General features: G+C 38.5%; 3 protein-coding genes and 1 non-coding gene across 5 annotated transcripts; 1 reads left to right on the forward strand and 3 right to left on the reverse strand.

Moving 5' to 3' along the window:
* Window positions 1–3,795: 3,795 nt before the first annotated feature.
* On the reverse strand, window positions 3,796–5,762 carry LOC114373985. Its single transcript, XM_028331566.1, has 4 exons — window positions 5,599–5,762; window positions 5,422–5,526; window positions 5,295–5,343; window positions 3,796–3,906 (listed from the first exon to the last, which is right to left on the reverse strand). Exons 1-4 carry the CDS (start codon window positions 5,760–5,762, stop codon window positions 3,796–3,798), a joined length of 429 nt encoding a protein of 142 aa, XP_028187367.1.
* A 9,477-nt stretch (window positions 5,763–15,239) lies between these two features.
* On the forward strand, window positions 15,240–16,674 carry LOC114371344 (methyltransferase-like protein 23). 2 transcript variants are annotated; one of them, XM_028328810.1, is made up of 6 exons: window positions 15,240–15,347; window positions 15,422–15,526; window positions 15,610–15,777; window positions 16,192–16,285; window positions 16,370–16,454; window positions 16,572–16,674. In XM_028328810.1, exons 1-6 carry the CDS (start codon window positions 15,240–15,242, stop codon window positions 16,672–16,674), a joined length of 663 nt encoding a protein of 220 aa, XP_028184611.1. The 2 variants fall into 2 exon arrangements, with proteins under 2 accessions (XP_028184611.1, XP_028184616.1); XM_028328815.1 differs by lacking the exon at window positions 16,370–16,454 and having other exon boundaries at window positions 16,568–16,674.
* A 5,329-nt stretch (window positions 16,675–22,003) lies between these two features.
* LOC114404614 lies at window positions 22,004–22,110 on the reverse strand. Its single transcript, XR_003665058.1, has one exon. It is a non-coding gene; the product is annotated as a small nucleolar RNA R71 (small nucleolar RNA).
* A 25,500-nt stretch (window positions 22,111–47,610) lies between these two features.
* Window positions 47,611–48,069, reverse strand: LOC114373994. The gene is made up of 2 exons (XM_028331577.1): window positions 47,881–48,069; window positions 47,611–47,802 (listed from the first exon to the last, which is right to left on the reverse strand). Exons 1-2 carry the CDS (start codon window positions 48,067–48,069, stop codon window positions 47,611–47,613), a joined length of 381 nt encoding a protein of 126 aa, XP_028187378.1.
* Between the last annotated feature and the right edge of the window lie 24,020 nt (window positions 48,070–72,089).

Raw genomic sequence — 72,089 nt, forward strand, 5'->3', positions numbered from 1 at the left:
AGATCTTATTGTTATGTGGGCTTTTCATAAAGGCCAACAAATTGATTGGGAACACTTAGTCTGATATCTCATGCATAAGGCATTGCGATTAAATGCTCCATTGCCATATCCACACCTAGTCACCCTCTTTCTTCAACACTTCAACATCCCTCTTGATTTTGAACCTTATGTTCCAATCAAGAGATCCTTTCTAATAGGTGCTGCAGTGATTGCATCCTTTGGTTACCGTAAAGAGCATGATGGCTCTTGGGTGAAAAAGGGTGCTCAACCCATCGATGAAGAAGGACACTTACATGGTGGAGAAGATTCCTCTCTTCTTCAAAAGATTTTGGACAGGTTTGATGGTCTTCAAACCTTTGTTGGTGAAAGGTTTGATACCTTGGAGTTACAAGTGTACATGCGATTCAATGAGATGGAGTCAAGGATCACCAAGGTCGAAGAAGATGTTTCTTACATTCGTACAAGCTTTGATCTACCACCACCGCCGCCACCATCATCTTAGTTTTCTATTATTATTAGTACTTTGATTTCTAGCTGTGTATTTGGCTATATTATTATGAAATTTGAACAATTTAGTATTTCTTTTATTTGCATGGTGTGATTGAAAAATTATGAATTATGTCATATGACTATGTGGTTTTTATATATTTGATCTATTCATGTTTCTTGCTTCATGATTGGTTTATACTCTTTAATGAATGTCTTGTGTATGATTAGTAGTGTATGTATGTTTTTTTCTTGTTACGCACTTTGGCTTTTTGTTGATGCCAAAGGGGGGGGGGAGAGAAATAGGGATTAAATCAAGAACTCACATAAGTAATTAACTTAATTTCAAGTGAAGCATAAACTCAAAATCAAAGGGGGAGAATATGGAAAATTAAGTGACAGATCGACTAGGAAAAAGTGTGTGTATGTGTTTCTTGATTTCAGGGTTGTCATCATCAAAAAGGGGGAGATTGTAGAACCAAGCTTCATGATTGAATCAAGATTGAGTCATGAATCTAGATTGATTCATGATGATGAATCAAGATTGATTCAAGATGTTTTGATGATAACAAAGATGATAACAAAAAGTCCAAGAGAATGACTTCAAGATTGAGTCAAGAACAATTCAAGAATCAAGAATCAAGTTTCAAGTTTCAAGTTTCAAGTTTCAAGAATCAAGAATCAAGAATCAAGAATCAAGAATCAAGAATCAAGAATCAAGAATCAAGAATCAAGAATCAAGAATCAAGAGTAATCAAGATCAAGATTCAAGAATCAAGAAAAGACTCAATCAAGATAAGTACTAAAATGTTTTTCAAAACATTGAGTAGCACATGAAGTTTTCACAAAAGCTTTTACCAAAGAGTTTTTACTCTCTGGTAATCGATTACCAGTTTACTGTAATCGATTACCAGTAGCAAAGTTTGTTTTCAAAAGCTTTCAAACTGAATTTACAACGTTCCAATTAATTTCAAAATGGTGTAATCGATTACAAGATTTTGGTAATAAATTACAAGATTTTGGTAATCGATTACCAGTGTGTTTGAACGTTGAAATTCAAATTCAATTGTGAAGAGTCACATCCTTTCACAAAAATGCTTTGTATAATCGATTACAATGATCTGGTAGTCGATTACCAATGATAAGTTTTGAATAAAAATCAAAAGATGTAACTCTTCCAATGGTTTTTAAGTTTTTCTAAAGGTTATAACTCTTCTAATGGTTTTCTTGACCAGACATGAAGAGTCTATAAAAACAAGACCTTGACTTGCATTTTAGAATTCATTCACAACAATTATTACAATCCTTTACAATCTTTGAATCTCTTTGAACATCTTCTTCTTCTTCCTTCTTTGCCAAAAGCTTTCTAAAGTTTTCTGGTTTTCTAAACCTTGAAAACAAAAGTGTGCTATTCATCTTTTTCATTCCCTTCTCCCTTTGCCAAAAAGAATTCGCCAAGGATTAACCGCCTAAATTATTTTTTTGTCTCTCATCTCCCTTTTCCAAAAGAACGAAGGACTAACCGCCTGAATTCTTTTGTGTCTCCCTTCTACCTTGTTAAAGAATTCAAAACGACACAGTATGAGAATTCTTTTGATTCTTCCCTTTCCCATAAACAAAAGATTTCAAAGGACTAATCGCCTGAGAATTCTTTTGTTTCCCCATTCACAAAGTTTAATAGGACTAACCGCCTGAGAACTTTGTCTTAACACATTGGAGGGTACATCCTTTGTGGTACAATTAGAGGGTACATCTACTTGGGTTGTTGTGACTGAGAACAAGAGAGGGTACATCTCTTGTGGATCAGTTCTAGTGGAGGGTACATCCACTAGGTTGTTCAAAGAGAACAAGGGAGGGTACATCCCTTGTGGATCTTTGCTTATAAAGGACTTTACAAGGTTGAAAAGAAATTTCAAAGATCGCAGGTCACTTGGGGACTGGATGTAGGCACGGGTTGTTGCTGAACCAGTATAAAACTCTTGTGTTTGTCTTCTTCTTCCCTACACTCTTTAATTTCCGTTGTGCACTTTAATTATTGCTTTTACTTTTGGTAACATTGAAAAGGATAGATTTTTAATTAGTAAAGGTTCGTTAATAATTAATTCAACCCCCCCTTCTTAATTATTCCGAGGCCACTTGATCCAACACGAGACGCTTTCGTCACATTTCCGTGATCAATTTTGTAAACATTCTGTGTCGTTCTTCGTCCATTCTTCATTGTTCATCGTTCTTCGACCGGTTAGTTTTCGATTTTGAAGCTTTGAATTCATTCTATGAACCCTTAGGGGTCCATTCTTGCCTTGTATGTGTTCATCTTCATTCTTCTACTGTTGGCATTCTTTTTCTTTGTTTTTAGCGAGCTTTGACCAATCGTTTAAGCCGTAATCTCAATTAAACACTATTTAAATGAATTTCAACCGATCGTTTGCATTGTAATCTCACTTAATCACCATTTAAATATGTTTCGACCAATCGTTTGTGTCGTAAACTCTTTTCATTAATGTAAAATATGTTTTAACCGGTCATTAGTGCTTCAAGTTATCTCTAAAAATGATTGAAGATTAATGAACCAAAACCAAATAAAACCAACTCATAAACTTCTTCATTTCATCAAAAAATCAAGATATCATTCAAAGGTCTAACGCCTTAGCGATTCTTGCATTTCAAACTTGAGAAGATCATTTCAAGGTCCAATGCCTAAACGACTCTTTCTCCCCTTTTCAAAAATCAAGAAATCATTCAAAGGTCCAACACCTTAATGATTCTCGCCTTTCAAACTTGAGAAGAAAGTTTCAAGGTCCAACGCCTTAACGATTCTTTCCTTTCAAAAAATCAAGAGATCGTTTCAAGGTTCAATTCCTTAAACGACTTTTGTTCGGTTAAAATCAATCTTTCAAAAAAGATAAAAAAAAAAACAATTTAACCAACGTTTAGTTCTTAAAGAACTATGTAGGTCTGATTTCCTTATTGCACCTGACGATATGTAGGAGCGAGGGAAGCACCCTTATCGACCCCAAAAAAGTAAAAAACATAAAACCCAAGAAAGTAAAAAACATAAAAAACCCAAAAAAGTAAAAAACATAAAAAGCCCAAAAAGGTAAAAGAACATAAAAAGGGAAAATACATAGTTTTGAAGTCATGATTTGCACACTCGATTAGAGGCTACCGTCCCTTGTGATGGGCGCGTGGGGTGCTAATACCTTCCCCGGGCATAAATAACTCCTGAACCCTCATTTTCAAAATCCGTAGACCATCGTCTTTTTTTTTGTTTTTTCTTACATTTCCCTCAAATAAACATTGGTGTCGAATTCACGCATTTTTCTTCAAAGGAAGATGAACCTTTGGCCCAACCGAGAGGCCTTTTTCGCGCCCTTGCCGGAGGGCAGGTTGCGACACTGGTGAATTCATAATTTTTACTACCTAAATGTATTAATAAATCATATAAGTGCATCCAAAGAATTTTTGGTGAATTAATAATTTTTTACCTGTTAAATTCATAGTGTCTTTGAGAAGTAGAAGTGGATAGTACTACACCATCAAAAGTTAAGGATGTTGTTGTATTCAAGTTGCTGCCCTGCATGCTTCATGATGGTGGTAGTAGTTTTCCTATGATTTTTTTGGTGTGGCCGGTCAATTTGCAAAAGCACTTGTTCCTCACTTTTCTCTCGAAACTAAACATATGTTGCACAAAACTAATTCCTTGGCCCACACAAATTAATATAATTATCAATTATCAATCATCATCTTTTGTTTGTCTGTTCTAATTAATTTCTAATAATGTTAGGTATACACTATTAGAAAATATGCTTTTTACATCGGTTATTTAGGACTTTCAACATCGGTTATTAACCGATGTTGAAAGTACAGACGTTAAAAGTATTATCGTTAACATCGGTTTTTGAAAATTGATGTTAACGTAAAAATGACAACATTGGTTATTTAAATAACTAATGTTATATAATAAGAATTACACCAAAAAAGGTATCAATGTTCATACCAGCGTTGGTAGTTAACATCGGTTTTCATAAAAAAACCGATGTTAACGTTGTCAATTAACATCGGTTTTTGAGAAAACTGATGTTGTTTGTGTAGGCTAACATCGCTTTTTAAAAAAAAACCGATGTTGTTATTAGGAATTTTTTAATGCACTGTCTATTTTTTCAATAAACCCAAAAATTAACCTGCAAATTTGAAATTAGACCACACAACATAACATATATCATTTGCATTCTGTTTTGAAACAATTTTTAGCAGAAAGCTAGCTAGTAAACTATCAATTGTAAAAAATCAATTGATAACTATCAATAAAGAATTTATTAATAACTATCAATAAAGAATATTCAATGTTAAAAGGAAACATCAATTGTAAAAAATGTAAAGCAAGCTAGTAAATTAATTAAGTAAACTAAAATTACAAAGGTCCCTAACATCCTAAGTTTGATTTCTAACTTTGAGATAATACTTTGCCCACTGGATGCGAAGCGCCTTCAATCTATATGCTTCCAATGATCTAACATCATTAAAATACTGCATGATAAAATAAAACATAAGTTAATAATATAATACCAATCATAAAAAAATCAAATTTGTTTGAAATAAACAATTACCGTTTCCCAATTGTTCTTGAAACTTCCTAAGATTATAGTTGACATACAGTGCATCACATAATAGCCACACTCAGTGCTTCCTTTTTTTCTTAATGAAATTTAGATATTCAACGTTAACTACAAATTAGTGTACCCAGACATAAAATATATATAAGTAAAAGCAGTATTTAAATCACTTACTTTAACAACAATCCACCTAGCACCAGCCTTGGATTTAGGTTCTGGAGTATCGTCAAGTCCTTTCAAAGCACTGTTGAATACAAGGAACATTAAAATATTGATGTTGCTGACTAATGCTAATGCAAATGTATTGAAAAACAACGCTGACCTATTAATTATTCCTTTCAGGTAGTTGTCTAGCCTATTATGCAAGGAACAAAACCAGACGACAAGATTTTCCTTAGGCAAAATGACGACCATTTGCCAATGTGCACTGCAGTGGAAAGCAATATAGGTTATTGTAGTATTATACATTATTTAAATTCACTTTTTCAGTTTAACTTACCCATTCAGGTAGGCTCCTAGGTAGACATCCCGTTTTAAATTCTGCATCCAGTTCTTCATGTAACTTTCTAATTCAAATTGCGATTGCCCATATCTCTGGATGGACTGTGGCTCAAGGAATCCATACACATCAGAATTCCCCTCTTGCATACTTGTCTCAGTCATATGCCTATTGTTGTTAAGACAAAGTAAATTATGTATGAATTTAAAATAATAACTTAGGTAATTAACAATAATCTAAATTGACTTACAGAATCCACAACTATATAACAAAGATGCTGAGACATTGACCACCGTGTGCTATTTCAGACAGATCTTCATGCTTTATGTACAAGGGGAAGTCTTCATTAAACACCCCGAACACTGTAGCATCCCACATAACCTGCAATAGCTTCAAAAAAAGCTATGGGATGGTCAATGTCATCAATTATAGGGGATCATCGACCTCATGATCCGGCCTATCTGTAGGTTTTATTGTTCCCACAGCTCCCTATTTATCCAACATAGCTAATTAACATAATTAAATTACAGTGAACAATTCAATTGAAAAAAGAACCATTTAATGACACTAAAATACCTATTCTGATAAACACTTGATGAGATGTGTCAGTCAAGCAAGGAAGGTGTTAAGTGTCTGCCCCACTAACTTAACCTCTTCAGTGGGTACATGAATAAGAGCATTTGTATCTCTAACCTCCTCAACACCGACCTTCACTTGATCATGCAACAAAGGGATGTTGTCAACGGTTGTCGATCCCTCGTAAACTTTTCATAGGGCAACTGGCGGTGAAGATTTTCTTTGATGTACAACTCGCATTTGTCTGAGTCACCCGTTTCTGGATCGTTCCCTGAGGGATCAACACAACTCTCCTTTATGCTGACATGAGCAACTGAAGGAACAACGTTAGGCTCCGGAGGCAGTGCAAGTCCCTGTGATTGCATTTGTGATTGAAACTGGGACTGCATCTAGCTAAAGGATAACATCAGTTGTCGATTCACTTTTTCTATGATCGACTCCTCCAACTGGTCCCTGAAGTGTGAGAGGCCCGTGGAGCTGGTCCAAAGTATTGCTTGATCGTCACACTGGCCCGGCTCCAGCAGCATGCACACGACAAAGGTGTTCTGGTCGCCTAATGGCAGCAGTCTGGACATCCTGACGTCCATGGGGGACAACGGAACCCCGTGACGCTTGCTCCTCCAATGAATCCTATACATAACACATTTATTTGTTTAGTGAATCACTCAATAAACATAAATAATTACAATGTTTAATTGAAAGTGACTTACAATCTTCTCAGCAATTTCCTTTGCTGCCTCAAACGTCATCTGTCCAGTTTTCTTGGTGCGGGCCATCTTCCACTTCACGTGTCGTATGATGGGAGATGGAGGATCAATCACGGCCTCAATGCTTCCGGATTGAGCAGCTTCCTCCAATTTTTTCTTTGTCTTCTCATCCATCAGCTTCTTTTCTAAATATTCATAACCCCCATGAGACAACACGTGGGGGGCAGTGTTTTGCTTCTGGATGGCGTGTGCCTTTTTTCGTACGTCTTGCAAAAATTGAACATTAATGAAACTCATGATTACAATGTATTATAATAAGTGAATTTAAACTTGAAAACAATGAAAATCACAAAGTACATACCTCCCACGAGGGGTCTCTGCGGCTCTAACAAAATTGGGTCCATTTCTCCATGCTAATGCCGTTTTTTTCGCAAATAGTGTCATCGACACTGTCCTTGTCGGCTGTAAGTGCCCATTTTGACGTCAAATCAGACTTAAACTATCTCCACCACTCCCCTATAGTTTGAAGTATTTTTTTGTCCTAACGTCAAATGATTCAGGGATATCAAATTCAGCCTGACAAACAATAAATTAGGTTTTATAGTTAGTAAATTAAAAATTTTGGCTAATAAACAATATGCAAGATGAAAACTAAAATACCTGAATATCCTCCCATATCAAATTCTTTTGAGCAGTAGAGACTTGCTTCCAATTCTCGTATGTCACGTTGACCTTATCACGAGCGGCAATCCCCAAATGTGTTCTTAATTTCTTCTTGTGGGGACAGTCGGCCTTCCTGGTCACAGGATCAACGTGGACCACCGGTCTCTCTGCCCCTGCTGGTTTAGTCGCCAATGATCTTAGTCGTGTGGCTTTTCTTGTCCGCTTCAAGGTAGACGGCGACTGTGATGCTGCTTCAGTAGGAAGAGGATGAGGAGAGCTGGGTGGAGTAGTCATCTGCCTGTAAAGAAAAAAAACATTAGTTAATTAACATTATCAAAAAACTTAGTTAGTTATGTTAATGAATGGACTAAAATGAAATACATAATAAGAAAATTACATTAGACGATGTTAATTAATTATCCTTCATCATGATCATTACGATTAGCATGAGTCATCAACTTCTTCTTCTTCGACGATGTTAGGCGACATTTGTGTGGACAAAGGACTAACATAAGTATCAATGTATGAATCATCAATCTTCTACATTAACACTAATTGTTTTCCCATGTAGAACCACTGACAACTTTCATCACAAGGGTCTTGAACATAAAATACCTATTTAGCTCATTCTGCCATGATGAAAGGGTCATTCTGATAAGGTAGTTTCTTTAGATCTACCAACGTAAATCCTACATCATCAGTCCGCATGCCGATGTTGTTCTCAACCCATTTACATTTGAAAACACAAATAGTAAATTTGACATAGTTAAGCTCCCAAATTTCTTCAATGAACCCAAAGTAAAGGATGGAAGCTACACAAGGATTGTCATCATGTACACTGGCGAAGTGTTGAGATTCAGCCCTTAGGGTGACCCCACTGTTTTGCATTGTACTTTTCTCATCTTGTGCTTTTGTATAAAAGGAATTCTTGTTTATGTCATATCCTTGCCAAGTTATAACATTTCTTTTAGGTCCGTCTGCTAGCTTTCTTAACGTTTCAGAAGCATTTTCATCAGCAAAGGTTGTATCTTTAAACCAATCAAGGAAAGTCTTGTTATGCTTTTTCAAGACCCAGTTCTTTGACATTTTTGGATTACTTTCTTTCACTAAACCTTCATGTTGAAGTATGTATGGCAAAACTTCATTACTGTTATTCAACACATACAAGTGAGCTTGTAAAAAATCTTCTACACTTGGAGTGATAACATGCAGTCCTCTTGAACCCTTACCACCCACTCTGTCGTCATGCCAAGACTCGGGAAGCCCAATGTTCGACGGCCGATAAGTGCACCGGATTATGCAAGTAGTATAAAATGGTAAGTGAATACCGAGTATCGAACTCTTGAGGAACTTGTTTTACTTGGTAAAGCTGTGGTTCAATAAATAAGTGTCTTGGAATGAAAGTTTGGTGTGTGGTATGGACAATTATGTAAACTAAGCTATTCAAAAGCAAATCACGTGATTAGTGTGTGTGAAGATAGATAGACAATGTGTTGGTCTTCCTACTGGGTGACTAATGTTATTAAGGATGTTCTCTACCTCACAACATTCATGTGTTCTATGTCGTCTCCTAGACTGCCAAACCCTGATGTCTCATGCATGTTTAGCCTAATCCTAATCAAGCGTCGCCCTTAGATCCCTCTTATTGGACTAAACTTAACCAGGACTACATTAAGACATAAGATAACAAAAACTAGGTTACCGTACCCCGATGTGTCATGAAAATACAACAAGCTAGCCCTGTCCTATCAGGTTCTAAGGATCAAACAATTTCCCAATGTTAACTGACCCTAACTAAGCATGCAGTTACGTGATCAAGGCAAAGGCACACTAGAATTAAGTACTGATAACACAATGAACACATGAAACATCATTAGATAGATATGAAAGTATTTACATCAAGTACCCCATAGGAAGAACCAACTGAGGATTTAGCTCTCCATAGCAGGGAAGCTTCCTTTACAACAATGAAAAGAGAAGATGAAAGATATAAGTAATACAAGTAGGGGGGATGTCTCCTCCACCTCTAGAAACCTCACAAACTCTCAAAATCTCATTCAAAGCTCTGCATTATGGCTTCCTCTTCAAGCTCAGTTCTCTCTTAGTCTATCCACAACCAAAAACTCTAAAAAAACTCCACTCTCACTCAGAAATCATGATTTCATCTTAAATAGGCAATCCTTTCGGTGGGCGCGCGCATAGTGCAAGATGAGCTCGCTTCGCGCGCATTAGTGACTTCTGGCTTAGCGCCAGTCACACACGCTCAGGCTGGAGGTGAAGACGGTGCGCTTAGCGAGTTACGCTCGCTCAGCGCCTCTATATAGCTCATTCTTCTTCTATAATTTTCCCCGTGCTTAGCCATCAGATGGTGCACTTAGCAAATGACGCACTTAGCCAGATGATGAGTGGCTTAACGAGTTCATGAAATCTGCACTTCACCAATCTTGCCTATTTCACCTGAAATTGAAGTGGAATGATCATTAAATACTCAAAAATAGGATACAAAGTACCTATTACCTAAATTATCAAAAAGTAATTACAATACTACCAAAAATAACTATACATGGGAGGAGTTGTATACAATTTACAACTGCTTTTTACATAAAAGTTAGTCGTATTGACCAACTAACACCGAACAGGTTTTACCTTTTCAATATACTTTGAACAAAATTCAATGGCTTCTTCTGCAATGTACCTTTCAACAAAGATGCTTCCGGACGATGTAGATTCTTCATATACCCTTTTAAGATATTCATGTATCGCTCAACCGAGTGTATCCACTGCAAAAAAAATAGGACCACAACATTTGATTTCTCTGACCAGATGAACAATTAAGTGAACAATGATGTCATTTGATTTCTCAAAGAAAGCAGGAGGAAAATACATCTCCAACTGGCACAGTATAATAACAGCCTCGTTTTCTAGCTCATCTAACTTCACAGGATCAGACTTTGCTACATATGGCATTGAAGAAAAAGCACAGGCGAGTTATGGCTAACCTGACTTTGTTAGGCAAAATGTCTCATATGGCCACGACTAACAATTGTTGCATCAAGACATGACAATCGTGAGACTTTAACCCTACCAACTTAAGATCCTTTAACTGCACAAGGCTCTTAATATTTGAAGAGTATCCTTGTGGGACTTTGACCTGGCATAGACTCTGACAAAAATTGATCTTCTCCTTTCTGGACAAAGTATGACAAGCTGGAGGCAAGTATATTTTTTATCATCAGACCTTGGATGTAACTACAATCGTATACCCATCTCAGCTAGATCTTAATGAGTATTCAAACCATCTTTCATCTTGCCTTGAATGTTAAGGAGCGTCCCAATAACACTATCACATACATTTTTCTCCACATGTATAACATCAATACAATGTCTAATATCTAGATTAGACTAGTACGAAAGATCAAAGAAAATCGACCTCTTCTTCCATATACAAGTCTTACTGTTTTCCTTCTTTTGGGTCTTTCCAAATATAGTATTCAAGTGTTAAATTCGCTGGAAGAGCAGCTCACCAGTCAACGGTATCGGCGAAGTTTCGTGCTCTTGACTTCCATTAAATGCTTTTTTCAATCGCCTGTAAGGGTGATGAGGTTTTAGAAAACGCCGATGCCTAGTGTTAACTATTTTTCTACCACGTTTCAGTTGTATGTAGCTTGTGTCTTCTTCACAGATGGGGCATGCATGATGACCCTTAACACTGTAACCGCTCAAATTCCCATATGCTGGAAATTCATTAATGGTACAAAAAAGCATTGCACGCATTTGAAAAGTCTCATTCTGAAACCCATCAAACACTAAAACCCCCTCGTCCCACAACTTTGTCAGATCTTCAATCAACAGACTTAGATAAACATCAATGTCATTTCCTGGCTATCTTGGGCCCGATATCCTCATAGACAACATCATGTATTTTCGCTTCATGCACAACCAAGGAGGAAAATTGTAAATTACCAGTAGAAATAGCCATGAACTGTGTTGAGTGCTTAAATTGCCATATGGATTCATTCTATCACTGGCTAGTCCAAGTCTAAGATTTCTTGCCTCTTTGTTGAAATCTGGAAACAAACGGTCTATCTTCTTCCACTAGGAGCAATCATCCGAATGACGAACCATTCCATTGCAGTTTCTCCCATTTGCATGCCATGTAAGGTCTTTAGCATCGTCTTCATTAGAAAAAAGACGCTTAAACCTTGAAATGATCAGCAGATACCACAACACCTTCTCTGGGGGGGCCTTCTTTGATTTTTCATCACTACTACGCTCCTCATCATCCTTGACTTTGTACTGTCATACCCCACACCTAGGGCATTTGGACATTTCTTCAAATTCATGTTTGTATAGTATGCAATCATTCGGGCAAGCATGAATCTTCTGATGCTCCATACCCATCAAACACAATATCTTCTTCGCCTGATAGTAACTTTTAGGAAACGTGTTTTCCTCTAGAAGCATATCGTGTACTACTTGAAGCAGTGAACTAAAGCTTTTGTCACTCCACCCATATCTAGCCTTGACATTAACCAGACTTAATACCCTCGACAACAGTGTCAAGGAATTCTTGCACCCCGGATACAAAGGCTTCTTTGAATCACTTTGCAATGTATCATACATAGGGGCATGTGCTTGCTAAAAAGACTCTTGTCCAAGGTCACGAATCATATCCTCCAAGCGATCTCCCATTTCTTCATCAAACGGTTCAGATTGGGACTCACTGTACATGTCTGTCAATTCACCATGCCATATCCACGTGGTGTAATTCTTCTTAATCCCATCACACAATAGATGCTCCCGTATGTTGTCCAGTATTTGTCATCTTCCGTTCAAACAATTGATGCAAGGACAATAATATTTTCCATCCTCATCCGGTTGACTTCTTTCAAAGGCAAATTGCAAGAACTCTTTGATTCCTTCCTCGTATGTAGGGCTCATGCGACTTTCATTCATCCAACTTCAATCCATCTAAATAATCACTCCATGATACTCACAAAGTTATTTGATGCATGAAAATCTCACTTTTTTATTATAGGTGCGGCCCTATCCCATTCAGGAGGACCTTTTTTTATGGTAGCTTCATACATCAAGGTTAATTCTATTTTGTTAAATTTGACAAAATTTCGGTAGCATTTCGCATCAGTCTCCAAGTACACGACATGAAACCGGTGAAATTAATTTATCGATAATCAAGTATGCACTCAAAGAACAACTAGAAATGTATTGTACCAAAATTTCATCAAATTAAACAAAATAATGTTAACCTTAACACATGAATCTACCATAAAAATATTAGTCTCCCCAAACTATCTAAACGGACAATTCAAGATTGAATACAATGATTAATGCAAACTGTCTGCAAGAATCATTGCATTCAATCTCAAACGGGAATCTAAGGTTCACTCATCATGAACACAATTTGTATAGCATATATCAATTGTCATTAATGCCAGTGAACAAGTAATAAAAACGTTAATTGGTAACAAACATTTGTACCTATGATGATGAGCAGCACGGTCGAAAATGAAAGCAACAATCAAATAAATAACTCAATGACCACCTACATCAATCATCATTCCGAAAAATAGATATCAATATGTGACAATGAATAGGCTTAAAGTATCACATGACTATTAATTAATTCAAGGAGGGATCTTGTAGTGCATGCTAGCTACACTATATTTTGAATTTATCAATTCACACCGTCAGTGTCTCAAAAATCATAACTCTAACTACCATACGCAGTAGTAAGGACAATCATACAATCTCAATAAGTCAAACAGTTTGAAATTTTACTTTTGTAAGTAGTTCTTCAAGATAATCTTCAATTCTTAGGACCCCTCCCTCTTTGTTGGTTTCTAGGTATTGGACCCCTAGGAATTATTATAATTAGGCTACTGATTATATGGCACTGCAAACCAAGATGTGTGTCTGATTTCTATTCAAATCCATACCCCGAGAGTGGGAATAGGAGATGATGCATCTTTTTTTCGGGTGGCTGAACCATTTCCTATAGGTGAGTGATGAGGAAAGTGCTGCTTTGGTCTTTTTTGAAATTTTGTATTCTATATGAAGTTGCAGGAACTTGCTGGTGTTTGGAAAAAAGAAAACCTCTTTGCCACAGTTGTTGTTACAAGCAAATTCTATGCATTTATGAGGAGCAACAACCCGCAAATTAATAATACTCATGATTCATAATTTTGGAAGCCACCACTGAATGGTATATTTAAAGCCATGTTTGATGCTTTTGTACAATTTGGTAAGGGTGCAGGATGAGAGTAATTATAAGAAATTGTCATAGATAGGTAATGGCTGCTACAACTTTCTATGAGGCTCAATGTTATCAACCAAAAATTGCAGAAGCTCTTCCATTCAGGTGGAGCATTCAAATAGAAAGACAACTAACTCTTCCTAGAGCAGAGCAATTTTGAGGCTATTTATAGCATGGAACAACAAGGGCAGGAAGCAATTCTCACATTTATCTAAAATTTGACATGGTTGAAGTGAATTTTTGAGAAATAGGCAAGATGTTCTGTTATGTCATACTAGAAGGACGGGCAATACTGTTGTGACTGTCTAGCTAGATTAGCCTTTTCCATTCATGATGTTTTATTAAAAAGAAAATAACAAACATGAACACTTTTTTTTATCTATTCCAAGAGAAAGAATGCAACTACATCAATCAAAGCAATATATTATACAGCTGATTGATATTTAACTTCAAGAAACATAATTACAGACTTAAAAACAGTCACGTTTAAAAACATGGTTCCCCTAGATAAGCAAAAATAGATCAATAGTTTGAACCATCAAAGAATCCTTTACCATTTAATTCACTATAGACAATACTTTTTGCCACACAATGAATTTCAAGCATAGTGCTAAAGTTCCAGACTTTGTATTAATGGCATGACTGCATGTTTTTCTTATTATGATCTATATATCTTAGACTAGTTGTTAAGGGTTTAGATTTGTAGCAATTAACCACTTACTTCATCCTCTCCTTTGTTGTATAGAATATTTAGACAAAGGGATTCTAGTTTGGCCTTTGATGAATCAAAGAGATTCTAGTTTGTCCAAACTATTTTCAAAACCAGTCCGGATTGTTGAGACATATCCTACTAGTGAAGGGGATGATTTTTGTCTAACAAGCTGCACACAACACTCTCCATGTCCATGTTGTTGGAATTACTAACTTTTAAAAAGGAAAACAAAACACGCATACTAGGGGAGAGGGTTGTTATACCCTAGGCATCTAAGCATAAGATTATGTAATATGAAGCCTCATTTAATTAACATGGTGGTGTTTGTTGAGTAGCTTTGAAATTTCAAAAATACTAAGTTAGCATTTGATGGACAACTTAAAATAGGGCAGAACATAATATTTGTTCTATTATATTTTGATACATTTTACAAAGAGAATTGAACTGGACACAAGGTAATAAAAGTGGTACATTTTGAGTAAATAGGTATTTTAGTCCCTGATTTTTGACCCCTTTTGCAAATTAGTCCCTATCTTTTTGAAATGTAAAAAATAGTCCCTATCTTTGCATAAGTTTTGCAAAATAGTCCTTGCCATTAAATTTAAAAGTAATGCCGTCAGTGAGGTGCATTGTTGGCAATTTTAGTGTCACATAGACTATCCAACGTGGCAATTTTGGAGGTTTCAGTTAACTCCTTTCGATGAGAGCCATGGAGGAGAAAGATTGGAATGATGACAGCCTCACCATGACCACCGTTTCTCATCACTGTTTCAGCGATGATTCTAAAGCACCAAGTTTCTCCATCTCCATCATCGAGGTTCTACACTTCCCAATCCCACTACACTCTCCATGAATTTCCCAACCAACTAACATTTACTCTTCTTCTCGCAGAACATGAAGGACGAATATGGCCTATTCCTATGGCCCTGCAACGTAGTTCTCGTCGAGTATGTTTGGCAGCACAATCATCGATTTTCAGGAGCCAACGTTGTTGAGGTACCCTCTTATTTCAAATTCTTGTCTAATGTTATGTGCTCATTTATTATTCTCCATTATTTTTTCTTATTGTATTCATGCATCTAGGTGCTGGAACTTCCTTGCTTGGCTTGGTTGCAGCAAAACTCGGTGTCTGTGTCACTCTTACCGATGACTTCACCAGATTAGGGGTATTACACTATTACCATCCAATTTGTAGTTTACATACTTTTATAAAGATTTCAAATAAACTATTGTTAACCACCAAGCATGTGGATCAATTTCTACATGATTGTTTTGATTTAATCAGTCATCTTTAGTTTGAGTCTTGCCTTGGGTTTACAGCTGCGTTGCGATGAATAATTGGGGAGAGCACTTACATGTGATTTTTACAGATAAAAAACTGGTTGTCAATCTAACTCATTGATTTCTATTAATAGTATTCTTATATGATTTTGATAAGCTTTTGTTTAAATTAATGGTTGGATCCTAAAAGTTAATATATCTAGCAACTGATTGCTTCTTGTTTGGTTTGGGCCTGTAGGGATGTTTGCCATTGATAAGTGATTACATTGGGCATGTGGTGAATAAGCGGAAGTTTGCCAATGCTTGTTTCTGCATTTTCCTGATGTTGAAATTTTATCATATTGTTTTTGTTAATTTGAATGTTGGCCTTCTATTTGTAGGTGTTGGGATTGACATGGGGAGTTTGGGATTCATCCATATTCAGTTTACAATCAACAATTATTCTAGGGGCTGATGTGCTGTATGATTCAAATGGTGAGAAAAAAATTGGTTATGTTAGTTATCTGTCACCTTCCTCCGTCTATTGGACTAAAGTATTGTTTTTGATGTATTATTTAGCCTTTGATAACCTCTTTGCCACTGTGACTTTCCTGTTCCGAAATTCTCCTGGGTCAACTTATATAACCTCATATCATAACAGAAGGTACTTTGCATTTTACATGATGCTCAAAACTTGTGAGGAAATTTAATAACAGCTCTACAACTTGCATATAATATTTGTTTCCCTATATTTTTAATTTTCCTATCTAATTGTTTGCAGTGGGCATCACCTTATTGAGTTTTGGGTAGGAAAATGGGGCTTAGAGTGTCTGAAGCTTCTTGATGGATTTTCCTTCTTGCCATCTGACAAAGCATCACTGTAAGTGGTAACATTCAATTGGCAGAGATAGCTCTTATCTCAAAAGATAATGCCCGAGGTAGCTCAAAATTGTGATAAAGCTTAGTAGTTCTCTCTTTTCTTTATTTATTTATCCGGAAGCCATTGTTATTATTTATGTTCTTTTTTCTTTGAGAGAAATTCTATTTCATATATAGATGATCACCTTATTATGTTTTTTTTTATCTAATTCTAACCAAACCACAACTGAGAACCTAATTAAAGTAGCAATGTAGATGAGATACCTAATACCCAGTTGAAGATTAAGCATCAAATCATAATTCTTATGCCCTTTAGAAACCATATGACCCGGTTTCTTAACATCCCCATCAACAGAACCACAAGGGATCTTCTGCAACTATACATCACTTCCACACACTCCTCCTCCACCATAAATCATAGAAGCCTCCACAATATCACAAGTGATATCCCCAGCTTCACCATCAAGCTCCCAAATACAAATTCTGGGAAAACTCACACTCTTATTATTACTATTACTGTTGTTATTATTATTATTATTATTATTATTATTATTATTATTATTATTACACTCATCCACCGACACGCGTTTCTCGTTCACAAACTCTTTCCCCCAATTACCCGAGATGGCACCGTTCTTCCACTCTCCGACGTACTCGTTCCCATTGTGCCATGTGTACCTCCCTTCCCCTTCTTGCAGGTTGCACCTCCAGAACCCTTAAGACTCCACCATGTTGGAATTGAGAGGAGAAAATCTTTAGAAACCCTAATTTGAGGAAGAAGAAGCAAGTGAAGAAGAAAATATTTGACAACTTTTTAAACTTTGCATCAAAGTCTAGTCTACGTGTCACAATCTGGGACAATTTGCCACGTTGGATAGTCTATGTGGCACTAAAATTTCCAACAATGCACCTCACTAACGGTGTTACTTTTAAATTTAACGGCAAAGACTATTTTGCAAAACTTATGCAAAGATAGAGACTATTTTTTACATTTCAAAAAGATAGGGACTAATTTGCAGGTCAAAAGTCGAGGACCAAAATGCCTATTTACTCGGTACATTTTGGTTAAAGGGTGGAACCGAGGAGAATGAAGTTGGACACATTATTCCATTGTGTTCTATTTGCACACCAAATGCCTCAATTGTAACTGAAAAAGAGGTTCAGATACTATCTAGTACTAATGCATTTGAACTATTAGAAGCTGTGATTAAATCTGTGAATGAATGTGTAGCTGAAGTGCCTTGATTTGGATTTGAAGAACCAAAATTAGTTCTGGAACATTAGAGGTATACAACTTACAAAATATAGTTTACCCATTTGCAACCTATCCAGTGGTTGCCATCAGGCAAAGGAACAAAAAAACCAAGTGTTACTATCCTCTAATCTACTAAATATAGTGTTTCAGGTATACAACTTACAAACTTGATGCATGTTGGATTATTCCACTTTAAGCTTTACTTATCCTAACTAATAATTGATGGACACCCATCACCAACTATTAATCCTATCAATGGAACATAGACTAATGAATTTCTAGCCACTGCTTTTTATAATCATGCCACTCAAGGCCAGAATTGATTGAGAGGATAGTAAACACTTGTGAAAAATCAAATCATTCTAAAAAGTTGACATTTATCTTTGCTTAAAATGATGTCAGTGCAGATTTCAAGTGAGCACAAAACAGCACAACATACATAAACTACAGCCACTACTAGCTTGGAATTACGATTAAAAACAACGTAACAATGTGCTTTACATATATGCATGTATATATAAGTAGCAGTAACGATGTGCTTTACCTGGAGTTGCTATAATCAAACAGCTTCCACAACAAGGCCACTTAGCAGTAGTAAATGATAACCTAAAAATAAAAAGCATATGCCAATTAGCCATGGGCCATACTGCCACAACAACGATATGTATCACATTTTGCAGAAAATAACCTTTGAGAACTAATGAGTAATGACATTAGAAGAACTCAGAGCCAAACCTAGTTCAACTACAGCAAAGTAATTCAGCTTATGCTCAACCAAACTATGTAACATTACTAATGCTAATATGACCATACTGCATGGACTAAAAAACATGTAATAACTTAGCCTATAGAATTGTGGAGTTCATATAAACTTCTCATTATTTATTAAAGTACCCTAGTTAAATGAAAGACAAAACTCTACAAAAGTGATCATGTTCTCATTATGTCTTTACTATCAAGTTCTTAACTCAAATTATGATATGTGGATAGCAATAATTCAATATGTGGATTTTCTCTAGTTTTTCAGGGCTTTATTTGGATTTTCTCTAGCTTCAGGGACCCATACATGCTTTAATTTTTATTACACCAAAAGTCATTTTATTGCTAATCACACCAAATATGTCAAAAGGGAATGTGACTTCAACAATTGTCTCATGACTCATGAGTCATAAGCCCAAAGTTTAGAAGGTTTACACTAGAAGGGACAAAGGGATATTAGAGAGGAATGATGACCTGGCAGTGAGAGAGAAAGGGAAGGAAGGAGCTAGTTATTGAATAACAAAATGTGTTGTTATGATATTGGAGAGAAGGGGAGTGAGGAGGGTATCCTAGCATATCATTTTGTTAGTTATGGATAGAGAGCAGTATCTCTCGATAATAGCTGAGCAATATTTCTCTATAATAGCAGAGCAGCTCAGGGTAGTATAGACCTCATTCTGCTGAATTCTCCTCGATCTTAATAATACATTGATGTGCCATCATTTTCTTCTATTTTCTAAACCCTTTTTGCACCATTTTAATTACTGATTGGTCTTAATTGTCAATTAATCAGGCAGTTTTATTATTTGGCCTCATTTAGCTAATTTGATGTTTTTAATCTAATTTCAGGAATTAATGAAACATTGGGCTTAATCCGGATTTTGGTTATGGACTTGAAGAGGGCAAATAAAGCAGCGGTTACCTTAGTTAATTTCTAATTAGGAAATTTCGCAATTTTATTTTATGTTGTTCAGTGTTTATTTCGTTTTGGGCCAAAGTATTGTAATAGGGCCCAGTGACTTTGAGTGACTCTTTTTAAATAGCAGCCTTGGGATTCGTGCAAGGCTATTCTGTTATGCTATTCATTATTCAGAGCTTTTGTTTTAGGGTTTTACATTTTCTGCTTTGATGCTACTGTTCACGTAATGCAATTTTACGTTTTCTGCTTCTAATTACAATTTCGTTCTTGCTTCTTCTTCTACTGTCATTTATGTTTCTGTTTCATTTAAATTTCTGTTCATTTACGTTTCTGTTCACTTACGTTACTGCTTCATGTTTCATTTGCGTTTTCTGTTTGAATCCATGGAAGGCTAGATTTTCTGGTGTTGTTTCCTTTTGAGGACGAAGCCCAACTCTCTTTGAGGTTTCGCTTGTAATGTGGTTTTCTGGCAGTTTTCCCTTCACCAGTTATCCCAAATTCGTGAATATTAATCAGTGCACGCTTCGTGTTCGATTAATTGCCTCTGAGCCTAACTTGCGTTCATGCTTAATGGACGAAGGACTAACTAGTGTATGTGGTGCCTAATCACGTATTGAAAACCCTAAGTTAATTTTCGCTTAGTAAATTGAAATAGGGTTGGATTAAGTGGTTGACTGTTAGGGACAAATTCTCCATAACCCAGGATAAGAGAATGGCTTCTGAATTAGAGGAAACAACCCGTTTTTAATATTACTAGTTTCGTATTCCAGTTTACTTGTTCTGCTCTTTAATCACAAAACAAACAAACCCCCCCAATCGTTACTATTACTGCAAGTATATTATGAACATTTGGTTTGTCACTGCTCATTGGGAAACGACCTAGGATCACTTCCTAGTTACTGCATTTTCATGTTTATTTGATTCGGGTACGGCCTCGATCAAATTTGGCGCCATTGTCGGGGAGCAGTGTCCAAAGGTTCATAATAGCTAGCGTTGTGTGTTTAATTCTTTCGTGTTTTATGTTTAATTGTTAGTATTGTGTTAGTATGTGTGTTAGTGTCGTTTAGTATCTGGATATTTTGTTTAGGGTGTGTTCTGTTTCAGTTTTCCTATTGAGCGCTTCCCCTGTTTCAGTTTTGGGTGTTTTGCTGTGAATAGTGTTTTGCGACGGACTTAGCGACCATTTCTGCTTGCGGCAAACCAGAGTAGTAGTAGAAATCCCTTAGCGACGGATTTTAGCGACCACCCATGCTGAATTATTTGTGATTTTTTGTTTTAGTAGCTAGGGTTGTTATTTTTGGCTGATTTTTTTTAGTAACTTCTTTTAATTCATATTTTGTGGGAAAAATAGCTAGAGCCTTTAGTTTGGACAGATTTGAAAGTTCCAAAAAACTAGCAAATTTTGTGTTTGTCAAAACTTCAAACGGCCATAACTTTTGCTCCGGTTATCAGAATAGCAATTATTATATATGCATTTGGGGTAGAAAAAAATTTCCTATGCCATGGAAGCCCGCCATAGGCTGGCTGAGGTCTCCATCGTCCAAAAAAAGTGATTCTGTCAAAAGTTTTTTATTTTTCAAGTTTTATTCACTTATTTTTCTTAACCTACCAATTTTAGCTTTCATAGTTAGACTTTGAATTTTTGTCTGAAATTTTTTGTGCTATCTTCTCATCATTTTATAAGGTTGCTCACAAAATTTCAAGTCATTTGGATATCATTTGAGGGTAGCTGTAGTTCAAACCTACACCTTTATTTACATGACAAGGCAACTAGTTGTGTGCATGTTGAATGTAGTGTATGACTAGAGGCAATCCATCTGACTTACAACCCTTTGATCCTGTGATAGATAGGACATTTCACAGATTAGTTAGGCATCATTTTATACCTTTTGATCATTCTGAGCATTCCATTACTGGTGAATCTGTGCATTCTGTTATTGGTGATTTTGAACATCCTGATCTTGAGCATTATAATTTTGAGCATTCTGATTCTGAGCATTCTGATTTTGCACATTTTGAGAACATGGCACAACCTCCACCCCGTGAGAGGACTCTAAGGGAAATGGCTGCACCTGATTTCACCTACGAAAGCTTGTGCATCCAATACCCTGATGAGGATGTCCCATATGTTCTTAAAACTGGACTGATTCATTTGCTTCCAAAGTTTCATGGCCTTGCAGGTGAAGACCCGCACAAACATTTGAAAGAATTTCACATTGTCTGCTCCACCATGAAATCCCCAGATGTCCAAGAGGATCACATATTTCTGAAGGCTTTTCCTCATTCATTAGAGGGAGTGGCAAAGGACTGGCTGTATTACCTTGCTCCAAGGTCCATCACGAGCTGGGATGACCTTAAGAGAGTATTCTTAGAAAAAAATTTCCCTGCTTCCAGGACCACAACCATCAGGAAGGATATCTCAGGTATTAGACAACTCAGTGGAGAGAGCCTGTATGAGTACTGGGAGAGATTTAAAAAACTATGTGCCAGTTGCCCCCACCATCAGATTTCAGAACAGCTTCTTCTCCAATATTTTTATGAAGGACTCAATAATATGGAGAGAAGTATGATAGATGCTCAATAATATCAAGACATGACTCCTGCTGAAGACAGAAATTTAATTGAGAAGATGGCTTCCAACTCCCAGCAGTTTATCGCCAGAAATGATGCCATATTCATTAGAGGAGTGCATGAGGTAGCTACAAACCCATCTGCATCATCTGAAACTAAGAAGCTTGAAGGCAAACCGGATGCATTGGTTAACTTGGTAACCCAGCATGCCTTGAATCAGAAATTTGTATCTGTCGCAAGGGTTTGTGGTTTGTGCTCCTCTGCTGACCACCATACAGACCTTTGCCCTTCCATGTAGCAACCTGGAGCAATTGAGCAGCCTAAAGCTTATGCTGCAAACATTTACAATAGACCTCCTCAACCTCAGCAACAGAATCAACCACAGCAGAACAATTATGACCTCTCCAGTAACAGATACAACCCTGGATGGAGGAATCACCCTAATCTCAGATGGTCTAGCCCTCAACAACAACAACAGCAGCCTGCTCCTTCCTTCCAAAATGTTGCTGGCCCAAGCAGACCATACATTCCTCCACCAATCCAACAACAGCAACAGCCCCAGAAATAGCCAACAGTTGAGGCTCCTCCACAACCTTCCCTCGAAGAACTCGTGAGGCAAATGACGCTGCAGAACATGCAGTTTCAACAAGAGACCAGAGCCTCCATTCAGAGCTTGACTAATCAGATGGGACAATTAGCTACACAATTGAATCAACAAGAGTCCTAGAATTCTGACAAGCTACCTTCTCAAGCTGTCCAAAATCCCAAAATGTCAGTGCCATTTCATTGAGGTCGAGAAAGCAGTGTCAAGGACCTCAACCCGTAGCACCTTCCTCATCTGCAAATGAACCTGCCAAACTTCACTCTACTCCAGAAAAAAGGTGATGACAAAAATTTACCTAACAATTTCTGTGCAGGTGAATCTTCTTCCACAGGTAATTCTGATTTGCAAAAGCAGCACATTCCCCCTCTTCCATTCCCTCCAAGAGCAGTTTCCAACAAAAAAAATGGAAGAGGCAGAGAAAGAGATCTTGGAAACGTTTAGAAAAGTAGAGGTAAACATACTTGGATGATAGCAAGAGTTTTCCAGTGATTATATCTGCCTCCCTTGCTGATGAGCAAGAGGAGAAGTTGTTGTCAGTTCTCAAGAAGCATAAGAAGGCTATAGGCTGGACCCTGGCGGACATTCCTGGTATTAGCCCATCCACATGTATGCATCGAATAAATCTAGAGGATGGAGCTAAACCAGTAAGACAGCCACAGAGAAGACTCAACCCGGTGATTCTTGATGTAGTGAAGAAGGAGATAACCACGCTTTTGCAAGCTGAAATCATTTATCCTATCTCCGACAGTCAATGGGTGAGTCCCGTCCAGGTAGTCCCGAAGAAGACCGACCTCACAGTGATAAAAAATGAGAAGGATGAGTTGATTCCTACTCGGGTGCAGAACAGTTGGAGAGTCTGCATTGACTATAGGAGGCTGAACCAGGTTACCAAAAAGGACCATTTTCCCCTGCCATTCATTGAACAGATGCTTGAACGCCTGGCAAGTAAATCCCACTACTGTTTCCTTGATGGCTTTTCTGGTTATATGCAAATTACTATTGCTCCTGAGGATCAGGAAAATACCACATTCACCTGCCCCTTCGGCACTTTTGCTTATAGGAGGATGCCTTTCGGCCTGTCCAATGCCCCTGGTACCTTCCAGCGGTGCATGATTAGTATTTTCAGTGATTTTTTAGAAAATTGCATAGAGGTGTTTATGGATGATTTCACTGTATATGGATCCTCTTTTGATGGTTGTTTGAATAGTTTGGAAAAAGTTTTGAATAGATGCATTAAAACTAACCTTGTTCTAAATTTTGAAAAATGTCATTTTATGGTTGAGCAAGGTATAGTTTTAGGCCACATTATTTCCAATAAGGGTATTGAAGTAGATCCTGCAAAAATTTCTGTTATTTCACAATTTCCTTACCCCTCTTGTGTGCGAGAGGTGCGATCTTTTCTTGGTCATGCAGGATTCTACAGGCGCTTTATAAGGAATTTTAGCAAAGTAGCCCTTCCACTGTCCAACTTGTTGCAAAAGGAGGTGGAGTTTGACTTTAATGACAGATGCAAAGAGGCTTTTGATTGCCTCAAAAGAGCACTGACTACCACCCCCATCATCCAGGGACCCGATTGGACAGCACCTTTTGAGCTTATGTGTGATGCATCAAATTATGCATTGGGGGCTGTCCTTGCTCAGAAAATTGATAAATTGCCCAGGGTGATATATTATGCTTCTAGGACTTTAGATGTTGCCCAAGCGAATTATACTACTACTGAGAAAGAGCTTCTAGCCATTGTTTTTGCTTTTGAAAATTTCGATCTTATTTGCTTGGTACCCGCATTATTGTTTATACTGACCATGCAGCTCTAAAGTACTTGTTGAAGAAGGCTGATTTTAAGCCTAGGTTGATCCGATGGATGCTCTGGCTCCAAGAGTTTGACTTGGAGATCCGTGATAGGAGCGGAGCACAAAATCTAGTTGCTGATCATTTGAGTCGGATCGAACGTGTATCTGATGCAGATTCACCTATTCGGGATGATTTCCCGGATGATCATTTGTATATATTGTATAGTATTTCTGACTCTCTTTCTACTCCCTGGTTTGCTAATATTGTCAATTATTTAGTTGCTTCTGTTTTTCCTCCCTTAGCATCTAAGGCCCAAAAAGATAAAATTAAAAGTGATGCTAAGCATTTTATTTGGGATGACCCCTACTTGTGGAAATTGTGCAGTGATCAGGTCATTAGACGGTGCATTCCAGATCATGAGACTGACTCAGTCCTACAGTTTTGTCATTCTTCCGCACCGGGAGGTCATCTGGGTGTTCAAAGGACAGCTCGCAAAGTGCTTGATTGTGGTTTTTATTGGCCCACCATCTTTAAAGATGCGTGGAAGATCTGCAGCACTTGTGAGCAGTGTTAGAGAGCAGGAAATACACTTACATGGTGACAACAAATGCCTCAGCAACCTATGCTATTCTGTGAGGTGTTTGATGTCTGGGGTATAGATTTCATGGGTCCTTTTCCTGTCTCTTTTGGTTATGTTTACATTCTCCTTGCAGTTGACTATGTTTCAAAATGGGTGGAAGCCAAGCCCACTAGAACTAATGATGCTAAAGTTGTTGCAGACTTTGTCAGGTCTAATCTGTTTTGCAGGTTTGGAGTACCTAAAGCAATTGTTAGTGATCAAGGAACCCATTTTTGCAACATGACAATGCATGCCCTGCTTAAAAAGTACGGGGTGGTACACAGGGTATCCACTCCATACCACCCCCAGACCAATGGACAGGCAGAAATTTCTAACCGGGAAATCAAGCGAATTTTACGGGGTGGTACACAGGGTATCCACACCATACCACCCCCAGACCAATGGACAGGCAGAAATTTCTAACCGGGAAATCAAGCGAATTTTAGAGAAGATTGTGCAGCCAAGCAGGAAAGATTGGAGTACCAGGCTTGATGATGCTCTCTGGGCACATCGGACTGCCTACAAAGCACCCATAGGAATGTCTCCTTATCGGGTTGTCTTTGGAAAGGCATGTCATCTTCCAGTGGAAATTGAGCACAAAGCTTACTGGGCAGTGAAGACTTGCAACTTCTCTATGGATCAAGCTGGTGAGGAAAGAAAGTTGCAACTGAGTGAGTTAGATGAAATCCGCCTAGAAGCCTACGAGAATGCCAAGTTCTACAAAGAAAAGACCAAGAAGTTCCATGATAGCATGATAGTTAAAAAGGACTTCATGGTTGGGCAAAAAGTGTTATTGTATAATTCTAGGCTTGGACTCATGAGTGGTAAGTTGAGGTCTAAGTGGATTGGTCCTTTTGTTGTTACTAATGTTTTTCCTTATGGTACAGTTGAGATCAAAAGCGACTCCACAAACAAGAGCTTCAAGGTCAACGGACATCGACTTAAGTCATTCCTCACGAACCCTTCTTTAGTGGACGTAGTGGTGGAAGAGACTTCCTTACTCCACCCTACTCTTCCTCCACCATGACTTATGGAGTTTTTCTTTTCCTACCTCCTTCTTTGCTTTTATTACACTTGTCCGATTCTCTTTGATGATTTAATTGTTTTTAATCTTTTAATTGTTCTACATTGAGGACAATGTGTTGTTTAAGTATGGGGGGGGGGGGGGGGTTCTTTGGTTTTGCTAGTTTTGTTGGTTTTGTTAATTTGTTAGTTGTGTTAATTTGTTAATGTTTTTAGTTTCGTCGGATTTTTAATTTAATATTTTGGGTCAATTTTGTGTGCATGTACGACTTTGCATGTTTTTCTTTGAATCATAGGATATGTTCAAGAAATGGGTAATTGTTTTGAAAATAAAAGTTCTTGACATTTTGTGACTTGAAATCCTTGATTCTCCTCTACATGTCATGATAGTTTTGAAAGCTCAATTTGAAAGTGATGTGTTTACCTTTGTGAGAATTTGAGCCATCCATCATCATAATCATTTGGTGTGTTTTGCCCCATTGATTCCTTGCACAATAGCCTTGGCTTGATTCTTGTTGATGCTTCCTAATTCACATGCATATTTGGAAATGATTGAGGCAATTTTGTTCTTATAAGCTTCTATCCAAAGGGACTTACCTTGAATTAATTCCTTTGATAGCCCTTTTGAGCCTTGTTTCCCTTTCCTTGTTTTGAAGCTCACTACAAGCCTTAAATGAAAAACCATGATATCACCATATCCTTAAGGAATTTTGGAGCTTTGGAATTGTTTTGGGAATAAGTGTGGGGGGTTTTTGTTTCATTGGATAACTTGTTTTGTTGGCTATGCTTCATGATGTATTTTGGGCCATACTTGATGTACATTGTATATTGGCTAAATGTTGGACATGCTGAATGAAATGTTGTTTCTCAAAGGCTATAGAAAAAAAATCGAAAAAAAAGAAAAAGAAAAGCAATAAAGTTGAGTGAATAAGATCTTAAATGGCACAAGAATGATGAAACTCTTGGTTCTACTCTTTATGTTTAATTTTTATCTTTACTTCTTTTTATTTTCTTATTTTTTTTATTAATATGCACTTATTCCCCATTGCTCCTCTATTCCTTTGGGATTTAGCCACTTATTCCATATTTCTCCATACCTTGTCCTTGGCCCCATTACAACATTAAAAGACCTTTTGATCCTCATGTGCTTGTGTTTGTGGGTTGATTGTCAATTTTAGAATCTTGCCAAGTTTATGTGGTGTTTGCTTTCATGGGTGCTTTCAGGGTACATAGTAGCCTAGACACTTGAGAGATAGAATGTATATCTTGTGAGGCTTTATCACTTTTCATTCTTGAGCTGATTAACTATTTTGCCATGATTGGGTTGCTTGGATGATTTTCATGAATGTCTTGACTTTTTTGGACCTCCTTATGTTAGATGATACCCATTCCTTTCATTCCTTGATGTTCATTGAGAAATATGTGAATGTTTTTGTTTGTCTCTCTTTGATATCCTTGGATTTTGTTCTTTGTTTCATTTTTCCCAGGAGTGCAAAAGGCTAAGTATAGGGGGTTTTGATGTGCCATCATTTTGTTCTATTTTCTAAACCCTTTTTGCACCATTTAATTACTGATTGGTCTTAATTGTCAATTAATCAGGCAGTTTTATTATTTGGGCTCATTTAGCTAATTTGATGTTTTTAATCTAATTTCAGGAATTAATGAAACATTGGGCTTCATCCGGATTTTGGTTATGGACTTGAAGAGGGCAAATAAAGCAGCGCTTACCTTAGTTAATTTCTAATTAGGAAATTTCGCAATTTTATTTTATGTTGTTTAGTGTTTATTTCGTTTTGGGCCAGAGTATTGTAATAGGGCCCAGTGACTTTGAGTGACTCTTTTTAAATAGCAGCCTTGGGATTCGTGCAAGGCTATTCTGTTATGCTATTCATTATTCAGAGCTTTTGTTTTAGGGTTTTACATTTTCTACTTTGATGCTACTGTTCACGTAATGCAATTTTACGTTTTCTGCTTCTAATTACAATTTCGTTCTTGCTTCTTCTTCTACTCTCATTTACGTTTCTGTTTCATTTACATTTCTGTTCATTTACGTTTCTATTCATTTACGTTACTGCTTCATGTTTCATTTGCGTTTTCTGTCTGAATCCATGGAGGGCTAGATTTTCTGGTGTTGCTTCCTTTTGAGGACGAAGCCTAACTCTCTTTGAAGTTTCGCTTGTAATGTGGTTTCCTGGCAGTTTTCCCTTCACCAGTTATCCCAAATTCGTGAATATTAATCAGTGCACGCTTCGTGTTCGATTAATTGGCTCTGAGCCTAACTTGCGTTCATGCTTAATGGACGAAGGGCTAACTGGTGTATGTGGTGCCTAATCACGTATTGAAAACCCTAAGTTGATTTTCGCTTAGTAAATTGAAATAGGGTTGGATTAAGTGGTTGACTGTTAGGGACAAATTCTCCATAACCCAGGATAAGAGAATGGCTTCTGAATCAGAGGAAACAACCCGTTTTTAATATTAGTAGTTTCGTATTCCAGTTTACTTGTTCTACTCTTTAATCACAAAACAAACAAACCCCCCCCCCCAATCGTTACTGTTACTGCAAGTATATTATGAACATTTGGTTTGTCACTGCTCGTTGGGAAACGACCTAGGATCACTTCCTAGTTACTGCATTTTCATGTTTATTTGATTTGGGTACGACCTCGATCATACATATTACATACATCGTCTTTCCTCTTCATTCCTGCTATATTTCTTTCATCTCTGTTACTGTTGGATTCAGTTTTGTATCAAACTGGTCAAACCTGCCATATTTTAAGGGAGACCAGTGAACAAATGAGAGTTTCAGGTTGGGTTCTGCTACTCGAAATGGGCCATTTTAACTCAAGTGGCCCACACATTTTAAAAGTATTTAAATGTTATTACAGAATGGGACCAAAACTTCTCTAATATTTGCAATATGTGAAGCAACTAATATATGCGTACAGAATGGGACCAAAACACAAAATTGAGAGATAGACAAAATAGATGCTTTCAAAGAATTTTTGTGACCAGAATCACCTGGAATCAACTGCTAACTTTCTTCTAGGAAGATCAATTTGGATTCTAGGATTAGATAGCCAATATGTGTTACAAGAACAAACCCACAAAGACACATACAAAAAAAGAAGAAAGTTGATACAAGTTAACTATTTTTCCATAAAATGCAATTTGTAACAACAGTTATCATATGTTCTAGCCATTGTTTAATGAACCAAAAGTTGAAACACTCCCTCCATATTCCATAATATTTAAAGAGAGAGAGAATAGACAGAGACAAGGTCAACAAAACTGTGCATTTCATTGCTAAATGTGATCAATGAAAACTTCCCAGAATCAAATGTAGCAACCAAAAGATCTTTACCCCACAACTACAACAAAAAAGATCCACTCACAACAACAAATTTCATTCAAATCAAAAGAACAGAATCAGGATAAAAACCATTTAGAATTAGGATAGGACTTACTTTCTAGTGAGGCACTATCAACAACAACAGAATCAGGATAGGACTAACTCTCTAGTGAGGCACCATGAACAAAAACAAAATCAGGATAGGACTTACTCTCTACTGAGGCACCATGAACAACAACAGAATGAGGATAAAAACCATTTAGAATTGGAATTTGGAAGAAATGATGTAGTTATCAATTATGATCGGAGCATGAGCAACACAATTCCCTTTTGGAGCATCACAATAATCCTTCCTTTGATGAGCATGCTAGTGGTCATCATCACAGTGACATTGCTTGGTCAAAAAGGACAAAGTTGCTTGAAAGGCTAAGGAGATGGGTTGATGCAGGTAGTGAAAAGCCTAGAGTTAGGCATTCTATTTCCAAAGGGGCAGAGGAACATTGCACCTGAATGGCTAAGGAATGCACCAATTAATAACTATCAAAGTTGACAAATACATGGCACGAGTGTCAAACAACTTTGTTCCCTTCCTAGTATTGCCTCTTTCAATGGATACATGACATCAGTGCATAGGAGGGAAAAACATAAAAAATAGGACCAGAATTGTTCAATCCAAATGAACAACACTACACTACACTACACCATGCTACCTCAAACAAAATGAAGAACACTTCACTACACTACACTACACTATGCTACCCTAGTTTTACAACAGACATTAAGCATTCAAAGAATAATAAAGTTAGCACGACTTACCTCAATCAAAATGAGATGAAACGTACCTCGGGTCACCACGAGTTCCCCAATCCTTGCAGCAAAAACAAACAAAGGTCCTCGGGTTAACCACGAGTTCCCCAAATTGACCTAGGTATTCAATAGAACAACAGAGCTTAGACGAAACGTACCTAGGTAAGGTGGCAATGGAGAAGAAAAAGAGAGTTGTCACGGTCTTGAGCATGATGGTTAGATGGAGAAGAAGAGAGCGCGAGCAAAATAGGTCACATCTGATATAATTTAAAATGTAAGTCCAACATCGGTTTTCAATAAAAAAAACCGATGTTAACAAAATGATGCTAACGTTAACATCGGTTTTCTTCAAAACCAATGTTAACGAACTTCCGTTAACATCGGTTCTTCCAAAACCGATGTTAACTAATTAATGTTAACATCCGTTTTCCAAGAAACGATGTTAACTTCATTTTGTTAACATTGGATTTTCAGAAAACCAATGTTAAAGGATACACATTATTTACAATTATGCCACCGCATTTATCTTAGCATCGGTTTTATCAAAAATTGATGTTAAATCTGCTTTTTGTAGTAGTGATATTATGTTGCAACACTCAACTATTTATGACAAAGGTAATTTTAATTTTGTTCTAGTACTAGGCTTCTTTATTCCCATTAATTAATTCCATTTGTACATCACATTTTTGTCCATCAAATATTTAGATTGAATAAAGTAAGTAGGTTAATAGAACTTAAACCAAAGACAAATTGGATACGTGATAGAGTACATTAAGTTCATTGACATAGAGAGACTACGAGGCTATTCTTTTATAGTGGATAACTATATATATTTTGACCTTTCATTTAGTGAAATTTCTTATTTTCACATCCTTCTTGATGGAGTGAAATTTCCCCTAGGTTTTTACAAACTCAGATAAGGCACTTGCAAATAGAGTGCTTCATAGGCTTGGATTGGAGGATTACTTTGAAAGAGTTATAATCTTTGAGACCATGTATTCCTCCAATGAAGATGGCAGTGAATATAAACAAAGTTCCACAGATTTTTTATTAGGAGTTGCTTGGGGCACCTAGCAACTCAAGCGAAAGGGATAAAATGCCCTTCACCCTATCCTATAAAACCAAATAGTGACTCATCCGTACGAGTCACTATTCTCAACACCATTTATGCTTCTTCTTCCTCTTGTTCAGCTTCCTGCTTCCTTCTTCCTCTTCGGCTTCCTGCTTCTTCTTCGTTCTTCTTCTTGCTCCATAGGACTTCTTGGTTTAGGTGCTTCTTCTCGTTCCTGCGTTCGTGCTTCCGTCAAGTTCCTTTTGTTTGTGGTTCTTCTTCCTCTTCGTGCGTTGCTGCTTCTTCTTCTTCTACGTGGTTTCTCCTTCGAGGTAAGTAATTTCTTGACTTGTTGTTTGAATGATGGCACCTTTGTATAGTTGTTGTTGCTTCTTGTTCTTCTTCATTGTGTTCTTCTTCTTCTTCTTCTCCAAATGGTTTTTGTTTGAATGATGGCACGCTCGTGTTTCTTCTGCTGCATGTGGTTATGGTGTGTGAAAAAACCCATATAGATTGGCAATCCGTATGGTCCATACAGATTGTTGATTCGCATAATTCATACGGATTGGCAATCTGTATGATTCATATGGATCAACAATCCTATGACCCATACGAACTGCCAATCCGTACTGTTTTAAAAAAAATTGGAAAGCGTTTATACGAAAATTTGATTTTGTTGAAATGTAAATTTTTTCTGTGATGTATTTGTTGTTTGTTATGGTTTAGTAATTTTTTTAATTGTTAATTTATTATTTGCCTGCAGCATTTATAGTAGTGAACATAGTTATTTAGTTTGAAATGGATAGGATGAAAAGCCGTCTAGGTGGAAAATTTAGAAAAACTATATACAGTTGGTTAATTAGTTCAAATTAATTTTTAAATTGATTTAAATTTAAATTTATAAAATTTAGTTACATATTAAAAATTATTTGAAACAAAATTTGAATGATTGAAAGGGAGTTTTAATGATTGTTTAAATTGTTAGTTATTTTTAGACAATGAGTTTTTAGGAAAAGAGTGAAAACTAAATTGAAAATATTTTAAGATGTTAGTTAGTAAAAAAAATAATCGAAATAAAATTATAAAAATATTTACAGTTTGTATTTAATTTAAAAAAATGATTGAAAAAAATATAAAAAAACGTTAGTTAGTTTTTTAACAAAGATGAACACATATTTTAAAAAAATTTGGAAATTGTTAGTTAGTGAAAATAAATATTGAAAACCTATTTTAAAAAAATTTAGATATTGTTAGTTTTTTTTATAGAATGATTGAAAACAATAATTAAAATATTTAAAAATGTTAGTTAGTCAAAATAAAGATTGAAAACCAATTTTTTTAAAATTTTAAATTGTAGTTAGTAAAAAAATAATTTAAAGGCAATTGTAAAAAAATTACAATTTTAATTTATGATTGAAAATAAAATTTAAGATATGATATGTTAAAATGTTAGTTAGTTAAAAAAATTATGATGCAGATAATGGTTAAAACTAGAGGTCTTGGTCGGGCTTTAGGCTGAGCAATAGGAAAAGTGTTGGGGAGAAGAGACGCGAGTGACGATGATGCCTCGCAGCGGTAAAAGCCTACTACATTAACCCGTTGTTAGCAACAGCAAGAGCGTGATGTCGAGGACCCTCCTACGGCCACGGAGGAATTAAACGAAGAGTAGCCAAAAGAACTTGTTGAAGAACCTGTTACTGATGTTGAGTGTTTTCCAAGCGGACCCCATGACACATTAGTTCTCAGAGATTTTGAAAATCACATTTCTTTCAGAGTCTGGAATGGAGAGGTATGTAATTTTTAAAAAACATAAAGAACGTACTTTACTAGTTAATAATTTTGTTACATGATCGATATTATTGTTTGCAGGAACATCTTGAGCTGAAGCTATCTTCCCATGGAAGGAAGATGACTAAGTTCGGGAGGCCTACTCCAGAGATTGAAGGCCTTGTAGCGGCCAGTGGACTAAGTCCTTTGATCGCTTGTTCCCTTGATACAGGCGATTGGCGACTAATGTCTGCTTTGGTGGAATGTTGGCATAAGGAAACTAGCAGTTTCCATTTGCCTGTCGGAGAGGTGACTATCACCTTGGATGATGTCACATCGTTGCTACATCTACCTATTGTAGGGGTGTTCCACAGCTTCGAGCTACTTCATGTCGATGACGCTATCGAAATGTTGGTGGAATTACTCGAGGTCAGCGCTGCAGAGGTGAGAGTTGAGATGATTCAGTGTCATGGCTCTTATGTTCGACTATCGTGGCTAAGCAACATGTATGAGATGGAGATCAAGGCATGTCATTGGATCATAGCAGCACGAGCGTATTTGTTGCATCTTCTTGGAAGCACACTCTTTGCTAACAAGATGGCCACACACGTGCACGTGGTATTCTTGGATGCACTGCGTGACTTGACGCGGAGTGAGGGTTACGCTTGGGGCGCTGCTGCACTTGTGCACATGTATGATAACTTAAATGATGCGTTAAAGAGCACGGTGAGGCAGCTTGCAGGATATATCACTTTATTACAGGTTAGTTAAGATGTTACAATTTTTTTTCCTTGAAGTTGAATATTATATGTTATCGTGTATTTTAATGAATATGCTTGCAAAATATATTTAGTGTTGGATCTACAAGCATTTTTTGTCTGTTGGTTCTGTTGTTCCTGTCGAGGATTATGATGAGAGGAGACTGCGTGCATGTCGATGGACCTCTGGCAAGGCACTGCCCGTTTCCACGTATCGCAAGCGTCTGGATAGACTGACCCCTGACATGGTGTGCTAGATTACGTACGATGAACATCATTCATTTAAAGAATTTGAGGTCATCTCATTACTTTTCGGCCATCTCAGATGGGGCTCATTGATGGTCATTCACCGACCGGAGAGGGTCGACGACAATTTGGCTACATCCAGACTATTCCACTACATCCTGCTGCGTCTTCACTCTCTGTTGAAGAAATTAATGATAGATGGATGCAGTTCGGTGAGTACATTGCACCTGTAGGGCAATTATGTGCAGTGCCTGGCCACTGTTCAACAAATTACATGGATTGGTTTTACATGAGTCTGGCACAGCCAAGGGATCCTTCTAGAGTCCGTTGGTTCAGCAATATGAGGAATTTCTTGAAGCAGATATGTATCAGCAACCAATGGCGGTAGTGTTAGTCGGTGAATACGACTAACTTTTGTGTATAAAACTTGTGTAAATTGTATCAAACTCTTCTAATTTATGGTTATTTTGTAGTGTTATAAGTATTTTCTATTAAGTATAGGTAATAAATACTTAGTACTTCCTTTTATGTGTTTAATAATCATTTTCTCTCAATTTTAGGTTAATAAGGCAAGCTTTGAAAAGTGTTGTTTTTCACCTGCTCGCTAAGCCAATCTGCTGGCTTAGCGAGCATCCGCTAAGCATAACACTCATGGGCTAAGCGTGAGGAAGACTCTGGATGAAGATGATCTATACAGGTTCGCTAAGCGCACCGCTTCATCTCAATAAGCGCACCACTTCAGTTCATCCGCTAAGCGAGAAAGGCATGCCCTAAGCTAAAATTCACTAATGTGCGCTAAGCGGTCCGTATGTGCGCTAAGCGCACGAGAATGGACAAGACCACCTATTTAAGCTTGAAATCAGATTTTGTGAAAGGAATTTGGACTGGGATTCAGAGCTTTGCATGTTTAGGGTTTCTAGAGATAGAAAGGTCCAAGTTCTAGAGAATTTTGAGAGATTTTGCTGTGTGAAGATCTACAGAGACCAAAGCTTGAAGAAAGAGCCGGTTTGAAAGCTTGAGATGAGTTTGTGAGTGCTTGTGAGATCCTAGAGGTGATGGAGACATCCTCACCACTTGTTTTTTTTTGCAATCTTTCATCTTGTTCTTCTCTTTGTTGTAAAGAAGGCTTCTTGGTATGGAAAGCTAAATCCTCTGTTGGATCTTCCCTGTAGGTACCTGATGTAAATATACTTCTATCTATTTAATGATGTTTTGTGTGTTCTCTGTGCTATCTGATTTTCATTCCAGTATGCCTTTACCTTGATCACGTAGATGCATGCTTTGTTAGGGTCATTCAACAGTGGAAACTGGTCTGACTCTAAAGTCCTTGATAGTGCAGGGCTAAGTTATCGTACTATCACGAGGAATCGGGGTGCAATAAGTTAGTTATGTATGTGTGTCTTAATGCAGTCCTGGTTGAGTTTAGTCTTACAAGAGGAATCTACAGACGATGGTTGATTAGGATTAGGCTAAACTATCATGAGGAATTGGGGTTTAGTATCTCAGGAGACACCATAAGAACACGTGAGCATTGTTAGATAGAGAATATCTTTTAAGCATCAGACACCTATTAGGAAGACCAACGTGTTCTCAACTTGTTTTTACACATCATTTCTCTCGCATGATTTTCTTTCTTTTTGCACAGATAGTTTATACACCTGTTCATATTCACACTTATCTTTACACATGTTAGTCGGTGAAAACGACAAACTTTTGTGTATAAAACTTGTATAAATTGTATCAAATTCTCCCAATTTATAGTTATTTTGTAATGTTATAAGTATTTTCTGTTAAGTATAGGTAATAAATACTTAGTATTTTCATTTTGTGTGTTTAATAATCATTTTCTCTCAATTTCAGGTTAATTAGGCAAGCTTTGGAAAGTGTTGTTTTCACCTTCTCGCTAAGCTAATCTACTGGCTTAGCGAGCATCCACTAAGCGTAACACTCCTGGGCTAAGCGTGAGGAAGAATCCAAAAGAAGATGAGTTTTACAAGTTTGCTAAGCGCACCACTTCATCTCACTAAGCGCACCACTTCAGTTCATCCGCTAAGCGTGAAAGGCGCGCTAAGCCAAAAATCACTAACGTGCGCTAAGCGGTCCATAAGTGCGCTAAGCGCATCAACACAAACAAGGCCACCTATTTAAGCCTGAAATCAGATTTTGTGAAGAGAGTTTGGACTAGGATTCAGAGCTTTGCATGTCTAGGGTTTCTAGAGAGAGAAAGGTCCAAGTTCCAGAGAGTTTTGAGATATTTTGCTGTGTGAAGATCTGCAGAGACCAGAGCTTCAAGCAGGAGCCGATTTGAGAGCTTGAGATGAGTTTGTGAGTGATTATGAGATCCTAGAGGTGAAGGAGACATCCTTACCATTTGTATTTTTGCAATCTTTCATATTGTTCTTCTCTTTGTTGTTAAGAAGGCTTCCTGGTATGGAAAGCTAAATCCTCTGTTGGATCTTCCCTGTAGGTACCTAATGTAAATATACTTGTATCTATTTAATGATGTTTTGTGTGTTCTCTGTGCTATCTGTTTTTCATTCCAGTATGCCTTTACCTTGATCACGTAGATGCATGCTTTTTTAGGGTCATTCCACAGTGGAAACTGGTCTGACTCTAAAGTCCTTGATAGTGAAGGGCTGAGTTGTTGTGCTTTCACGAGGAATCGGGGTGCGATAAGTTAGTTGAGTATGTGTGTCTTAATGCAGTCCTGGTTGAGTTTAGTCTTTCAAGAGGAATCTGCGGACGATGCTTGATCAAGATTAGGCTAAACTATCATGAGGAATCGGGGTTTAGTATCTCAGGAGACACCATAAGAACACATGAGCATTGTTACATAGAGAATCTCTTTTTAGCATCAGGAACCTATTAGGAAACCCAACGTGTTCTCTACTTGTTTTTACACATCATTTCTCTCACGTGATTTTCTTTCTTTTTGCACAAATAGTTTATACACCTATTCATATTCACACTTACGTTTACACACCAGACACCTATCTGTTGAAATAGCTTACCAAATAACATAAGTTCCCTGAATGTTCGATACTCGATTCTTACCGTTTTATACTACTTGTGCGATCCGGTGCACTTGCCGGAAGCCGAACAAGTTTTTTGGCGCCGTTGCCGAGGAACTTCTTTTTATTCGTGAAGTTAGCTCGTTTTTAGGTGTTTATTCTATATTTGTTATTCTTTGATTTTTTTTGTGAATATTTGTTCTTACTTCCTTTTTGTATTTTCTTGTTTAACTGGATAACCGCTATTCTGTTAGTATTGTTTATGCATAGATCTCCCACAGGCAATTTTGTTCCTCTGGACTTAGAAATTGAAGCTACATTGCGAAGGAACAGGACCGAGAGGAGAAGGAAACTTGTTCAAGACAGAACAGTTGCATCCATTCTTGAGGAGGAAACTCATTTCTCTGACTTATTATCACCTGATTCACCATCATCAAGGGAATCTGCCACTCAATTACCTAAAGCCATTACCATGGCAAAAGAGCATGACCAGAGGATTACCCTTGAGGATTATTCAAGTAGTTTAGTTCCACAATTTTTCACCAGCATTGCACATCCTGAAATGCAAGCTAACAACATCAACTATCCACATTCCTTAATTCATTTAATACAGGGGAACTTATTTCAAGGATTACCTAATGAAGACCCCTATGCACACTTGGCAACGTTCATCGAAATATGTAGCACTGTTAAGATTGTCGGTGTACCAGACGAAGCTATTAGGCTCAGCCTTTTCTCATTCTCATTGGCAGGAGAAGCCAAGAGGTGGCTCCACTCATTCAAGGGAAACAGTCTGAAAACCTGGGATGAAGTTGTTGAAAAGTTCCTAAAGAAATACTTCCTGGAGTCCAAGACTGTAGAAGGGAAAGCTGCAATCTCTTCATTTCATCAATTTCCTGATGAATCTTTGAGTGAAGCATTGGAGAGATTCAGAGGCTTGTTGAGAAGAACTCCCACTCATGGGTTTTCCAAGCCAATCCAATTGAATATGTTTATAGATGGGCTGAGACCACAAACCAAGCAATTGTTAGATGCTTCTGCAGGGGGAAAGATAAAACTGAAGACCCCTGAAGAAGCAACTGAGCTAATTGAGAACATGTAAGCCAGTGATCATGCCATTCTACAAGACAAAACCCACCAACCCACGAAGAAAAGTTGCTTTCTAAGCAACTTGAGATTTTTACAGAAACGCTAGGTAAGCTGCCAACTAAGTTGTCTATTGGTCAACCTACGCACTCTTCTGTTTTGCAGGTTATAGGTTGTACCATCTGTGGTGAGGCTCATGAAAGAGGCCAATGTATTCCCACTGAAAAAAATACTCAAGAAATTCATTATATGGGAAATCAACAGCGACAAGGGTATACTCAAGGAGGATTTTCAGGCTTTCAGCAGGGTCCCTATAATCAACAAGGACAGTGGAGGACACACCCTGGCAATCAGTTCAACAAAGACCAGAGTGGACCTTCAAACAGGACAATCCAACAAAGACCTAACATATTACAGAGAACTACTAAGCTGGAGGAGACCATGACTCAGTTTATGCAGGTAACAATGTCAAATCATAAAAGCACTGAGTCAGCACTAAAGAACCTTGAGGTCCAAGTGGGACAACTGGCCAAGCAGGTAGCTGACAAGTCATCCAATAGTTTTGTGGCAAATACATAACAGAATCCCAAGGAGGAATGCAAAACTGTGATGACAAGGAGTAAAAGGTTTGTGGAGGTTGAGGATGAGGATAGTGTTGTGCATAAGAAGAAAACTGCTGACAAAAAAAGTACTGGTGGCAAGAAAAATAAGGTGAGAGGTGAAGTAATCAAGAAAAAGAGGAACAAATAATGGTCAAGAATAATGAATTGAAGGACCAGGAAAAAGAAAAAGAAATAGAAAATGAAAAAAATAATAAGAATGCAAAGAAGAGTAGGAGTGAAAAGTTATGGATGAAGGTGTGGAAGTACCATATCCTGTGGTACCTTCCAAGAAAGAAAGAGATTGTCATCTGGTGACATTTTTAGATATTTTCAGGAAACTGGAAATAACCATGCCCTTCGGAGAAGCTTTGTAGCAGATGCCACTCTACTCTAAATTTTTGAAAGATATGTTAACAAGGAAGCATAACTATATTCATCAGGAAAACATCATAGTGAAAGGAAATTGTAGTGTTGTGATCCAGAAGATCCTTCCACCCAAGCATAAAGATCCTGGGAGTGTAACTATTCCTTGTTCAATTGGAGAAGTCAATGTGGGAAAAGCTCTTATTGACCTGGGAGCTAGTATCAATTTGATGCCACTCTCCATGTGCAGAAGATTAGGAGAGTTGGAAATAATGCCCACTCGAATGACTTTACAATTAGTTGATCACTCCATTACCAGGCCATATGGAGTAATTGAAGATGTGTTGGTCAGAGTAAAAAATTTTGGGTAATGGATATCTTTGAAGACACAGACATCCCTGTAATTTTGGGAAGGCCATTCATGTTGACCGCAAGCTGCATAGTTGATATGGGGAAGAGGAAGCTAGAGCTAGGTTTTGAAAATCAGAAAATTGATTTTGATTTTTTTGTTGAAGACAAGCCTGCTCCAAAACACAATGTTTGCTTACAGGTAATGGAAGGAGGTCAAGAGGTTCTGAAAGTATGAACCAAAACATAAGATCACCCAGTGAGGTAAAAGTGTCAAGCTAATGACGTTAAAGAAGTGCTTCCTGGGAGGCAACCCAGTTTTAATTTCCGGTATCTTTGATTTTCATGCATTTAATCATTTGGAACTTGCTATATAATCTGTACATAGGAGTATATCAGCCAATCTTTGAATGTTTAACATAAGGGTTTCAATTTCTTGGAAAAAGAACTAAAAAATAACTTAGAAAACTTTTTTCTGAAAAATAGTCCTTTCGCTAAGTGCAAGCCTCGCACTAAATGCATCTTTGTTCATACGCTAAGCCACGAGTCTCAAGCACTTAACACCCAACCCTTGCATCTGAGGCTGATTTGGTCCGCTAAGCTGGCCAAGGTTGAGCTAAGCCAACTTCAATTGTATCTAAATTCGGCTAAGCTTCAGCCTGATCACTAAGCGACAACTTGTCCTTGGCTAAGCATGACCTAGTGTCACCAAGCACAATTCCTTACGACCATAACTGGGGTTCATGAAGCTAAGCGCCATTCATGGTAGCTAAGCCGAATTCCTTACGGCAATGTGAGCGCTAAGCGAGTCCTTATCAGCTAAGCGCATGCTCCTCTGTACTTAAGATGCATCATTTTAGCTAAGCCAGCCATTGCCTTGCTTAGCGAGAGTTGCAACTTTTCGGATCTACAAACCTCGCTAGGCAGTCTTATCCTAGCGCTAAGCCAAGCATGTGTGTTAAAAAAAACTGATTTTGAATTTGAAATGTCGGCTAAGCGCGCGGGTCCGCTAAGCGAACCTTGTTGAGAAACCAAACGTCTCTCTGGCTCGCTTAGCGCAACGGTCCGCTAAGCAAAAGTGTCAAAAACTGCTTAAGTGAGTGTAACAGCAGTTACACTCACACTTGCCAGATTTCAGAAACTCCTTCTCTACACTCTGTCTCTCCAAAAATTTGCACATTTTGCCTTTGTACTTTCTCTTTGTGTTGTCTACTTCCAATCCCAAAGCATTAACAATCCGAGTAAGTTCCTTGATTCTTTTTTCTTTTTTTCTTGTCTAAACTTTAGGGTAGAAGACTTCAACTGTAGTTTTAGATTTTTAGGGTTTTTATGTTTTGTTAGAATTAGTTTAAGATTAGGACTATATAAACTTGTATACTGTATTGAGTATGGTGCACACATTGCATGTCTGATATGCCTTTTAGAGGCTTGAAAAGTACTAGAAAACGAACTACGTTTTCTGGAAAAATGCGATGAACTTGCTAAGCGAGCATGCTGCGCTAAGCGAATTCATCAGTACTCATTGTGTATATAGGAATTCTCTGAAGAACTCGTTATGCGCACCTACCATGCTAAGCAAGTTCATTCTTTGAGGATGAACACTCATCCTCTTGCTGAGCTACCTGTGGCTAAGCGAGGCTGAATCGCTAAGCCCAGGTAACTTAGACAATTTTTTGATAATGGCCACACGCTAAGCCGAGCTTGCCTGAGCCAAGCGTGATTTGTTGCGGCATCCGCTGATCTAAGCAAGCTTCGCTCGCTAAGCTCCCAATACTTAGTGGAATTTTTGAAGAGTTGGTGTCGCTAAGTGCAGCCTTTAAGGAGCATAGTGCATATCCTTGCGGAAGATGTTCTGCTTAGCGGGCGCTGTCCAGCTAAGCCAATTCTGCAGAAGCTAAATTTCTGCAACTTTCGCTAAGCGGCTCCTCATGTCGCTAAGCGGTAGTGTTTTTTTTGCAAAGGCCAACTAAGCAGACCTTGTCTCGCTTAGCGGCCAGTGTCTTTTTTAGTTTTTGAAATTTGAATAACTTGTGTCCTAATTAATTGTTTAGTTCCTTTATATGCAGATGGCTTCTAGAAAACGTAAAAGTATTGGTTTAAGACCCACAACACAGTATGACACAAGGAGATTCTCTTCCTTAGATGCTTGGACTAGATACACAGATAATGTTCTAGGGAGAAACATTTCTCCTGAGAGGAAGGTAGAGCTCTATCGCACTGAGCTAGATGACTTTAAGGCTGAATTGGAGAGGTGTAATTTACATAAACGCCTCACCAATTTAGTCGATGGGAGTATAGACCTGGCTTTGGTGAAAGAGTTCTATGCAAATTTATACAGTTCTGAGGACCGTCCACCAAAGTAGTCCAGAGTCAGAGGTCATTTGGTGAAGATTGATGTTGACAGTCTCAACACATTCTTGGACACACATGTGGTATTAGCTGAGGGACAAACTCTGCCCGCATACTGCAGATACTACAGGTTGCCTATAAACTTCAGAGAGATAGAGGTTGCCTTATGCATACCTGGCCGAGGGTTCATCTTGAACTCTGAGGGCCATCCTGGGAAGATTCTCATGAAGGATTTGACTACACTAGCTCAGGTGTGGAGTGTCCTCTCATACTCCAAATTGGCCCCCACATCACATACCTCTGATCTGACAGTGGACAGAGCTAGGTTGATCTTTGGCCTCGTCTCTCACTTGGATATGAACATAGGAGCGCTGATTTCTGGCCTGATGACCTCTATAGCCCAGTCAAACACTTCTAGACTTGGGTTCCCTGCTCTGATCACCGCATTATGCTGGGCCAAAGGGGTTGTCTCTTACAGCCTTACCTTTGAGCGCCTAAGCCTGGTCATTAACTTGGCCTACATCAAGAAGAACTGTTGGAATCCCGACGATCTAACAGTTTCTATCCAAGGGGCTAGGAGGGTGAGGGCAAGGCCAACTAAGCTTCCTTCTACTTCTATAGCTCCTACTCCAGCATCCACTTTAGTAGACCCTTTTGTCCCAGCTTAGACAGATTCTCAACGCTTTGAAACCATGCTTTAGAGCATTCATCAGGGATAGATCATTTTACTACAAAGTTTATAGTTGGTGGCGCCTCTAGGATCTATTCCTTCTGTTTAGCAGTTCAGGGAGATGGTAGCCTGGCCCGGGACCTAACCTTCTCTTCATAGGGAAGATGAAGGTCCCATAGCCCAGGTACCTCAGCATATGGAGGATGAGTCATCTGAGGCCACCATCCCAGAGCCATTTGATATAGGAGAAGAGGCAGAGGAGACACAGGTGAGATCGGTAGCTGCTGCCACTCCTGAGCGATCCCTTGAGGCTACTTCAGAGCCTTTTGCACCAGTGGTAAGCCTACCCTCACCTCAGCCTGCAGCAGACCCCTCCACTCCTCTTCTAGAGATGCCAGAGGACCCGACTACACCAGTCCTAGCTATGGACACTTCTCCTCCAACTACTCCAATGCTTCAGCTGACAGATGAGGAGGATGGTCAGACACAGGACACCCAGGACCAGCCACAGGAATTGTGATTCCTAATGACACTTTTTGCTTTTTGGTTTATTATTATAATTATTGTTTTAGTACAGTAATTCCTTTTTGCTATTTTTATTTGTGGGTAGTTAGTTTTCTCATCCTGAAGCATTTTGAACAGTTTTTTATGACATGGTAGTGAAACACTTTTATCTTTTTGTGAAAAATGGGTGTATGCTTTTATTTTGAGTGAGTGCATGATTTTGATGGAGTTTGTGTTTCTTTTCATGAGTTTGAGCAAGTGTGTATGTTAGACAAAGAAAGAACAAGAATGTGAACTTGCAATTAGAATTGTTAGTCAGTAGATAGATTGATTGTGAAAGAAAAGCTTGAACCAAAACCAATGAGAGTGTGACCTTAAACTGTGAGTGAACGACTAGCTGTGAGTAATAATCTTTGCATGAATCTCTGAATTTTATAATTAAATGTATAAATGAGAACATGATGAAGGCCATGATTGTACATACACAAGCCTTTTGACCAAAAAGCTTACCTAGAATGATAATTATATCCTTTGCACCCTTTTTGAGCTGAGTGATTTTGTCATAAATTGAACCCTGAAATTAAATATTTATCTCCTGATACCTTGCTTAGATTCTAGGAGAGCATATGGTTCAAGGCAAAATTTACCCCAAATTTGGGGGAGTAAACTCAGTTAGAATGCAAAGAAAAAGGTAGAGCATCAGCACACACAACAAATAAGTTGTATGTTTAAAAAAATTGTGTTGTTACAATAAGGTCAAAAGCAAATTAAGAGGAAAAGATGGTGAGAAAGATACTTGGATGACACAAGATTATTTGGATAAGTCTAGGATTTATGCTCTCTTAGAATCTAAACCCTTTAATCCTAGAAAAACCAATGAATTTTTGTAGCCAAGCCTCACTACAAGCCTGAGAAAGTCCTTTTTGATTTTGTTTATACATTTTTGACTTTATGGCATGAGATGAAGTGCAAAGATTGGACCTCTTGCTAGTTGTTATTAATGAATAGCATAAACACTTGTGCTTGAGTGAAACAGTAGCTGTGAGACTGTGGTTTAAGCTATTTTCCTTGATGTCTGTCTTATGCCTAACTCCATCTAATTGTTTAGGTTACATTTTATTCTTCTCTTTGGATAATTGCATACCTCGTGAAACACAAGTGATGAAGGCATTTTAGTCCATTCTCTTATCATGCAATCAGTAACTTTTGTTACATACACCTTTGTACATAGTCACTGCATGTCATTGTCACTTGAGGACAAGTGAGTTGTGCTCTTTTTGCTTGAGGACAAGTGAGTTGTTCTCTTTTTGCTTGAGGACAAGCAAAACTGTAAATTTGGGGGAGTTGTTAGTCGGTGAATACAACTAACTTTTGTGTATAAAACTTGTATAAATTGTATCAGACTCTTCCAATTTATGGTTATTTTGTAGTGTTACAAGTATTTTCTGTTAAGTATAGGTAATAAATACTTAGTACTTCCATTTTGTGTGTTTAATAATCATTTTCTCTCAATTTCAGGTTAATTAGGCAAGCTTTGAAAAGTTTTGTTTTTCACCTTCTCGTTAAGCCAATCTGCTGGCTTAGCGAGCGCCCGCTAAACACAACACTCATGGGCTAAGCGCGAGAAATACTCTGGAAGAAGATGAGTTGTACAGGTTCACTAAGTGCACCTCTTCATCTCACTAAGCACACCGCTTCAGTTCATCCACTAAGTCAGAAAGGCACGCGCTAAGGAGAAATTCACTAATGTGCGCTAAGCGGTCTGTAAGTGCGCTAAGCGCACGAGCACGAACAAGGCCACCTATTTAAGCCTGAAATAAGATCTTGTGAAGGGAGTTTGGACTGGGATTCAGAGCTTTGCATGTCTAGGGTTTCTAGAGAGAGAAAGCTCCAAGTTCCAGAGAGTTTTGAGAGATTTTTTGTGTGAACATCTGCAGAGACCAGAGCTTGAAGTAGGAGCCGGTTTGAGAGCATGAGATGAGTTTGTGAGTGATTGTGAGATCCTAGAGGTGATGGAGACATCCTCACCACTTGTATTTTTGTAATCTTTCATCTTGTTCTTCTCTTTGTTGTAAAGAAGGTTTCCTGGTATGGAAAGCTAAATCCTCTGTTGGATCTTCCCTATAGGTACCTGATGTAAATATATTTTTATCTATTTAATGATTTTTTGTGTGTTCTCTGTGCTATCTGCTTTTCACTCCAATATACCTTTGCATTCATCACGTAGATGCATGCTTTGTTAGGGTCATTTAACAGTGGAAATCGGTTTGACTCTAAAGTCCTTGATAGTGCAGGGCTAAGTTGTCGTACTATCACGTGGAATCGGGGTGCGATAAGTTAGTTGTGTATATGTGTCTTAATGTGGTCCTTGTTGAGTTTAGTCTTACAAGAGGAATCTGCGGACGATGCTTGATCAGGATTAGGCTAAACTATCATGAGGAATCGGGGTTTAGTATCTCAAGAGACACCATAAGAACACATGAGCATTGTTAGATAGAGAATATCTTTTAAGCATCAGGCACCTATTAGGAAGACCAATGTGTTTCTACTTGTTTTTACACATCATTTCTCTCGCATGATTTTCTTTCTTTTTGCACAGATAGTTTATACACCTATTCATATTCACACTTATCTTTACACACCAGACACTTATTTGCAGAAATAACTTACCAAATAACACAAGTTCCTCGAGAGTTCGATACTCGGTTCTTACCATTTAATACTACTTGTGCGATCCAGTGCACTTGCCAGAAGCTGAACAGGCTGCGGCACCTAATGAGGCAGACATTGATGTTCATCATGTTCGACATGCAATGGTAATATTTTCTTTTGGTATTTGTGTTTGTTGCATTTTTTTGTATTTTATTACTAACAATTGTTATGTTTGTTTTTTTTTCACTAGCTAGGATGGTTTTGTAGCAATTGGTGATAAGTTGGAGAGGCTACTGAACTTGAGGATCCTGATCGAAGGAACAAAAGCCTATAATATTGTTGAAGAATGTGTGGGCATCGCAAGAAGCTACATTGGCCAACCAACTGTAGGTCATAGATCGAGGCGTAGACGGCGTACAGACGGTCATTAAAGTTGTTTTATTTTTGTCTTGTATATGTCATTTATAATTTTTTGGATAATTTATTTATTTGGTACATTTATTTATTGATAGTGACATTTGGTTATTTATTTGGAATATCTTTAATTTTTTGGATAATTTACTTATTTTCTTCATTTGGTTAATTTTTAATTTTAATGATTATATGATATAAACTTTTGTCATTCATCTATCGTTAATTAGCCGTTAATGTTGCGTTAAGAAATAAATTAATTCATGCAAAACAAATAAATTATGCATGTATGATACATCATTGACAAACTTGACAACACATTGTGAATGACAATGTGCATTCCACAAAGCAATACATGTCTGATGCAACTTAAAGCGTGACATGACATTGTTGTACCTGACAACACAAACACAAATTTGCGCACGTGTCTATTTTACAAAAAAAAAAAAAATCAAACAGTCTTAGTGAACACCATCTATATATATCACACCAAAACTCTCAAAAATCACACATTCTCTCCTAAACCAACTTGAAAAACCAAATTTTACAACAAACTATGGCATTTTTGGGAGAAACAAGTAGTCAAACGATTGTGAACTCCATATTAGCTTTTATTTTTTCAAATGGATTGATTATTCACAACGAAATTGGTGTTTATTTTCAAAGTTCCACTCCAATACCCATTCGAGTACCTAATGATTGTGGTTTTCAAATGCTAAAAAGCAGAATGCACAATACCCTTCAGCTAACCGACGATTAATATTCACACAAAGTTATCAAATTTGAAATTATTGAGCTGAAAATTGACGATGGCGTGCTAAAGGTCTTAGTATAGTCTAACTACTGAACACAATTTGGGCCAATAGAAATTTTAGCTATTTTTAGTAAACAGATAATGGAAATGGAAAACGACATGTCTCGATCGCAACATGATTCAATGCAAAATTAGTATTAGTTAATTGTAGTTTTTCATGCAATTTTTTTTTGTTTCAACTATGTTGAAGTTAATGTAATGTTTGAATTTGTGTCCATTAGCAAATGAAACCGTATGATTATTATTTTCAAAGATTTTAATTATTTTCTAACTTTTAAAATAATGACTGAAAACAAAATTATAAATGTCAAGAAAATAATAATTTACACAATCGTCAATGGTAATAACATATTTTATGTTCATGGTTCACCTAAATCAAGAAATTCGGTTTTCAGCCTAGATAAAGTTGTGTAACGTTACATTCTACCTATGTACGGAGTGGGCCAGTGCTTTGCCTGAGAATGACAATGTGTATTCCACAACAACGCCACTGGTGGTAAAGAACAATGGTCTCGTAACAAGATTTGTTAGATAACAACAAACAAATTGAACGTAAGATACCCAACTACAATGTGACCAGTTATACTAACATCATAATTATGCAATTACCTATACAAAATGATTTCCATACACATGACCAATGCATATTACACGATGCACAGAAGAATCTAGTGGCGGTTGATTTCTAAGAGGAAAAAATGTCATGCTTTTTTGTCGTGAAAGAGAAACAACGATCATGTTGTATCGTGAAGCAATGACATATCCCATATCCGTAATATTCATCCATTTGTCTATGGTAACCTACATGTAAAAGACAAAAAATGATGATTACTTAAAGGTTATTTTAAGAAAAAGTGATATAACAATGAACTTATGCACCATAGATAATCTGTCAACAAGTAGGGAACGCTTTAATTCCTCAAATCTCTTTATGCCACCAACCAGGTTGATATACTCTTCGGACCAGCTTGTCAGTTCTTTATGCATATGGTTGCGCACCAATGACCATGATTCTTCACCCATACCCAATAACACAGCTATTTCCCAATAACCACAATTACCATCCATTTTGATATCAATAATGTTTTCAATAGAATCCTGGATGCAAGGATGAAATTGAGCCAACAGTGGAATATTTCTTCTCTGTATTGGGTCCTCAGATGATGATGCACTATGTTTCACTGACAAATTACTATTTTGCACAGAGTGTAATGCATCAACATACTCCCAATAAGACGGATCACATTTTGTTGACTTTTGTTGTTTGGTCAATGGTTTTTTTTGGAGCACCCTTGGTCTTCACCTTTTCTGGAGGAGGACACATGGAGTTCATATCAGGATAAGCAATTTCTCAAAGCTTTGACTTCAAATGTACTTTACTACAAACATCAAGCTGTTCAAAGAGTTTCGATATGGTTTCCATCTCCGCCAAAAAATATGGATTGCCTCGAGTGGTATGGAGCTAACAACATATTTAAACAACTAACATGCACATGGAAGACCGTGGGTACTCCTCATGACACATCTGTCATACCCTAATTTCGTCTGGGGACCTTTGTGAATGTATGTATACATGATTTTGATGATGTCAAAAGAAGAATCAAGCAAGGCTCATTTGCTTCAAGATTAATACAAGATTGTTTCATAAAACAAAGCCTTGATTCAAGATTTCTTCAAGATCAAGCCTTGCCTCAAAATGAAAAGGTTTCAAGTCATCCAAGACACATGTAATCGATTACCAAGGCACATGAAAGTGTGTAATCGATTACACATCATATGTAATCGATTACCAGAGACTTTGAACGTTGGGAATTCAAATTTTAAATGAAGAGTCACAACTGTTCAAGAAAAATAACCGTGTAATCGATTACACTAATGTTGCAATCGATTACCAGAGAGGATTTTCAAGGAATATCGCCAACAGTCACATCTTATCATTTGGATTTTGAATGGCCATTAAATGCCTATATATATCTGTGACTTAGGATGAAATTGTAGAGAGTTTTGCTTGCTCAGAATGTCTTATCCTCTCAAAAGAAAATAAGAGAGATTCCAAGAGAACTACATTACCAAATGCTCTCTCAAAAGAAACTCTTGGGCAAACACTTGCAAATCCATTAAGAGTTTCTCCATGGACTTCAATTGTAATATCCTTCTCTTCAAGAGAGAATTCTTCTTTCTTCTTATACAAAGAGATTGATTAAGGGACCGAGGGTCTCTTAAGTTGTAAGCATTCCTGAGCACAAGGGATGAGTTGTTCCTGTGTGGTTCAGAAGTTGTAAAGGAATTTACAAAGAGAAAGGAAAATCTAAAGTGGGTTGCTTGAGTACTGGACGTAGGCACGGACTTTGTCGAACCAGTATAAAACTGTGTTTGCATTCTCACTTCCGTTATCTTATTTATTTTGTTACAATCAATTGTGTCTTGCATGTTTAAAGAACATTATTAAATTGATTGCTGCTTCTTTTGCATTCTGAGCCTATCTCTTTTAGAAGGGGGTTAAAAGTTTGTTAATGGAAAATTAATTCACCCCTTCATAAGTTATTGAGGCCACAAGGTCCAACAACCTTCATTTTCTAACCTTTAAATTCTTGCTAGCCAAATTGAGCTGCTTGACACCAGTTCCCGCACAATCCGAAAGGTTTTTTGACGTTTCAGAAAAGAATGCGGAAAATACTCAAAAGGGAGGGCAAAAGGGTCATTGTTACACTTTATCTGGCCCCTGGCTCGCCTGGGCCACCAAAATAACTTCATGGTGAAGTAACCAGCTCGCCTAGGCGAGCTACCTTCATCCCAAATGCTTTGTTTTGCTATAAATAAGTGCGAAGAGGGGGCTGAAGGAAAGGGGTTCCAAGGTCCAGTGGTCCATAATTGAGAAGAAAGAAATGAAAAGAAGAAGAAAGAAGAGAAAAAGAAGCTAAAAATGTCGTCGAATCGCGACTGCAATTGATTTCTACATCATTCTTCGGTCGTCCTTCGTTCTTCATCTGGTTAGTGCTTGTCTTTAAGGATTTGAACATGATTCATGGACCCTTAGGGGTCCTCTTTAGTGTTTTGTGCATCTTGTTCTTCTTCTCCTACCATCAGTAACCTCATTTCTTCATATAAAGAGATTTCAACCGAACGTTTGAGTCGTAATCTCACTTTATCCTTGAAAAATAAAGTTTCAACCAATCATTAGTATCGCAATTTATGTTTAAGGGATTGAAGGTTAATAAACAAAAAAACCAAAATAAAACCAACTCATAAACTTCTTCATTTCATCAAAAATCAAGAGATCGTTTCAAGGTCCAACGCCTTAACGACTCTTTCTCCTCTTTTCAAAAATCAAAAGATCATTTCAAAGGTCCAACACCTTAAACAACATTTTTTTTTGCAATTAAAATCAATCTTTCAAAAAAAGATAAAATCAATGTAACCACAAAATTTCATACTAAAAGAACTACGTAGGTCTGAATTCCTCATCGCACCTGAGGATACGTAGGAGCAAGGGCAACACCCTTGTCTATTAGACAAGTGGCCTTAGTATCTTAAGAAGGGGGGTTGAATTAAGATACCAAACTATCCCCAATTAAAATTTAACTCTTTTTTTAATTAATAATGAAACCTTAATTATGAATTATTTCAAGAACAATTCAAAATAAACTTCTTTAAAGAGAAATACAAACTGCAATAAAATAAAAGAAGTTTAAGGGAAGAGAGAATGCAAACTCAGTTTTTATACTGGTTCGGTCATGCCTTGTGCCTACATCCAGTCCCCAAGCAACCCGCTTGAGATGTCCACTATCTTGCAAAATCCTTTTACAAAATTCTGAACCCCATAGGGACAACCCTTCCCTTGTGTTCAGATAACCTTACAACTTAAGAGACCCTTGGTCTCTTAAACAAATCTCTTTGAATAAGAATAAGAAGAAGAAGAATTCTCTCTTTAAGAGAAGAATATTACAACTGAAGATCGATCAAGATTCCTTATTGAATTTGCAATTGTTTTGGCCAAGGAATATTTTGAGTGTTATAAGACAATTTTGTTTTGAGAGGATAAGTCAATGTTGTTCAGAAACTTCAGTTGTGACTCTCTCTAAGGAATTTCATGTCCCAAGTCACCTATTTATAGGCCTTTGATTGCCATTCAAAAACTTCAGTTGTGACTCTTGGGAGTTATTTTTGAAAATTCCTGATTGGTAATCGATTACATAACTGTTGTAATCGATTACACAATTAGTTTCTAAAGAGTTGTGACTCTTCAGACTTGAAATTTGAATTATGTCTGGTAATTGATTATACATAAGTTGTAATCGATTAGAGGCTTTAAAATTTAAATTCAAATTTCTAAAGGTTGTTATAAAACGTTTAAAACTTCTGGTAATCGATTACAAGCCGTGTGTAATCAATTATAGGCTTTAAATTTTAAATTCAAAATTTGCAAATTTGTTTCAGAAATGAATTTGGCCACTGGTAATTGATTACATCCTCTGGTAATCGATTACCAGAGAAAAAATACCATATATTGGAAATCACAAAAAGCTTTTGTAAAATATCCTTTGGCCAAACCTGTGCGTCATCAATTAAGGAATGCTTTCTAAGATTTTAGGGACTAAGTTCATCATTTTTCTTGAATTTTTGAGTTCTTGACTTGGATTAAACTTGAGAAGCGCTTATCTTTGGCATCATTAAAACTTCATATAACATATGCTTCTACATTGTCGACCCCAAAAACATAAAAAATATTGTCGCAACCTACCCTTCGGCAAGAGGGCGACGCGTGACTCGCGGGAGCGTGTTCCAAGAAAGGAATACGCGCGGAGTCGCCACCAACGTTTATTTGAGGAAAACGTCGGAAAAACCAGAAAAGACGTGATCTACGAACCCTAAGTGAAAAGTTTGGGAGTTGTATTTACGCACGGGGAAGGTATTAGCACCCCACGCATCCGTCACAAGAGACGACAACCTTTAATCAAATGTGCGAATATGACTTCAATTTATATTCTTTTCCCTTTTTACGTTCTTATGTCTTTTTATGCCTTTTTATGTTTTTATCTTTTTGTGGTCGACAAGGGCGTTTCCCTTTGCTCCTACGTATTCCTCAATTGTGATGAAAAAATCAGACCTACGTAGTTCTTTTGTGAACAAAGCGTTTTGGTTAAGTTATTTTTTATCCTTTTTTGCAAGATATGTTTTTATTGAATGAAAGGTCATTTAAGGCGTTGGACCATTAGACAATCTTTCGATTCTTTTGAAAAGTGAGAAAACATTAAGGCATTGGATCATTAATGATTTCTTTATTTTTGAAAGAGGTAACAAAGTTACATATTGATTTTAGGCTTTTTAGAAATCTACACTTAACCAATAAAAGCGGAAAAGACCATTTCAAGGCATTGGACCTTTGAAAATGGCTTTTTTAGGCGATGACAAAAGTTTGGTTTATGAATTGATTTTAGCCTTAGTTTCACTTTGGTTATTAGTCGATTCGATTTAAGAAAGAGAAATCCCAAAGAAAAACGTTCGATTGATTTTTTTGATTTATTTTACTAAAAGATATTTTTTATTATTATATTATTATTTTACCTCTTTTTGGTTTCCAACGTGGTTACGGCATGACCGAACGGTCGGATTTCATTTTAACAAAAATTAACGAATGTTACAATTCAAATGATCGGTGGAAATTTATTTTATTTTTGACTAGGGAAGAAAATGACTTAAGTAAATGACTAAAGCACGCCAAAGGGGGGTACGGAAAGTAAATGAAATGAAAATAAAAGCACGTGAAAACAAATGAGGACCAATAAGGGTACATAGAATGAATTGAAAAGTTTGATCACGATTATGCCTCGGCAACTATCCGTTCTCGGATTTAGCGGATCTGTGTTTGGTACCTGACCTCATCATTCCTCCCAAGTTTAAAGTACCAGATTTTGATAAATACAAAGGGACGATGTGTCCAAAAGGTCATCTTCGGATGTATTGCCGAAGGATGGGGGCATATTCTACGGATGAAAAGCTGTTAATGCACTTCTTTCAAGACAGCTTAGCCGGAGCAGCTGTGGCATGGTACACCAATCTGGAAGCTTCTCAGATCCGGTCATGGAAAGACTTGGCAACTGCCTTTATTAGGCAGTACCAATACAACACGGATATGGCTCCTGATCGGAACCAACTTCAGAGCATGACCAAGTGGGAACATGAGTCCATTAAAGAATATGCTCAAAGGTGGAGAGACCTAGCAGCCCAAGTCGTCCCACCTATGACTGAGAGGGAAATTATCACGATTATGGTAGATACGTTGCCTACGTTCTACTACGAGAAGCTGATAGGATATATGTCGGCTAACTTTGCAGACCTCGTCTTCGCCGGAGAAAGAATCGAGTCCGGACTGAGGAAAGGAAAGTTTGAATATGCCTCCAACGCTGCCCCCAACAACAATAGAAGAGCCCTAGTGGTGGGCACACGGAAAAAGGAAGGAGATACCCACGCAGTCACCACCGCCCCAACATGGATGAAAACGCCCCAAAACGCCCAAAACTCATACCAACACAACCCTCCGCCAAGGTTTGTTAACCCTTCTTGAAGAATATCAAGACATCTTCGCATGGTCGTACCAAGACATGCCAGGTCTGGACCTTGACATTGTGCAGCATAAGTTGCCATTGAATCCAGGGTCTTCCCCGGTTAAGCAAAAACTACGAACGATGAGACCCGAAATGTCTTTGAAAATTAAAGGAGAAGTGAGAAAGCAGTTCGATGTGGGTTTCTTGGCTGTAGCTCGATACCCAGAGTGGGTAGCCAACGTTGTCCTAGTCCCAAAAAAGGACGGCAAAGTGCGAATGTGCGTAGACTATCGGGACTTAAACCGAGCCAGTCCTAAAGACAATTTTGCCTTACCACACATTGATATACTGGTAGATAATACATCCAAGTTCGCCCTTTTCTCCTTTATGGATGGTTTCTCAGGGTATAATCAAATAAAGATGGTACCCGAAGATGTGGAGAAGACTACTTTCGTCACCCTATGGGGAACATTCTGCTACAAAGTGATGGCCTTCGGGCTAAAAAATGTTGGGGCAACCTATCAACGTGCCATGGTAGCTTTATTCCACGACATGATGCATAAAGAGATAGAAGTCTACATAGATGACATGATTGTCAAATCTCGGACCGAGGATGAACACCTCGTCAATCTGCGTAAGCTGTTTGGAAGGCTACGGAAATACCAACTGAAACTAAACCCCGCCAAGTGCACCTTCGGGGTAAAATAAGGGAAGTTATTAGGATTTATCGTGAGCCAGAAAGGTATAGAGATAGATCCCGAGAAAGTGAAGTCCATTCTTGACATGCCAGAGCCATGCACGGAGAAGCAGGTTCGAGGTTTCCTGGGCAGGCTGAATTACATCGCGAGATTTATCTCGCAACTCACCCCTACCTGCGAGCCCATCTTCAAACTATTGCGTAAAAACCAGGCGGTCCAGTGGAACAGCGACAACCAAGAGGCCTTCGAAAAAATCAAACAGAGCTTCGCAAATCCCCCGGTGCTCATGCCACCTATAACAGGAAGACCTCTTTTCTTGTACATGACTGTGTTAGACGAGTCTATGGGGTGCGTGTTGGGTCAGCACGACGACTCTGGGAAAAGGGAACAAGCAATTTACTATTTAAGCAAGAAGTTTACCGCCTATGAGATGAATTACTCAATGTTCGAAAGGACGTGTTGTGCCTTGGTATAGGCGTCACATCATCTTAGGCAGTACATGCTCAGTCATACCACGTGGCTTATTTCCAAAATGGATCCCGTGAAATACATCTTTGAGAAGCCAGCCCTCACAAGACGAATCGCTAGGTGGCAGGTACTACTATCTGAATTCGATATTGTGTACGTCACCCAAAAGGCGATAAAGGGAAGCGCTTTGGCAGATTATTTGGCCCAACAACCCCTCCAAGATTATCGGCCGATGCACCCTGAGTTCCCGGATGAAGACATCATGGCCCTATTCGAAGAAAAGCGGACGCACGAGGATATAGACAAATGGAATGTTTTGATGGGGCATCTAATGCTTTGGGCCATGGAGTAGGGGCAGTCCTTGTATCCCCAGATGATCAATGTATTCCTTTCACGGCCAGGCTAGGTTTCGATTGTACCAACAATATGGCCGAATATGAAGCGTGCACCCTTGGGATTCAAGTATCCTTTGATTTTGACGTGAAGCTACTCAAAGTGTATGGAGACTCGGCTTTGGTAATACGCCAGTTGAGAGGAGAATGGGAAACTAGGGATCAAAAGTTGATACTCTATCAAACTCATATCTTGAAGTTAGCCGAATTCTTTGACGACATTTCTTTCCACCACATACCTCGGAAAGAGAACCAAATGGTCGATGCATTGGCCACCTTGGCATCCATGTTTCAACTTGCCCTACACGGGGATCTGTCGTACATTGAATTCAGATCTCGGGGCAAGCCGGCACATTGTTGTGCGATAGAGGAGGAGCGAGATGGGAAACCGTGGTATTTTGACATCAAACAGTATGTCAAGAACAAAGAATATCCACCAGGGATTTCCGACAATGACAAAAGAACGTTAAGGAGATTGGCTACTGGTTTCTTTGTGAGTGGTACCATCCTGTACAAGCGATTGATGCGCCCATGTAAGGAAATGCCATAAATGTCAACCATACGCAGACAATGTCAATGTTCCGCCACATCCTCTAAATGTCATGTCCGCCCCTTGGCCTTTTTCCATGTGGGGGATAGATGTCATTGGGGCCATCGAACCCAAAGCTTCGAACGGTCATCGCTTCATTCTCGTGGCGATAGATTATTTCACCAAATGGGTCGAAGTGACTTCTTATACCAATGTCACGAGGAGTGTGGTGGTCAGATTCATAAAGAAGGAATTAATTTGTTTATACGGACTTCCTAGGAAGATCATTACTGACAATGGCTCCAATCTGAATAACAAAATGATGCAGGAAATGTGCGGGGGTTTCAAGATCCAGCATAATAACTCCACCCTCTATCGGCCAAAGATGAACGGGGTTGTGGAGGCTGCAAATAAAAACATTAAGAAGATTATTTAGAAGAAGACAGTGTCATACAAAGATTGGCATGAGATGTTGCCTTTTGCCCTGCATGGATATCGAACCTCGGTACGAACTTCTACTGGGGCAACGCCATATTCCTTGGTTTATGGGATGGAAGCGGTACTCCCATTTGAGGTAGAGGTCCCTTCCCAGAAGATACTAGTGGAATCGAGCCTAGAAGAATCAGAGTGGGCTCAAACACGCTACGACCAACTCAACCTTATTGAAGGTAAGCGTTTGACGGCCATGAGCCATGGGCACCTGTATCAACAAAGGATAAAGAATGCGTTCGACAAGAAGGTATGCCTGCGCAAGTTCAATCAGGGGGACCTTGTCCTGAAAAAGATATGCCACGCTGTTAAAGATAATCGAGGGAAGTGGGCCCCGAATTACGAAGGACCTTTCGTTGTGAAAAGGGCTTTTTCTGGGGGGCCTCTGGTGCTCACCAACATGGATGGCGAGGAGCTACCCTCGCCCGTGAACTCCGATGTTGTTAAGCGATATTACGCTTGAAATCTGGGGCAATTGAGGAAACCACTGCATGTTCTTTTTATTTTTGTGTTTGTGTGTTCTTTTTGGTTTCCTCCAGGGATTCTTGTCCGCTGTAATTGTCTCGTCATAGTTCTTTAAAAGAAGAGAACATGGGTCTGAGGCTTCAGTCCTCACTTTGGTTTTAAACCATGTGCAGTTTGTAATAACCTGAGCCCTTTCACTCAGTTCATGGGGTGCCCCAAGCGCTTAATTAAAACTGAATCTAACCAGCTTTCACTAAGAAGATTATTGCATTTGAAAACATTCATGCATACACATACGCATGCATATTTTGTGATAACAGGGGCAGAATCGTCTTAGGCAACGGGCAGAGGTCGAGACAAGGTTAAAGGCAGAAACCAATCAAGGTAAGACGACGACACAGTCACGATTTGCCATGCATTTTTGTTTTCTACTTTCAGGTACTTATGGACAGACGCAAGGAGAGGCTAGGGTCATGACCAATAGGTCGTCATCCTTTTCCTAGCCTGGGACAAACGAAAAGCGCCACTGGAAAGCAGCCTAGTATCCTTTAAAGATCTCCAGTAGTTATTGTTGTTGTGTCTATAAAGTAAGTATTAGATGCCTAATCTGCCCTTAGGGGTTTCGAGTAAGCAAACGCTGACCTATAGGAGTCTTACTTATTTCCTCCCAAAAAAAAAGTGCAGGTTAGCTCGCCTAGGCGAGCAACCCCTGCACAAAATGGGTTAAAAAAGGGAAGGGGGAAGGTTTCTGCACCAAAAACTCTTCCCCCTCCCCCCTCATTCAAAAAGAAGGCTACGGGAATCACCAATTTTGCAGCCCCTAGGTCATGATTTTTCACGTTTTTTTATTCCATTTTGCTCTATTATTCATCTCCAACAAGAAATGCCACCGAGGAAGCTCTCCGCAAAGAGATCTAGGAGGGATGCTGCGGCCGAAGGAACCAGCGCCGCTCCTGAGTTTGACAGCCATCGTTTCAGGAGCACAGAGCACCAGCAGCGTTTCGAGGCCATCAAAGGATGGTCGTTTCACCGAGAGAGACGCATCCAGCTCAGGGACGATGAGTACACAGATTTTCAGGAAGAGATAGCTCGCCGGTGTTGGACGTCGCTGGTCACTCCCATGGCTAAGTTTGACCCAGATATAGTCCTAGAGTTTTACACTAATGCTTGGCCCACGGAGGAGGGCGTGCGGGACATGCGATCATGGGTAAGGGGCCAGTGGATTCCTTTTGATGCAGACGCCCTCAGCCAGTTCTTGGGTGACCCGCTAGTGTTAGAGGAGGGCCAGGAGTGCGAGTTTAGTCAGAGAAGGAACCGGGCCGATGGATTTGACGAGGAGGCCATTACCCAACTGTTATTCATACCGGGTCAGGATTTTGCCCGGACCGTTGCCGTGAGGCGGGTGCGGATCATGCTCACCAGCATGACTACCTTGACCCAGATGTGGATGACGTTGTTGCTCAGCAACGTCCTGCCCAGCGATCATAACTCCGACCTCCCTCTGCTGAAGTGTCAGCTGGTGTATGCCATCCTGACACGGATGAGCGTCCATGTGGCTCAGTTGATCGCTGACGCCATTTATTTATTTGCAGGTATGTCACCTACCAGGCACCCTCTAGACCTAGATAAGTCTAACAGGGCCCTGGGGTTTCCAGCATTGATCATGGGTCTCTGCCAGTCATTCGGGGTTCCCATCACACCTAGTAAAGTGATTTGACCGTCGATCACCCGGACCTTCATTGAGAAGTATTGCACGCCTAGACAGGCACAGGGTGATGCACCACAGGCCGCAGGCGCGCCGCCACCACCTCATCAGGCTGACCCAACTGGGTCATTTGACACGGAACGGTATTTACAGCACTTGGTTCGCCAGCAGGCAGCCAACCACAGGGGGCAGGTGCAGATACATATGTGTCTCTACCAGCCCAGCATCAGTCAACAGAGCCAGGGTTTCGCTCCTTTTGCGTGCCCTACTCCAGATCAGTTCAGGGCTGAGGTTGCATGGCCCGGATATTGGCCTGAGGCCTAGGCAGGGGAGGCGCCCGTAGAGGCTCCCGGCGATGCAGAGGAGGCCTGCATGGATGAGGAGATGACAGATTTACTCGATTTCTTGGGAGGGAGTGGAGCCACGTGATCAGGAGATCCCCAGATTCATATTCTCTTTTATATTTCCTCTTTTATCTATTACATATCATTTTCATTTTTTATAACTTGAGGGACTAACGTTTGTTTTGTTTTTTTCGATTGTCTTTTGTTTTTCGCATACATTTTGTTTGGACTATTGCGTTAATGCTTACTTCGTTATTGTCGATAATGTTTGTTGAAATTCCAGAACCTTGTAGAGTTTTCCTTTAGGAACGTCGTCCTAAAAATAAAATGAACAAAAATCATGATAACGCTAAGAATAGAAAAAAAAGAAAGAGGCGTTGTGAACAAATGTCGTGTCTATATAAAAAATGTATGGAAAGATTTTGTGTGTATAAATAATGTGTGAAAAGAAATTCTTGTGTGTGAGCAACGAGTGTATATAAAGAAATTTTTGTGTAAACCACGAGTGGATGTTGAAAAATGAAAAAGAAATCTTTGAACAGGAATAGACTTTGTGTATAAACCGTGTTGATATAAAGAGAAAGAGTTTTTAATGCGTGTGTATACAGAAAAAGTTCGTCATGTATAGGAATGTAGGTGTACAAAGAAAATCTTTCTCATAGATGGCGATGGATGTATAGTTTTTGCGAACATAAAAAATGAAACAAAAAGAAAAAGAAAGAAAGACCTCGAAGGTCGGCATGTTATGGTCATAGGAAGCATAAATCATTCATAGAGAGCAAACATATCTTTTGGAAACAAGAGACTGACGCTAAGAGTTTATTTTCCAGAATAACCGAGATAAGAATGGATGGATTCATTGAACCGATGAAAGAACATAATTTGGAAATATTGGGTCTACTTGTGTAAATCCCAAGCCTTAGTATCACGATCCCATAAACTGGATGCTTGAGTAACAACCTAGCTGTAGCCATGACTAATTTTGCACGTTGTTTCCAAATCATCATTGTTACGCGTGCCTCGTGGAAATGATATGGAAATTCAACCCGAGACCGACGCCTTGACACACGAATTTGTTTTGCCCCAGATATCAAAATCGGACTCGCACGATGAAAAGACCATGTTGAGACACAACCTTAAGCTACTTTGAACATTGGCCCATGAAAAGAATCCTCATCCTTCCCCCCGAAGAAAAGGACAGCAGAATCTTCTCAAGGGAGAGCAAATAACGAATGCTAAAATCCGAATTCCCAATCAAAGATCGGAAAAGAAGAAATGAAAAGAAAGAAAAGAAAAGGAAACGAAGGATTCCCGATCGAAGATCGAAAGAAAGTAAAAAGAAAAAGATTGAAGGAAAAACAGAATAATTCCAGATCAATACAGGAAACCAGGAAAGAGAATAGAAGATCTTTTGACCAGATAAATTTTTCGGCAGGGTAAATGACCGCCGGCAAAGGAAAAACCATTTTTGAAGTAGTTCTTTCTTTGGGATTGTCGTTCAAAGTCGCTCTCAACTGGCGATATCCTGCCACACATAAACAAAGAGGAAAAGACCGAAATCTTATCCGGAGCCCCATGAATTGATTGTCATTCATGCATCCTCGACCATCGAGTCTGGAGCCCCACGAATTGATTGCCTAGCACTGTTCGTCTATCCTCCACCCTCAAATCTTATCCGGAGCCCCATGAATTGATTGTCATTCACGCATCCTCCACCATCGAGTCTAGAGCCCCACGAATTGATTGCCTAGCGCTGCTCGTCTATCCTCCACCCTCAAATTTTATCCGGAGCCCCATGAATTGATTGTCATTCATGCATCCTCCACCATCGAGTCTGGAGCCCCACGAATTGATTGCCTAGCGCTGTTCGTCTATCCTCCACCCTCAAATATTATCTGGAGCCCCATGAATTGATTGTCATTCATGCATCCTCCATAATCGAGTCTGGAGCCCCACGAATTGATTGCCTAGCGCTGTTCATGCATCCTCCACCAACGAATCTTACCCGGAGCCCCATGAATTGATTGTCATTCATGCATCCTCCACCATTGAGTTTGGAGCCCCACGAATTGATTGCCTAGCGCTGTTCGTGTATCCTCCACCATCCTATTCAGAGCCCCATGAATTGATTGCCTAGCACTGTTCATGTGTCCTCCGTTATCAAGCGTGGAGCCTCCGGTGACTGGGAAATATGGTTTTTTGTTATTTTCCTGATTGGTTCCTTTGCCAAACATGTGTATATGTGTGTATTATGTTATTGGTGTTTTTGTTGTTTGTGTTTGTTTTGTGTTGTGCAGAGAAAGAAGAAGGAGAGACGGGAGTTGTCATTGACTAATCACGGAAAGGGCGAAGATGGACGAAATTAGTGTTTTATCTTTGCTTTCCTCTTATCTCCGATAAAAGGTAAGTAAAGAGGGGCAACTGTCATACCCTAATTTCGTCCGGGGACCATTGTTTGATGGCATGCAACCTTTGTTTGATCGCTTCGAGGTACTTGGCACCCTTTGTTGCACAATACGTGAAGTTCCGTGACATACCGGAGATCAAAAGGAAGCATTGATACACAATCCGTGAGTTTCCGTAACATGCCGGAAATCAAAAAGAGGCGTTGTTACGCAATCCGTGAGGTTTCGTAACATTCCGAAAGCCAAAAAAGGAGTAATTACGTGACCCATAAGGTCCTGTAACCTTACAGAAAGGAAACAAGTATCATTACAAAATTTGCAAAGTTTCGTAACGTTACGGAAAAAGAATCACCAAAAAAAGCAAGGGGTTGTATTTAGTAAAAAAAAGGGTGCAAATAGCAACCATGCCCACTTGGGCCTTCCAGGATGTTTCTCCAGAAGGCGGTTGCTTCTGGAGGAAGCAAACTGGCTCGTTTGGGCGAGCTGAGCTCGCTTGGGCGAGCTAGGTGGCAAGCTCCTCCCCTATTTTCCTAAAAATAGAGGGAGGAGTGAAGGAGAAAGGGGTTCAGCCCTTCTGGTATTTCGGGATCACTTAAAATTAGTGAGAAAAATTGTTTCCGTGAAGAAAATCCAAGCCAAGGCGCTTCCATAACGTTTCCGTAACATTTTCGTGCGTGATTTCGCGAAGATTTTCAACCGTTCTTCGTCATTCGTCATTCGTTCTTCGTCGTTCTTCGGTCTTCAACTGGTAAGTTCCCGAAATCAAACTTTTCAATTCATTCTATGTACCCTTGGTGGTCACCATTTGTTTCGCGTACTTTTATTTTCGTTTCATTTACTTTCCGAACCCCTTTTTGACGTGCTTTAGTCATTTACTTAAGTCATTTTCTCGCCTAATCAAAAAATAAAATAGATTTCCACCGATCATTTGAATTGTAATATCCGTTAATTTCTGTTAAAATGAAATCCAACCGCTCGGTCATGCCGTAACCACATTGGAAACCAAAAAGAGGTAAAATAATAATATAATAATCAAAAAATATTTTTTAGTAAAATAAACCAAAAAAAATCAATCGGACGTTTCTCTTTGGGATTTCTCTTTCTTAATTGATGTGACTAATAACTAAAGTGAAACTAAGGCTGAAATCAACTCGCAATGTCAAGCTCGTCCGCAAAAAATCACTAAAAAGGATTTTAAGGTTCGATTCCTCGGTTTTTCTCACCAAGTAAAAATGGATCATTTTAAGGTCCAACGCCTTAAAAGGACCACCTTCCAAGTAAAAAGAATCGCTTGATTCGCCCTTTAGAAAGAACTACGTAGGTCTGATTTCCTCTTCGATGGAGGGTACGTAGGAGCAAGAGTCCTGCTTTTGTCGACCTCAAAAATTAAAAAAGAAATAAAAGTTTAGATACTCAATTTCACACAATTCAAATTTAAGGTTGTTGTCCTTTGGGACAAACGTGAGAGGTGCTAATACCTTCCTCAAACGTAAATACAACTCCCGAATATGGAATATTCTTCATGATCGTTTTCCTTCGGTTTTTCCAATGTTTCCACAAATAAATGTTGGTGGCAACTCCGCGCATTTTACTCCTTTGGAAGACGCACCCATGAGCCTCGCCTCGCTCGCCCGCAAAAGGGTAGGTTGCGACAGGATTATACACCCATTTCTAAAAAAAATGATTGAAAATCATGTGAATGTGGTACCTAATGCATGGTTAACTAGTAAAATGATGGTTCTTCAGGCATCTCAATCTCATAATTACATTTGCCATGCATATCATGAGTATGCCCTGGTCATTCATCTCTATGATAGGTTGTTGAAGTATAGCCAATCAAAATTTCTTTTCCTTGGATTATGGGGTTGAACCAAGCACATGTTTTAAGAAAAGGTTCATCAAGTCAAGGTCAAGTATGGAAGTAACTAGCTTGCGACAGTTGGGGCAGAAGATGGATCAAGTTACATCATTTCTTTGTCTACTGCCAACACATAATTGTGCCAATTTACAAAAGAAAATTGAAGACTGTGATGTCCATGTGTTCTTTCCAGTTTCACTTTGACAAGATGTGAGGGGCCATGTTGTTTTAATGAAAATCTAAATTGATTCAACCCCGTGTCCTGTGTAAAATTTGCAATACTTCGACAATGCCTCATTCACATACATTCATGCTTTTCATTGGTTGCATTGCTCATTGCATTCTTTCCTTGAAATCAGAATTAATCATTGTAATCAAAAGGAAATAACACGCTTTATGGCGCCCTTACCGAACGTGTGCTAGAGCTAGAGTAATGGGTGAAGTAGATGAGGTGCAAGGGCGGATGAAGGTTGACATAGAGGCCATGATGAGCATGAAGAAGCTAATGGAGGTCAATGCGGCTGTAGTTGTCACTACCAATGCCGTTTCTGAGGTGGACCCGACTCCCCCATCTGACCTCAACCAAATAATTGGGAAGTATGGGCGGCCCCCATTTTGTGCAAGTTCAGAACAAGCATGCCTTCCCATCATATGGCTTACCTCCTAACTATACACCACCCAATGTGGTGCACACTCCCGATGAGAATAACTTCACTCCCATACTCATTGAAAGCCAACAACCTCAATTTGATCGTGCACATGTCTCTCAACCCATGGGGGAGACACATGAAATACCCCACCACAATCTAGCCGACTTTGAGCCTTGCCTCGGATACGCCACTGAGGGGCAAGCAGTTGGTGGTGTACCCCTACCAAACACTTTGGAGGGCCCTCAGTTTCGCCCACAACCATGACCCTTACATTTTGTGGCGGGGAGGGTCCTTCCTGCTATGGAAGAACAAGGAAAATTGGATCATATAGAGGAAAGGCTAAGGGCCATTGAAGGAGGTGGAGATCATGCTTTTGCTGACATGGTAGAGTTATGCCTAGTGCCTGACGTCGTCATCCCTCCAAGGTTCAAGGTGTCGGATTTTGATAAATACAAGGGGACTACTTGCCCCACAAGTCACCTGAAGATGTACTGCATGAAAATGGGGGCATATGAAAAAGATGAAAAATTGAAGATACATTTCTTCCAGGAAAGTCTTACTGGGGAACCGTCACCTGGTACACTAATCTAGAACCTTCCCGAGTCCATTCTTGAAAGGACCTAATGGTTGCCTTCATTAGGTAGTATTAGTACAATTCTGATATGGCTCCGGACAGGATGCAACTACATAACATGTGCAAGAAGGGGCATGAATCTTTCAAAGAATACAACCAAAGGTGGAGGGATCTGGCAGCTCAAGTAGCGCCCCCAATGACAGAGAAAGAGATTATAACAATGATGGTAGACACATTACCAATGTTCTACTATGAAAAGATGGTGGGTTACACGCCTTCAAGCTTTGCCGATTTAGTTTTTGCTGGCGAAAGGATCGAAGTGGGTCTAAAAAGAGGCAAATTTGATCATCCTGCTTTGATAAATAAAAAGCCTGGGGCAAATAAAGAGAATGAGAAGGAGGGAGGAACCCATGTTGTGACTGTTGTTCCTACATGGCCAAATTCCCCACCAACTCAACAATATCAATACTCGGTCAATATCAGCCCTTCTAATTATCCACCACCCTATCAACCAAGAACCCTAAATCAACCACAAAGGCCGCCCCTAAATCATCCAACACAAAACACCACCCTTAACACAAGCCAAAACACCAACCAAGGAAGGAATTTTCCAGCAAAGAAGCCTGTAGAATTCATCCCAATTCCAGTGTCATATGCTAACCGGCTCCCATATTTACTTGATAATGCAATGGTGGCCATAACCCCAGCCAAGGTTCCTCAACCACCATTTTTTCGAGGATACGACTCAAACGCAACATGTGCTTATCATGGAGGAGTCTCGGGGCATTCCATTGAGCATTGTATGACCTTGAAGCATAAGGTGCAAAGTCTAATTGATGCGGGTTGGCTAAAATTTAAGGAGGACAATCGCTTGTGAATTCTGACGTTGGCAAGCGACACTACGCATGGGGCAATTTGAAGGTTGTTGTTAGATGTCTTCAATGACTAATTTGGATTTTCAAGTTTATGCCATTACTGTAAACAATAGTCACAATGCTAATAATATGGATAAATTTGATGTCCTTGTCTCTCATTCTCTCACAATTACATCTTTACTTACTTAACTTCCACTAGAATGTGAATGTAAGCCATTGGTTTATTTGCTCAAGCGACTTGTGCTCCTGAGTTTGACTTCCAAGACTGTTCTATCAGAAATTGCTCGTTCTAAACGTTTAGTGAGGGTGCCGTAAATGACGAATAAAGTAAACAGTTCACAAAAAAAGGGAAAAGAAAGAAAAAAGGTTTGATTAATTGTTTTTCAAATAAAAAAAGTACATACGTTCATGCGACCTCATTTTGTCATTCTTAAAAGTTTTTTTTGAGAGGAAAGTGAGTTGTCAAGAACAAGAGTCGTTCAGCTTAATCTGTTAATTGAAAAATCGTTTAAATGATTCTCGTCCTTGAAATTTCACTTTCAAGAATCTGCACAGTTTCTTTCATTTCTCCTTGCTACGAGGTCCTGACAAAGGACAACAATAGAAACCTCAAAGCCCTATACTGGGGCAATGAAAGGCACCATGCATGAGCCTCAAGCGAACCTAGGGGCAGATAAAAATTTCTCACCCGGAAGGTTGAAAACCCGAAAGGGCGACCTAGGAAAAAATTAGGGTGATATAAAAATAAAAAGAAAAAAAACAATTGGGGGCATGTTATTAAGGTTTTTGTCGCAATCTACCCTTCGGCGGGAGGGCGACGCGGGGCTCACGGGTGCGTCTTCCCAGAAAAGAAAATGCGCGGAGTCGCCACCAACGTTTATTTGAGGAAAACGTCAGAAAAACCGGAAAAGGTGTGGTCTACGAACTGTAAGTGTGAAAGGTTTGGGAGTTGTTTTTACCCTCGGGGAAGGTATTAGCACCCCACACGTCCGTCACAAGGGACGACAGTCTTTAATCAAGTGTGCAAATATGACTTCAAAATGTTTTATTTTCCATTTTTGATGTCTTTTTGTGTTTTTATGCTTTTTTTGTATTTTTTATCTTTTTGTGGTCGACAAGGGTGTTTCCCTCGCTCCTACGTATCCTCAATTGCGATGAGAAAATCAGACCTACGTAGTTCTTTCAGAACTAAACATTGGTTAAGTTGTTTTGATCTTTTTCCGCAAGATCGATTTTAACCAAACAAAATTCGTTTAAGGCGTTGGACCATTAAACGATCTTTTGATTTTTGGAAAGGAGAGAAACGTTAAGGCGTTGGACCCTTAACGATCTCTTGGTTTTTGAAAGGAGGAAAACGTTAAGGTGTTGGACCATTAACAATCTCTTGGGGTGGTCGACAAAAGTGGGGCTTTTGTTCCTACATATCCTCAATTGCAATGAGGAAATCAGACCTACATAGTTCTTGCAAAAGCGATGTGTTGATTTTATGCTTTTGAGCGGTCCATGTCAACTGATAAAAGTAAAGAGGACCGTTTAAGGCGTTGGACCTTAAAACGGTTTTAAGTGACTTTTGCGGACAAAGCTTGATTTGTGAGTTGATTTTAGCCTTAGTTTCACTTTGGTTATTAGTCAATTAATTCAAGAAAACTTTCAAAGAAAAACGTCTGATTGATTTTTTTGATTATTTTATTCAAAGATATTTTGATTATTTTATTATTATTTTTTTCAAGATATTTTGATTATTTTATTATTATTTTGCTTTTTTTTTTTGTTTAATCGAGGTTACAGCGTGAACGATCGATTAGACTTTACTTTAACAGTGATTAAATGACATTACAACACAAATGATCGGTTGAAATTCATTTTATCATTTATTAGGCGAGATAACGGCTTAAATAAACGGTTAAAGAACGTTAAAAATGGAAGAAAAAAAATCGAAAGTGAACGAGATGAAGATGAAAGCCAACAAAACAAGAAATGAATTGAAAGTCTCGGATTCAAACACTTACCAGTTGAAGAATGAAGAACAAACGAAGAACAGACGAAGAATGGTAAAGAACAGAGGAAAATTTTCATAGATTTGCTCACGGATACGTCTCGAAAGCACTTCGACTCGATTTTTCTTCACGGAAACGTGTTTTTTTACCCAAAATAGCCGAAATGCAAAGCCTAGGGGTCATGAACATTTGAAACAGGCCCCCCTCCCCTATTTATAGGGAAAAAGGGAGGTGCTTGCCGCCCATAGGCTTCTTGAGGAAGATATCTAAGTGCACCCCAATTACTAAGTTCACCCCCCTTTTAAAACTTTATGGAAAAGTTATGGAAGCCTTACAGAAGTGTTTCGGATTTGATTTTCATCTTTTTTTTTCTCTTCCCTTTCACCAATATTAAGTGAAATATGCTTACCCAAGGTTTTCAGAAGCATTACGGAAGCCACGAAGCCCCGGAAACCATTCTTCAACAAAACGTGGAGGAGCTTGCCGCCTAGTTGCTTCCTCCTTAAGAACCCTAACTTCCAAAATGTTGCGGAAGGGCCCAGATTCAAATTTCTATTTACACCACTATCTTGATAAGTCCCCCCCCCCATTTTTGTGTTTTTGGCTGTTTTCTTTCCGAAATCTCACAAAACTTTACGGATTCCACCGTGATGAGTGTCAAGCCTTCCAAAGTGATCAACAATGGTCCTCGGATGAAATTAGAGTGTAACAGTTTATTTACACACACCCATTTTGCTAAATACACTCCCATTTTCATGTTTTTGACCGGTTTCCTCCCGAAACATCTTGGAACTTTACGGATTCCACCGCGATGGGTGTTAAACATTTTGAGGTGGTCAAACAAAGGTCGCATGCTGATAAACAATGGTCCCCGGACAAAATTAAGGTATGAAATTTTTGTCCCCAAATCCAAACTGTAAAAGGATCTAAGTCAAGATTTGAAATGACACATGGCCATGTTTCAAAATCCCAAACACTGATTTATCCCTTGCTACCCTCTTTGAGCCAAAGCATGTTTGTTTTCTATAAACAACAAAAAAAACGGCAAAAGCAAAATAAAACCTTGAGTAGGAACCACCGCTAAACCAATAGGAAGAGCAATGCAAGCGACCCATGCATGAAGTTGGGCAACAAAAAGAAAATAAAAGAAAATAAAATCCGCCAAAGGCGAGTGAAAAAGAGAGAGACAAAGATCTCCAGATTTTACAAGAAAGGCACAAAAGTGCAATAAGCATTATTGTATAAGAAAAAAGGAGTAGAGCCCAACCCAAAAGGTACAAGCAACGCTCTTGAGGTTCTTACTCAATATAACCCTCAAACACTCTTTGAGCCTCTCTAATCCTTTCTTTCATAGCCCTCTTACCCCTGACCACGTTACAAGCCCAATAAAGCCCATGTGGATCAAGGAACAACTAATTTTGCTTTTAAGTTGCAATTCTGGAATGAAACCCGCACACACTTGTGATTGTTATAAAAAAAATAATATACATCTAAAAAAAAGAATCCTCGAGGTTTTGCACTTGCACATTTGAGAGGGAAACTCATTTGACCAGGAGCTCATGGAAAATGCCCAAAGACAATTGTGATATTAGGGTACATCTGATGTTAGTCGCTCATGTAGACTCCTCAGGATTCCTTTTGAATTCAAGGATGGCCTTTGTTGTATAAATTCTTTCGGGATCAACCCATGTCATCAAGTCAGCAGGATCAATAGATCGATGGCATCCCTCTATGACCTTAAATCAAGAAAGTTTCACTTGGTCATATACCAAAGTGTAACGATCCATTGCCATCCTTCAATGGGGTGCACAATCGATCCCAAAGCCTTCTTGTTGTGCAGAATAATCAAAGTTTTTAAAAAGAAAGGAGAAAACCCTAGGATCAATATTTCAGTTGATTGATTAAATGTCAAAACGGCTCCATTGTCATCACTCCAAAATTGTTAAGTGACTAAATCAAACAGAACATACACTCTGAGGGAGTCCCCGAAGAGATTTGCAAAAAGATAGGATGAGGTTGCATGAGTTATCACATCTTTCAAGAAAGAGACAGTCAATCTGTGTTTTCCACAAAATAGAAAAGAAGAAAAAAAATCAAATCACAAAAATAGGAAAGAATGTCATGAACATTGTACAATTTTCCATTGCATTGCATTGTTGCATACAAATCCTACATTTACTGCATTTCAAGATAAAGGTTGCATGCTCTGCATCCCCAAAAATTATGTTCATGTTAAGTTCATAGATTTCTCTTTATCTGCCAATTTCCCAAATCTAATGTCCAATCTTTTGAGTTTGGGATGAGAGGCCCTCTCAAAGAGTCAATCTCTTGCTTTCTCATAAGCATAGAACTCAAAGTCCTCACTTTATCTATCATAGGACTCAAATTCCTCACTTTATCTTTTAGAGGACTTAAAGTCCTCACCTTTATCTTTCACAGGACTCAAAGTCCTCGCTTTTATCTTTCATATGACTCAAAGTCCTCTCTGTCTTTATGCTTTCATAGGACTCAAAGTCCTCTATCATTTATTTTTCAAAGACTATCATAGTCTTTTGTCTTGTAGAGACAATCAAGGTCATCCGCTCCTTTACTTTTCAAAGACTATCATAGTTTTTTGTCTTACGGAGACAATCAAGGTCATCCGCTCCTTTACTTTTCAAAGACTATCATAGTCTTTTGTCTTGCGGAGACAACTAAGGTCATCTGCTCCTTTACTTTTCAAAGACTATCATAGTTTTTTGTCTTGCAGAGACAATCAAGGTCATCTGCTCCTTTACATTTTGAAGACGACAATGTCTTCAATCATTTATGCTTTCAAAAGGCGATAATTCCTTCATTTACTTTTCAAAAGATGACAATGTCTTCAGTCATTTATGCTTTCAAAAAGCGACAATTCCTTCATTTACTTTTCAAAAGACGATAATGTCTTCGGTCATTTACACTTTCAAAAGGCAACAATGCCTTCATTTACATTTCAAAAGACTTCAATGTCTTTAGTCACTTGCGCTTTCAAAAGACAACAATATCTTCATTTACATCTCAAAGACTTCTATATCTTTTGTCCTTGTTTGTGCTTCATAGGACTCGACGTCCTCTGTTTCTATGCTTTTTTCATCAAAAATAAAAAAGAAAAAAACAGGGAGAGAAGAAAAAGAAAAAAAGAAGAACTTCAATGTCCTCATGTTTTCTCAGTTTCACATCCTTGGTTGCTCGGTCGGATGACAAGATCGCTCGAACGAAATTAGTGTCCTTATCTTTACTTCATTTTTATTTCCAATAAAAGATAAGTAAAAAGGGGCAACTATCATACCCTAATTTCATCCAGGGACCTTCATTCGCTAATGTTTTGATTCTTGCTAGCCGAATTGAGTTGCTTGACACCAGTTGCCACACAATCTGAACACGTTTTGGAAAAGAATGCGGAAAATACTCAAAATGGAGGGCAAAAGAGTTATTTTTACACCTTTTTTTTACCCCTGGCTCGCCCAGGCTAGCCTCTAGCTTGTCTGGGCCACAAAAATAACTTCATGGTGAAGTAACCAGCTTGCCTGGGCGAGCACAGCTCGCCTAGGCAAGCTACCTTCATCCCAAATGCTTTGTTTTGCTATAAATAAGCGTGAAGAGGGGGCTGAAGGAAAGAGGTTCCAAGGTCTAGAGGTCTAGAATTGAGAAGAAAGAAGAGGAAAGAAGAAGAAAGAAGAGAAAAAGAAGCTAAAAAACACCGCCGAATCGCGACTGCAATCGATTTCTACATCATTCTTCAGTCCTCCTTCGTTCGTTCTTCGTTCTTCATCCGGTTAGTACTTGTCTTTAAGGATTTGAACATGATTCATGGACCCTTAGGGGTCTTCTTTACTGTTTTGTGCATCTTCTTCTTCTCCTCCTACCATTAGTAACCTCATTTCTTCATATAAAGCGATTTCAACCAATCGTTTGAGCCGTAATCTCACTTTATCCTTGTAAAAGAAAGTTTCAACCAATCATTAGTGTCGCAATTTATCTTTAAGGGATTGAAGGTTAACAAACAAAAAAACCAAAATAAAACCAACTCATAAACTTTTTTCACTTCATCAAAAATCAAGAGATCATTTCAAGGTCCAACGCCTTAACGAATCTTTCCGCCTTTCAAACTTAAGAGGATCGTTCCAAGGTCCAATGCCTTAACGACTCTTTCTCCTCTTTTCAAAAATCAAAAGATTGTTTCAAAGGTTCAACACCTTAAATGACTTTTGCTCGCAATTAAAATCAATCTTTCAAAAAATATAAAATCAATGTAACAACAAAATTTCAGACTAAAAGAACTACGTAGGTCTGAATTCCTCATCGCACCTGAGGATACGTAGGAGCAAGGGCAACACCCTTGTCGACCCCAAAAAAATAAAAAATATAAAAAGGGAAAATACATAAAAACATAAAAAGGGAAAATATATAATCATGAAGTCATGTCTTGCACACTCAATTAAAGGTTATCGTCCCCATGTGTAAACAACTCCCGAACCACTCATTTTCAAAATATGTAGACCATTGTATTTTTTGGTTTTTCTAGCATTTTCCTCAAATAAACATTGGTGGCGACTCTGCTAGTTTTCTCCCTTGGAGACAAACGCTTTTGGCCCATACGTTTTGGCCTTTTTGTGCCCCCGTTGAAGGGTAGGTTGCAACAACATCCACTGTAGAAGCATATATGATATGAAGTTTTGATGATGCCAAAGATGAGCGCAATTCAAGTCAAGAATCCAAAAATTCAAGAAGAACGATGTACTTAGTTCCTAGGATCTTAGAAAGAATTCCTTAATTGATGCTACACAGGTTTGGCTAAAGGATATTTTACAAAAGCTTTTTGAGATTTCAAAAATATGATATTTTCTCTCCGGTAATCGATTACCAGAGGATGTAATCGATTACCAGTGGCCAAATTGATTTCTGGAACAGTTTTACAAATTTCAAATTTGATTTTAAAAGGCTGTAATTAACTACACACAGTATGTAATCGATTACCAGAAGTTAAAATTGTTTGTAACAGCTTTTGGAAATTTGCATTTAAATTTTAAAAAGCCTGTAATCGATTACAACATTTGTGTAATCAATTACCAG

The sequence above is a fragment of the Glycine soja genome, chromosome 2 (assembly GCF_004193775.1).
Source record: "Glycine soja cultivar W05 chromosome 2, ASM419377v2, whole genome shotgun sequence".
NCBI lineage: Eukaryota > Viridiplantae > Streptophyta > Magnoliopsida > Fabales > Fabaceae > Glycine > Glycine soja.

Bases quoted from the DNA above. Each gene is read 5' to 3' on its own strand.
- LOC114373985 (XM_028331566.1), bottom strand. From the start codon at position 5,762: ATGACTGAGACAAGTATGCAAGAGGGGAATTCTGATGTGTATGGATTC. The intron at 5,527-5,598 runs GTAAGTTAAACT...TTTCCACTGCAG, and splicing joins CTAGGAGCCTACCTGAATGG to TGCACATTGGCAAATGGTCG. The intron at 5,344-5,421 runs GTCAGCGTTGTT...TGTATTCAACAG, and splicing joins CTGAAAGGAATAATTAATAG to TGCTTTGAAAGGACTTGACG.
- LOC114371344 (XM_028328810.1), top strand. From the start codon at position 15,240: ATGGAGGAGAAAGATTGGAATGATGACAGCCTCACCATGACCACCGTT. The intron at 15,527-15,609 runs GTACCCTCTTAT...GTATTCATGCAT, and splicing joins CAGGAGCCAACGTTGTTGAG to CTAGGTGCTGGAACTTCCTT. The intron at 15,778-16,191 runs GTGGATCAATTT...TTCTATTTGTAG, and splicing joins TATTGTTAACCACCAAGCAT to GTGTTGGGATTGACATGGGG.
- LOC114373994 (XM_028331577.1), bottom strand. From the start codon at position 48,069: ATGGATGGTAATTGTGGTTATTGGGAAATAGCTGTGTTATTGGGTATG. The intron at 47,803-47,880 runs GTGCATAAGTTC...TTTTACATGTAG, and splicing joins TTGTTGACAGATTATCTATG to GTTACCATAGACAAATGGAT.